This window comes from Petromyzon marinus, unplaced genomic scaffold (genome assembly GCF_048934315.1).
Source record: "Petromyzon marinus isolate PM22_M1 ecotype Great Lakes invasive population unplaced genomic scaffold, UKy_Petmar_22M1.pri1.0 PM_G_Scaffold_96, whole genome shotgun sequence".
Lineage (NCBI taxonomy): Eukaryota > Metazoa > Chordata > Hyperoartia > Petromyzontiformes > Petromyzontidae > Petromyzon > Petromyzon marinus.
This window is the reverse complement of record NW_027423053.1, coordinates 27722-99644: the sequence shown is the minus strand read 5'-3', so window position 1 is coordinate 99644 and position 71923 is coordinate 27722. Positions and strand designations below refer to the sequence as shown.

The 71923-nt window shown below is 50.5% G+C and overlaps 3 protein-coding genes and 1 long non-coding RNA gene across 4 annotated transcripts; 2 read left to right on the top strand and 2 right to left on the bottom strand.

Annotated features, from left to right (window-relative positions):
* Positions 1-13408: 13408 nt before the first annotated feature.
* LOC142922442 (uncharacterized) lies at positions 13409-18196 on the bottom strand. Its single transcript, XM_076063243.1, has 2 exons — positions 18135-18196; positions 13409-15577 (listed from the first exon to the last, which is right to left on the bottom strand). Exon 2 carries the CDS (start codon positions 15565-15567, stop codon positions 14656-14658), a length of 912 nt encoding a protein of 303 aa, XP_075919358.1. The 5' UTR covers positions 15568-15577; positions 18135-18196; the 3' UTR covers positions 13409-14655.
* A 6309-nt stretch (positions 18197-24505) lies between these two features.
* On the bottom strand, positions 24506-35005 carry LOC142922440 (uncharacterized). The gene is made up of 3 exons (XM_076063241.1): positions 34843-35005; positions 28856-30016; positions 24506-24511 (listed from the first exon to the last, which is right to left on the bottom strand). The coding sequence occupies exons 1-3, from the start codon at positions 34891-34893 to the stop codon at positions 24506-24508; spliced, it is 1218 nt and encodes a 405-aa protein (XP_075919356.1). The 5' UTR covers positions 34894-35005.
* Positions 35006-35887: 882 nt separating this feature from the next.
* LOC142922449 (mutS protein homolog 4-like) lies at positions 35888-45662 on the top strand. Its single transcript, XM_076063250.1, has 7 exons — positions 35888-37377; positions 37800-37963; positions 39325-39588; positions 41113-41303; positions 43482-43589; positions 44764-44879; positions 45485-45662. The coding sequence occupies exons 1-7, from the start codon at positions 37373-37375 to the stop codon at positions 45660-45662; spliced, it is 1026 nt and encodes a 341-aa protein (XP_075919365.1). The 5' UTR covers positions 35888-37372.
* Positions 45663-47063: 1401 nt separating this feature from the next.
* On the top strand, positions 47064-54900 carry LOC142922439 (uncharacterized). The gene is made up of 4 exons (XR_012940058.1): positions 47064-47239; positions 49115-49189; positions 50958-51022; positions 54734-54900. It is a non-coding gene; the product is annotated as an uncharacterized LOC142922439 (long non-coding RNA).
* The last annotated feature ends 17023 nt before the right edge of the window (positions 54901-71923 follow it).

Sequence of the window (71923 nt, the reverse complement as noted above, 5' to 3'; positions counted from 1 at the left end):
ACGTTTTTGATTAGTTTCTCTTGAACCTATCTACGTGACTTTACCGAAAGATCAAAATAATATGAATTCCTGCAGTCGCACAAGCTTTAAGTCAAGGTTTAAGGTGCATGGTTCTTTCTGAAAATAAATGTGTGATATTTTATGACAATAATTTGATCGTTTCCATGAAACTTTTGGCTGGGTAGAGCTGTGGCAAAGTGCCTCTATGTGCTCTTGAAAGAATTGTGATTTCAAATCCCTGTCTGGACTTCTCATTGTGGAAATAACCTGATCACACGAGCCCAAACCAACATGATCCCCCCACAGCTTGACTTAGTTGAGTTCATCCCTGTTAGTCTTTACTCGACATGATATAAAGATTACATTGGTTTGTTGCAACTCAACATGATTGTCCAACAAGACAAAGTCATGGCCTTCAGCTATGCCAAGTCACCATGAATGTGGTCATTTGTGCCCAACCTAGTTGGAGCTCAGAAACTAAAGAGGGTCAAACCAGAGGATATCAAGTTTGGGGCCGCATGGGGCTGCAGGTTGTGAAGTCACCATGAAATTTAAGTACGGGAATAGACTCAATCTGCATATTTATTGAATTGATGTGTTTGTGAATTGAAACTATCAGTGCGGAACCTCAGTTGTTATCCCATCACGTGCGCGGGTTTTCTCTGAGTACAGTTCAGCTGATCGGCTTTATTATTAAGTGTCAAACACTCTTTAGTGCTATTGGTCAAACATCCAATTGCAGGACCGACCTAAAAAATGGTTTTGAGACTCGGTGAGACTTCGCCATCACCGCCCGGCGACGAGGTGGGGCCCGAGCCTTCCCTCGGCGGCGGCGACGGCGGCGGCTGGGCTGTTCCCACTGCAGGCACGTGTCACCATCTCCTCTCACACTCCACACCCCAGGGGTAGGGTACTGGGGAGGTCCCTAGCACACCCACAGGCTACCCTAGCCTGGTGCCAATTTCCCCCTACCCTGGGTCCCAACTTCCAACTTCACACGTCCCTGGCTCCTCGCGACGACCTCGCTTATGTCACGGGTCCCAACCCAGGGGGACATGACGTCACCGTCCCGCCCGCCGTGCATGACGTCACTCTCTGACGTCACTGCACGTGACGTAACGTCATTAGTGACTGCAAAGGGATGAACACGTGTTCAGGTAATTCCAATAGTGGGATAAACAGCAAGCGTTCTCGCAGGTGCAAACACCCCTTGATGAACATTACTTGGTCATGAAATAGACTCCATGAGTCATAATGACATAATAATAGGGTTTTTCCCCTTTTTTCTGGCAACAAAACTGAAGCCTTTTTACAAGGATTCATGTCTGCATTAACCACAATACCTGCAGTCAAAATGCAAAAATAAAAACATACTATGATAATATATATGTGGCATTGTCCTTGAAATTGATTGGTCCACACCAAGGGACGGCTTTCTTTTGAGCCTCGACCCAATTGGTGCCTTTTGGCGTCATGTGGTCGAGCACCAATTGGGTCGAGGCTCAATCAGTTTCAAGGACAATGCATCATATATATTATCATAGTATTTGTTTTTTGTTTGCATTTTGACTGCAGGTATTGTGGTTAATGCAGTAACATGAATCCTTGTAAAAAGGTTTCAGTTTTGTTGCCAGAAAAAAGAGGAAAAACCCCTATTATTACATTTTGGTACTGGCAAAGGAGGTTTAATGATCATAATAACACGCCAGAACCCCGTTGTTTAAAGGAGTCCTCAATGCCCTCCTTCTAACCGCCCTCGTAATCAATGGCACGGGATTCATCTAAAAATATATCTCTACGTGGCAGTGAGTTCTGTTCCTCGAACATCTTCGTGAGCCAGACAGCAGCACCAAGTGCTGCTGGCCACATGCTGCAATGCAATACCCATACTGCTCTGTGCTGTATGCCTTTTAAATATGTGTAGGACACACACAATTTATCGTGTGCAAGTCTTCTTATTAGTATGGTTACTACTCACAGAAGTTTAGAACCACGAAGAATGTCACGTGCTGCATGGGAACACGTGCAGCTGTTGCTCATTGTGAGCCATGATCTATCCGCTGCGGGGTAGAGGCCTCCACAAGCCGTTCCCATCGCGCTGTCTGGCGATGCGACGACCCGTCTAGAATGTGGGGGGGGGGGGGGGGTCAAGCCCGAGAGAAGGGGTCAGCGGACTTTGTTGTCTCTCAAAGTAATCCGTTTATTTTACAACTTTATTTCTGTTCTAGATTTGAAGCTTTCGTGACTGCAAGGATCCATACTCTTTGGTTCTATTCGGTAAAGTCACGTAGCTAAAAAATCAAACAAAAATCACGACGTTTCGGCCACAAACACAAGCAGCCTTCATCAGGTGAAGGGACCGGACTGTCTCGAAGACTTTCACTCCAGCGCAGTCTTCGAGACAGCCTGGTCCCTTCACCTGATGAAGGCCGCTTGTGTTGTGGCCGAAACGTCGTGATTTTTGTTGTTCTATTTTTTACCTACGTGACTTTACCGAATAGAACCAAAGAGTAACTTTATTTCTGGCCACGTGGGGGAGTGAGTCACTGACTCTCAACGAGCGAGGAGCGACATCGTAACGAAGCCGGCACTCCCGCACGAATGTTTGGTTTTTCCCTTGCAAGCACGAGGAAATCCGCAACAATAATATTGTCAGATTCTTCTTAATCGGTTCAATAGGAACACCGTAACCTGTTCACGGGCAAGACATTCTTAGCCTCGGATGGTGTTAATAAAAAAAACGAATAACTTAACCCTTGATTAAATTATTTAATGTGGATAGACTTAAGTCATCATATAAATACATTATTTGGAACATTTCACTCCTGAAAGAAAGTGGGCAGCCTTCGTGTACAATATTTAATTTAATTTGGGATATTGACAATTCATCCAATTCAGTTTTTATTATTTATATTATTAATATTTCTGGACACTGGTGTAATAACCTTATCAAAAACAATCTCTTGCCCTGTAACCTGGCCACCTGTTCATGATTTCTTAATAGGTGAAAGCAGAAAATCAGAATCAGAAAGGGTTTTATTCGCCATGAAAGTTCACACAGACACGGAATTTACTTTGGCAGGATGGTGCATACATTCAACATGTAGGAATCTAAAATCTTAAATAAGTGGTAAACAAGTCTTACTATACTAAGGGTTCAAAGTGTAACTAACACCAAGGGGCTAAAGTATATAAAATTGAATAAATATAAAATAGCTATAAGATACAATCTAAAAATAAAAAAATACAAATAGGGTAACATGGTTAATATTGGCAAGGTGTCATTTTGTAGATAAAATGATAAAGTCAGTGTTAGCCCTTGGCCTTGTTTAAGAGGCCCGCAGCGGATGGGAAGAAACTGTTTTTGATGGTGTACGTTAGCCTCTGCCTGGCTAAATGGCGAATTACGTGACGGCTGAGTGAGCTGTGAGAGCACCGTTCTGTCACGACAGCTTCTCTCTGTTGTACATTGCGGTGGAGAAATGTGCGTGCGGTGGGGCTGCGTGTAACTACCACCAGAGGCTGGGCCTGTTGACGGCTCGGGATGATTTCTGACGGGTCCATTACACGGAGCAAACCAGGACAACGTAGCGGACCTCATTCTCCGCCGCCGCCGCACCGATGGCTCTGAGGTGTCTATTGGACGATTGCTCCAGCAGCCATTGGACTGTGGAGACTGATATTTTTAGCCGGGTGGGTAGGATGTGGAGAGTCTTAACTGTGGTGGTGGATGGGTGTGTGTATGTGTGCGTGTGTGAGCCGTCAGGATGGGGAGCCGTGTGGTGCAGCGGTTAACTGGCTGCGCTAAGAATCCAGCGTCCCCGAGTTCGAACCGGCTCTGGGCCTCCCCTTGGTCGACTCAGCCTCAAATGAGTGCCAAGTGCGGTGTGTAAACATCGCCACTAGGGGAGACAAAGGTGGCCAGGCGTGAGCTCCGTGGAGGATGTCCCCACTCAGGCCCTCTTTGTATTTTTGCCAGAGTCCCATGGGGTTAGATGGGCTGCAAACTTGAAGATTTATGCAGAAGAGCAAAGTCAGTTGGAAAGGGGACTGACCAACAGAAGCTTCTGTCATAGCTTCCTGAAGACGATGATCACGCGCAAGAATTGCACGAAGACTGAAAGCTTCCCTGTATGTTTCACAGACAACTCCTTCCACTGTTTAGAGGTCTTGGAAAGATGTGTGCCCTTTGGCAGCATGGAGAAGCATTGGGAGGGAAGCAGCACTGCCGATTGTTGGGATGAACCGTGTAGACTCGTCCCAAGGCATCAGATTCACCGTCAGCAGCACGTAGCTTCCATTTATTTTTTTAGCAGTCCATGTGTTGAGAAGTTCCCGACGATGACTCGGAGACGGCTTGAAGGTAAGGGCTTTCGCCAAAGGTTTATTAAGTGTATTACATTAGCACAAAGGGTGTGACAACTTCCCAGGGGTTAGGGGTCCTACACTAAGTCCTGGTCCAGCCCGGCTAGCTCCGGTCTCTCTCCCTCGAGTCTGATGGGGGCACTAGCCAACCCCACCGACCGGGAAGAGCAGCACCTCCTACGGCTACCACCGGCTTCACTCTTGGAGGCGAAGTGCCAAATGGACGACTGTGCGGGGAACGGTCATGGATGGGGAAGCCAAGAATTCTGCAAATGGCCTCATTGTTGCTGATGAATGCTCCTTGGAAGTAAACTCCTTTACAAAAAGTTTTCTAAAAAAACAACAACGGTTTTATTAACAACTTCGTTTAACTCATGGTCGACAAGTACGTCAATGGCCCCTGAGACACGTGGCGCCGGCTTTTTGTGCGAGCCGATTTCACAGTTTAGGGACCGCAGCGTTTTTCACGTACACAAATATATATAAAAAGGCGTCCATGCAAAATGTAAATTTCTTTAAAGTAGCGAATGAATTGATTGATGCCGATTTTGATACAGGCATGCATTGTCACCGCATCTGAGTACCGTGTGCAAAATGTGGAATTGATTGGACGGCGGGAAGTGGATGAAATTTTCATCACAAGATTTGGCCACGACAAACAGAGGAATCAAGTTAAGTAAAACCATTTTGAACGCAAATGAGAAATCCCCCCCCCACCCTCCACCGATGACGCGCGAGCATTGCTAGGGGCAACCCCCGGGCAGCTTTAGCGGCGCAAGGAAATACTTAAATGCGAAATAGCACTAAATTGTTAATTTAACAACTTTTAAAGTTTACGGATGGGAAAACGGAATGCCGCTGGCTCACCACGGGGCTTACGGCGTGGTACCCGGCTACTTTTTTTAAAAGTAAACTCCACGGTTCGCGAGCAAGTGTGCGTCCACACAGAGACAGACGGACAGACACACAGAAAAAAATGCCTTTTATAGGTAAGAAAAGAAAAACGATGACAAGACTCAGTGTGTGAAGAACACAGGATTTATTCGGTTCACAAGTCAACGGATATAACTTCAAAACACTTTTATCGGTCATCTTTTTATCGAGACACATTTATTTTACTCATCCTGGCAGACACACACACAGACACACGCCTCTGTCTGTGTGTGTGTCTGTGTCTCTGTGTGTGTGACTGTGTCTGTATGTCTGTGTGTGTCTGTGTGTGTGTCTATGTGTGTGTGTGTTTCTATGTGTGTGTATGTATCTGTGTGTGTCTATGTGTCTGTCTGTGTCTGTGTGTCTATGTGGCTCTGCGTGTGTGTGTCTATGTGTCTGTGTGTCTATGTGTCTGTGTGTGTGTCTATGTGTGTCTGCGTGTCGATGTGTCTCTACGTGTGTGTCCATGTGTCTGTCTATGTGTCTGTCTGTGTGTGTCTGTGTGTCTGTGTGTCTATGTGTCTGTGTGTGTGTCTATGTGTGTGTGTCTATGTGTGTGTGTCTGCGTGTGTGTCTATGTCTCTGTGTGTGTCCATGTCTTTGTGTGTGTCTATGTGTCTTTGCGTGTGTGTCTGTGTCTTTTCGTGTCTATGTGTCTCTGCGTGTGTGTCTATTTGTCTGTGTGTCTATGTGTCTGTGTGTCTATGTGTCTCTGTGTGTGTGTCTATGCGTCTCTGTGTGTCTATGCGTGTGTCTATGTGTGTCTATGTGTCTCTGTGTGTGTGTCTATGTGTCTCTACGTGTGTGTTCATGTGTCTATGTGTCTGTATCTATGTGTCTGCGTGTGTGTCCATGTGTCTATGTGTCTGTGTGTGTATCTATGTGTCTGCGTGTGTGTGTCTATGTGTCTGCGTGTCTGTGTCTATGTGTCTGTGTGTGTATCTATGTGTCTGCGTGTGTGTCTATGTTTCTCTGTGTGTGTCTGTGTCTCTGCGTTTGTGTCTATGTGTCTGTGTGTGTGTCTATGTGTCTCTGTGTGTGTGTCTCTGTGTGTGTGTCTATGTGTCTGTGTGTGTCTCTGTGTGTGTGTCTATGTGTCTCTGTGTGTGTCTATGTGTCTCTGTGTGTGTCTATGTGTCTGTGTGTCCATGAGTGTCTGTGTGTGTATCTATGGGTCTGCGTGTGTGTGTCTATGTGTCTGTGTGTGTATCTATGTGTCTGCATGTGTGTCTATGTTTCTCTGTGTGTGTCTGTGTCTCTGCGTTTGTGTCTATCAGTCTCTGTGTGTGTCTATGTGTCTCTGTGTGTGTGTGTCTGTGTCTGTGTGTGTGTGTCTATGTGTCTGTGTGTGTCTCTGTGTGTGTGTCTATGTGTCTCTGTGTGTGTCTGTGTCTCTGTGTGTGTCTGTGTCTCTGCGTTTGTGTGTCACTGAGTCTGTGTGCTTGGAAAGTCGTCATCGGTTTCGTTGTCTTCGTAGACCGTTTTCCAGACGTACGATTCCAGAGACAATATCTGCACACACACACACGTACACACACACATACAAACGTACACACACGTACACACGTACACACACGTACACACACGTACACACACACATGGTCATACAAAGATTCCCTATTATAGCCTTAATAGAATGTAGGGGCAAGTGCTGTTAGCGAGCACCTATGAAGGCCGGAACGGTACACGAGGGGGTGGGTGGCCAGCACCACGCCCGACCGCCTTTGTATCCCGAGTGGCGATGTTTACTACACTGCACCAGGTACTCATTTGAGGCTGAGTATACCTAGGCGAGGCCCAGGACCGGTTCAGATAATCGAATCCAGTTCGCCGGGTTCATAGTGCAGTGTGGCACTAAACGCTACACTACTGCTCCCTACACACGTACACACACGTACACACACACACGTACACACACACACGTACACACACACGTACACACACACGTACACACACACGTACACACACATACAGACCTTAGAGCCGGACAGTAGCCCCCAAGTGCGTCTTTGTTTCTTCAACCACATTCCTCGGCCGAAGACGGGGCTGTGGGTAACCACATTGACAACACTCACCCACAGTGACACTCACCACACAGAGACCCATAGACATCACCACACAGAGACATATGTATGTTTATGTGTGTATGTGTGTATGTATATGTGTATGTGTGTGTAATGACAGGGTGACGCCTGGTCTCAGCGAGCTGATGAAAGTTGCAAGCGAGAATTTCATCATCACTTGCAGCTGGGGTTGGCATCGACCCCCACTCCTCCTGATGTCGAGGGTAAATGGGCGAGGTTTAGGACTGTGGGTCATGCAGCTGCAATGGCTGCTTTGGGTACGCGGTTTAGACCTCCCCAGAGACCCTGGCTGACAGAGGAGGTGTTCAGGCTGGCTGAGAAAAAGCGACAGGCCCACTCTCATCGGCTACAGCATCCCACGTCGGAGAATGAGGAGGCTTACCGCAGCCTTCACTCGGAGGTTCGGAGAGCCTTGAGGCAATGATGGGTGGTGGTCGCGCATTGCTGAGGAAATGGAGTCTGCCTAAGTGGCCCGCGATCACAAATTGCTCTTTAATTCCATCATTAGGGGAAAGAACGGTGATCCAATCTCTGACCCCCAGGAACAGATTTGCAGATTTGCTGAGCATTTCTGTGACGTCCTGGGGGAGGGGAAATCCCTCAGCCAGGAAAACAACGTGGCACAAAATGGGGATGACCCTGCTGAGTATGCGGTGCCTCAAATATTGGAGGAAGTCACCCCCTGGGAGTGGCTGGCTGAAGTGACATTTGTTGAGGAAGTACTGAAGGCGATCCAGAGTCTGAGACCAGGAAAGGCAGCAGGCAGAGATGATCTTCCAAGCGAAATGCTGAGGGAGGGTGGCGTTTGTGCACAGACTGCCCTATATGACATCATAACAACAGTCTGGACCACTGGACGGGTTCCGCAGGATTGGAAGGATGCCCTGGTGGTCCCCCTCTTTAAGAAGGGGGACTGCACAGACTGTAACAACTACAGAGGCATCTAACTCCCCAGTGTGCCGGGAAAGGTCCTGGCAAGGATTATTCAACATCAACTTGCTAGGCACGCTGAGGAGAGGCTTGCGGAACCCCAATGCAGTTTCAGCAGAAGGCGGTCCTGCACAGATGCCATATTTTGTCCGTCTGCTAGAGCAGAGGTATAAGGAAATCCTACAAGACTTACATCTCTGCTTTATTGACCTCGTCAAGGCCTATGATGCCATCAGAAGGCCTGGGCTCTGGATTGTTCTTCGTGCTTTTGGAGTCCCTGACCCTCTGCTCACAATCATTAAGGACCTTCATGATGGTGGGCAGGCCCGGGTAAAATTACGTGGCCCGGAGTCAGAGCCATTCCCTGTCCACCTTGGGGTGCGACAGGGATGTCCTCTGGCTCCCACATTATTTAACATCTATTTTGACCACGTAGTTCTTGAAGCCCTTCAATAGCTGTACCGGAGGAATTTCCACTTGGTACAGATACAATAGGAGGCTGATTGATGCCCGGGTGCGGTCAAGGGATTGCTCCCTATTGCTCAACCACGTTATGTATGTCGATGATCTGGTAATTGCTCCTCACTCAGAGGAGGAGTTGGAGGCGCTGCTGCTGAACCTGGAGTATGCCACTAAGAGGTGGGGCCTTACCATCAGCCCCACCAAAAACTAAGCATCTGCCTGGGTATTTTGTACCATCGGACACTCCACCCCCATAACTCCCAATTAGGGATAGGGCAGTTGTGGAGAGAGTGGAGAGTTTCCCATACTTTGGCAGTGTGCTCATGACCGGTTCTGGTTTAACAGCAGAGGTCTCACTCCGAATCAGTCGAACGGCAATATCTTTTCATCGGTTGCGTAACGCTGTGTGGAAGCTACATGGTCTGTCGCTCCGCACTAAGCTTCAGGTCTTCTCGGCCACGGTCATTCCCTCCCTTCTCTACGCTTGCGAAACGTGGACCCCCCTAATGGAACATCTTCGCCGGTTAGAAACATTTAGGCTGGCCTGCCTACGATCCATCCTGGGTTTAACCAGACTGGATTGTGTGAGGAGCTCACAAATCCTTGAAAGATCTGGGCAAGGTCCCATCGGTGAGCTCCTCCGGCGGGCAAGGCTGTGATGGCTGGGCCATGTAGCCCGCATGCCCAGCCAACGCATGCCGAAACAGCTTTTGTTCGGCCGGATTGAGGGGGCTAAGCGGGCGCGGCACAGGCTAGAGAAGAGATGGAGTGATGCAGTACAGGAGGACGTGGAGCTGAGTGGACTTGCCGATGACTGGTACCAGCGGTGTCAAGATCGGCCTCTGTGGAAGAGGTTCGTGAAGGATGCTACTGGGCAGTTGGAGGCAGTCGCCCTCCAACAACAACGGAGGGCGGAGGAGCGATGCTCATAACAACGAGCGGAGCGCCGGGTGGCTAAAGCACAGCAGGTTGGCACAGTAGGGGGCACAGGTGGTGCCTCAGCCAGTCATCTCAGTCAGTCGACCCGTGGCACCTCGGTCTGCCCCGTGACCTCCTGCCAGCGGGCGTTCGACACTTCATGTGGCCTCAGGGTGCACATAGCCTGGCACAAGCGTCGTGGTGACGTCACCGCCACTTAGTGGCGAATGGCGGTTGTTGTTATGTATATATGTATGTGTGTATGTATGTGTGTATGTATGTACCTTTTTCTCTGCAGCTCCAAGTGTGGGAAGGAAACATGGCTGCCCCTCCCCGTGTAGCTCCGCTGACGCTTGATGACGGTGTGGGAGGAGGAGGCCACCACCTCCTCACTCTTCTCCTCCACCTCCTCACCCTTCTCATCCACCTCCTCACTCTTCTCCTCCATCACCACCTCCTCACTCTTCTCTTCCACCTCCTCGCCCTTCTCCTCCATCACCACCACCAACCCCTCGCCCTTCCTGGTGCCGCCAGCGGCCACAACACCGCCCTGCCGGTCACCGGACGGCAGCGGCCGTGGGGCGACGACGACGACGCCGCCGCGACCGGTGCCGCCAGTGCCGACGACGCCACCGACGCTGTCGCCGACGCCGCCCAACGTTGCCCGGTCGCCGATGATGACAGGCGAGGTAGTTAACACCTCCTAGTCACCGTGATGATAACAGGCGAGGTAGTTAACATCTCCTAGTCACCGTGATGACAACAGGCGAGGTAGTTAACATCTAATAGTCACCGTGATGACGACAGGCGAGGAAGTTAACATCTCCTAGTCACCGTGATGATAACAGGCGAGGTAGTTAACATCTCCTAGTCACCGTGATGACGACAGGCGAGGTAGTTAACATCTCCTAGTCACCGTGATGATAACAGGCGAGGTAGTTAACATCTCCTAGTCACCGTGATGACGACTGGCGAGGTGGTTAACATCTCCTAGTCACCGTGATGACGACAGGCGAGGTAGTTAACATCTCCTAGTCACCGTGATGACAACAGGCGAGGTAGTTAACGTCTCCTAGTCACCGTGATGATAACAGGCGAGGTAGTTAACATCTCCTAGTCACCGTGATGATAACAGGCGAGGTAGTTAACACCTCCTAGTCACCGTGATGATAACAGGCGAGGTAGTTAACATCTCCTAATCACCGTGATGATAACAGGCGAGGTAGTTAACATCTCCTAGTCACCGTGATGATAACAGGCGAGGTAGTTAACATCTCCTAGTCACCGTGATGATGACAGGCGAGGTAGTTAACATCTCCTAGTCACCGTGATGATAACAGGTGAGGTAGTTAACATCTCCTAGTCACCGTGATGATGACAGGCGAGGTAGTTAACATCTCCTAGTCACCGTGATGATAACAGGCGAGGTAGTTAACATCTCCTAGTCACCGTGATGATAACAGGCGAGGTAGTTAACATCTCCTAGTCACCATGATGATAACAGGCGAGGTAGTTAACATCTCCTAGTCACCGTGATGACAACAGGCGAGGTAGTTAACATCTCCTAGTCACCGTGATGATGACAGGCGAGGTAGTTAACATCTCCTAGCACATTCCAAACACTGCACAGCAATCGAATCGCTGGGGATGGGAGGGGGTGGTGTAAAACGTCGTATTTCCAAGCAAAGTAAAATGTTGTGGACCCCATGAGGCTGATGAAAGTTTCACCCTCACGAAAGCGACGCTGGGTCGTGGCTCACAGCGTGATACCAAATAAAAAATAAAATAAATGAAATAAATCCATCACCTCACAACTTTTTACAGTTTCCCGCTCTTTTTTTCTATGAGGCGACTTTTAACCCGCCCCCCCCCCCCCCCAGCGTGTAATATTGTTTTTGTTATTTATAAACACTCGGATTCCCGCACTTTTTATCGCTTGTTTCGTGACCTTCAAGGGGTGAGAAAAAAATTAAGAACAAAAAACCCCCCTCAGACGTAGCAACTCCGAAGTCTTAAAAAAAAAGACGTGTAAAATTGTATTTATAAATAAACTACTCGGCAACGTAAAATAACAGCCGCCCCACGTCCTCTACTTGATATAAACCCCGAAATGTTTAATATGATTTATAGAAAAATATATAGTTTTGTATTGTTTTTACCTCAGCCAGCCACACGCTCGGTGACGTCACCCTGCAGCTGCGCTCGTGACGTCACGGTGCGGGGTTGGTTGCAGGCGTTCGTGACGTCACGATACGGGAGAGTGGTTGCGGGCGACCGTGTGACGTCACGGACCCCACCCCCCCCCCCGCGTGACGTCACCCCTCGCGCTCGTAACCTTAATAAGACAGTTGTTTTAGGCGTTACTGGTTGCTATTTTGATTTATTAAATTGTTTTAGTTTAATATGTGAGACGAGCTTTTTTGCCCGTCCAAGGACGGGTGTATATTGCAGTAAGTCTTAAATATTTAATAGAAAAATTGTTCAGCTCGTGATTATTAATCGTGGGGGGGTGGGGGTTGCCCCATGTGGAGTGACGTCTCCGGCTCATGGTTGTGGAGGGGTGCGGCATGTAGAGTGACGTCACCCGCTCATGAATATTCATGAAGGGAAAGGGGTGCGGCATGTGGAGTGCGCGACCTTCTTGTGCGTCAGTGTAAATTTCCATGCGTGCGTGAATATTAATGAAGGGAGAGGGGTTCATGTGGAGTGACGTCACGCGGGGGGTAGGCCTCCTGTGTAGTGACGTCACGCACGGGACGGACAGACATTTCTGGGTGATTATAGCAGGTAATTAATGTATTATATTAAGCTCCTAAAGTAGGCTACTGCTGATTAAACTATATATTTTACTAGGTAAAGCCAGAAACTACCCGGTTATCACAAATGATAGCTGAACGAAGGGGCTTATATGAAATGTGGAAATCTATAGCAGCTAAATACTCCCTAATACTGCGTATAGTGAACATGTTTAATGATGCTTTAAGACGAAGGTTTTCACGAGGGATTGGGGTCAACAGAAGTTCAGGCTGCTCCTATTTAGCCCCCTCTACCCAACACACACAATCCACGTGTAATGACTCGCAGACACACTGACTGGTGAGGGTTCTCTTGACAGCGACGACTTGCGACACAGCAACGACCCCTGACTCCCACGGCAGCCCAGAACCTCGCTCCTCGCCCCCTTTTTACCCCCAGCGTGGCCATCCACCCACCCCTGGCCACGCCCCTACTTCTCGAACTCTCTCGAAGGTTCTTGAACCTTCCTGAAGATCCAATATCGCTCCCTCTCTGCTACCTAGCCTGTTATTACCACTCGTGACCGCTAGCCTTATATACTGTCTTCTATACTGCAACACTTGTGCAACGAATCTTCACCAGTGGTTGAACAGGAAATCTATGCCTTTTGCAGTGCCAATGATTTGGAGAGAGCCAACAGATCATATCGGCAATTGTTACTTCTGCATGGCGCCTCCAGTTAGGAAAGGTTTGTCAAAGAATTAAAAGTGGACTGGGCATTATCCAAACATTCCATCAGCTACACGCCCAGGACCCCACGGAGAAGGACTGCCGATTCCTGATGCACCAGAATCATTCTCACTAGACGAGGAAGAGGATGAAACTTCTGGTCCTCAACCATCAAGGTCACGTGACCCAGATTTTCTCCCATCCTCATCCTCTGAACCACACCTCATAACACAAGGTAAACTGAAAGATAATAAGTCGTGATAAACTTTATGCATAACCGCAAATAATAATATACATACATATTAAACAAGAATATCAATCACAATGATACACACAACACACACGTTTGTAATGACACTTTAACACATCGTTCATTACATTACACAATTAACATTTCAGAAAAATTTAGAATTTTCACAATGCAATTATTTTATTACAATGGGTCTCTGTGTGATCAGTCGACTGTCTCTGTGGTGAGTCTGGGTATCTGTGTGATGAGTCTATGGGTCTCTGTGTGATGAGTCTATGGATCTCTGTGTGATGAGTCTATGGGTCTCTGCGTGGTGAGTCTATGGGTCTCTGTATGATGAGTCAATGGGTCTCTGTGTGATGAGTCTATGGGTCTCTGTGTGATGAGTCTATGGGTCTCTGTGTGATGAGTCTATGGGTATGTGTGATTAGTCTATGGGTATCTGTGTGATGAGTCTATGGGTCTCTGTGTGAGTATATGGGTCTCTGTATGATGAGTCTATGGCTCTGTGTGAGTCTATGGGTCTCTAAATAGTCTATGGGTATGTGTGATTAGTCTATGGGTATCTGTGTGATGAGTCTCTGGGTCTCTTTGTGAGTCTATGTTACATTATACACTAGCGAGCAACACATCTGAAGCCCCGAATGGCACTGAAGGGGGTGGGTAGCCAGCACCACGGCTGACCACCTTTGTCTCCCTAGGGGGCGATGTTTACAACCCGCACCGGGTATATATTTACGCAATCTATAACATCCCCCCCCCAAACAAAAAAAACGTAGCACAAATGTGGCCAAAGTCCTTTTCCAGTTTAATAGACAAAGAAATCACTAAAGCTTCAAATCAAGATTAGACAAATGGTTATTTTTCCCAGTAATGCCGACTGAGCTACACGACGCCTTTTACTGGTAGGAACTTCCTGGTTACACCACCAGCCCACAGGGGATTATTGTGTCTGTCTGTCCGTCGTGCATCCAAAAATGAGAGGGGTGGGGCTGGGTGGAGAGGGGAGGGGCTGGGTGGGGCTGGGTGGTGAGGGGCTGGTCACCCCGTGGTGCCCTTATAAAACTCAACGTTTAACCTACTCACGCCGGCTTGTGCCAGCCCTCACAGTCGGGCATATTTGCGGAATACACCACGTGGTGGCGCCGCCGTTGACCCTGGCCATTGACGGGGCAACCCAACGTTCCTACTAGCTCCCTCCGCAGGAGAATGTGTTCAGAAGCGACCGGGCAATCACAAGCGACAGTCTCAGTTCTCCTCTTCCCGCTTGACGCTGACTCCATCCACCAGGAGGTCACCACCTCGAGTCGAACCCTGACCTTCACGCTTCACCGTTATCTCTTCTTCACACTCCACCATCACTCCTGGCCACGTAGCAAAGTTGTCATTTTCTTCCGGTTCTTGTTTTATGAGAGATGGACTCATGGCAGCGGCACTTTGGCCTTCACAAGTAGATTTCACCCTCTCGTGGATCTTTTCATGCATCGTTCGTTGTCCTGACGCGATAAACCCTTTCCCACACACGGTGCACTTGTAGGGCTTGTCGCCTGTGTGTGTTCTCTGGTGAATCCGAAGATAGTTTGAATAGGAAAATGCTTTCCCACACACACTGCACTTGTAGGGCTTCTCGCCCGTGTGTGTTCTCTGGTGAATCCGAAGAGAGTTTGAATAGGGAAATGCCTTCTCACACACGGTGCACTTGTACAGCTTCTCGCCTGTATGTGTACTCTGATGATGTTGAAGAATTTCTAAACGAGTAAATGCCTTCATGCACAGAGTGCACTTGTAGGGCTTCTCACCCGTGTGCATTCTCTGGTGAATTCGAATATATGATGAATGCACAAATGCCTTCTCACACACGGTGCACTTGAATGGCTTTTCGCCCGTGTGTGTTCTCTGGTGAATTTTTAGATTTGTTAAACAAGCAAATGCCTTCTCACACACGGTGCACCTGAATGGCTTTTCGCCCGTGTGTGTTCTCTGGTGAATTTTTAGATTTGTTAAACAAGCAAATGCCTTCTCACACACGGTGCACCGGAATGGCTTTTCGCCCGTGTGTGTTCTCTGATGATGCTTCATGTGTTCAGCGTGATCCGTGCTGTAGGTACACCGGTCGCATTGGTGCCTTTTAGCACCGGGCTCTGTCGAGGACTTCTCCATGCGATCGACTCTGCAGATAAACCTTACACGTTACACACAAAATCACACGCACACTACAGAGACAAGCATCGACCGTGTGCAGGGCCGGATTGAGGCGTGGGGGCTTTAGGAACTGCAGCCCAGAGGCCTCCGCCAGCTGGAGGGCCTCCAGAGATTAAGAGAAAAAGTTTTTTTCAGTTGTGAATGCTGAATTTATTTTCTCGTTAGCCTTGTAAAAATAAATTGTATTGTTCTTTAACTTTGTTTTCCTTTTGGGAATATTACTGGGGGCCTCAAAGTACCTGTAGTAACAACAACAACAAATGCCATTCGCCACTACGTGGTGGTGACGTCACCACGACGCTTGTGCCAGGCCATGTGCACCTTGAGGCCACGTGAAGGCCACGTGAAGGCCACGTGAAGTGTAGCACAGGGCCATACACAATCTTAATCCGGCCCTGCTCGTGTGCAGCCTTAATTGTGTTGGGGCAGGGTGTGAGTGTGAGATTGTAAGTCTGTGTTTGAGTGAGAGATTGTCAGTGTGTGTGAGTGTGAGATTGTCAGTGTGTGAGTGTGAGGTTGTCAGTGTGTGTGTGAGTGTGAGATTGTCAGTGTGTGTGTGTGAGATTGTCAGCCTGTGTGAGTGTGAGATTGTCAGTGTGTGTGTGAAATTGTCAGCCTGTGTGAGTGTGAGATTGTCAGTGTGTGTGTGAGATTGTCAGCCTGTGTGAGTGTGAGATTGTCAGTGTGTGTGTGTGAGATTGTCAGTCTGTGTGTGAGATTGTCAGTCTGTGTGTGAGTGTGAGATTGCCAGTGTGTGTGTGAGTGTGAGATTGTCAGCCTGTGTGTGTGTGAGATTGTCAGAATGTGTGAGTGTGAGATTGTCAGTGTGTGTGTAAGATTGTCAGTCTGTGTGAGTGTGAGGTTGTCAGCCTGTGTGTGTGTGAGGTTGTCAGTGTGTGTGAGTGTGAGGTTGTCAGTGAGTGTGTGTGAGTGTGAGGTTGTCAGTGTGTGAGTGTGAGGTTGTCAGTGTGTGTGTGTGTGAGGTTGTCAGTGTGTGTGAGGTTGTCAGTGTGTGTGTGTGAGGTTGTCAGTGTGTGTGTGTGTGAGGTTGTCAGTGTGTGTGTGAGTGTGAGGTTGTCAGTGTGTGTGTGTGAGGTTGTCAGTGTGTGTGTGTGAGGTTGTCAGTGTGTGTGAGTGTGAGGTTGTCAGTGTGTGTGTGAGTGTGAGGTTGTCAGTGTGTGTGTGAGTGTGAGGTTGTCACAGTGTGTGTGAGTGTGAGGTTGTCAGTGTGTGTGTGAGTGTGAGGTTGTCAGTGTGTGTGTGAGTGTGAGGTTGTCAGTGTGTGTGTGTGAGGTTGTCACAGTGTGTGTGAGTGTGAGGTTGTCACAGTGTGTGTGTGAGTGTGAGGTTGTCACAGTGTGTGTGTGAGTGTGAGGTTGTCACAGTGTGTGTGTGAGTGTGAGGTTGTCAGTGTGTGTGTGAGTGTGAGGTTGTCAGTGTGTGTGTGTGAGTGTGATGTTGTCAGTGTGTGAGTGTGAGGTTGTCAGTGTGTGTGTGTGAGGTTGTCACAGTGTGTGTGAGTGTGAGGTTGTCAGTGTGAGTGTGAGGTTGTCAGTGTGTGTGTGTGAGGTTGTCACAGTGTGTGTGAGTGTGAGGTTGTCACAGTGTGTGTGTGAGTGTGAGGTTGTCACAGTGTGTGTGTGAGTGTGAGGTTGTCACAGTGTGTGTGTGAGTGTGAGGTTGTCACAGTGTGTGTGTGAGTGTGAGGTTGTCACAGTGTGTGTGAGTGTGAGGTTGTCAGTGTGTGAGTGTGAGATTGTCAGTGTGTGTGTGTGAGGTTGTCAGTGTGTGTGAGTGTGAGGTTGTCAGTGTGTGTGAGGTTGTCAGTGTGTGTGAGTGTGAGGTTGTCACAGTGTGTGTGTGTGTGAGGTTGTCAATGTGTGAGTGTGAGGTTGTCAGTGTGTGTGAGTGTGAGGTTGTCAATGTGTGAGGTTGTCAGTGTGTGTGAGTGTGAGGTTGTCAGTGTGTGTGAGTGTGAGGTTGTCAGTGTGTGAGTGTGAGGTTGTCAGTGTGTGTGAGTGTGAGGTTGTCAGTGTGTGAGTGTGAGGTTGTCAGTGTGTGAGTGTGAGGTTGTCAGTGTGTGTGAGTGTGAGGTTGTCAGTGTGTGTGAGTGTGAGGTTGTCAGTGTGTGTGTGTGAGGTTGTCACAGTGTGTGTGAGTGTGAGGTTGTCAGTATGTGAGTGTGTGAGTGTGAGGTTGTCACAGTGTGTGTGAGTGTGAGGTTGTCAGTGTGTGTGAGGTTGTCACAGTGTGTGTGAGTGTGAGGTTGTCACAGTGTGTGAGTGTGAGGTTGTCAGTGTGTGTGTGAGGTTGTCACAGTGTGTGTGTGAGTGTGAGGTTGTCACAGTGTGTGTGAGTGTGAGGTTGTCACAGTGTGTGAGTGTGAGGTTGTCACAGTGTGTGTGTGAGGTTGTCACAGTGTGTGTGAGTGTGAGGTTGTCACAGTGTGTGTGAGTGTGAGGTTGTCACAGTGTGTGTGAGTGTGAGGTTGTCACAGTGTGTGTAAGTGTGAGGTTGTCACTGACCCTGGTGAATCTTCGTCGTTGTCAAGGCCGCAGGCTTCACCTCCCTCACGACTCTCAAAATGGCGGCGAGCAAGGAGGGGGAGGAGCCAGAAAACTCCGCGTCACGTGGGAGGGGAGAAACTGAAACTTGATTGGCTCCAAGGCGGAGAGATTTTTATTTTTTTTCGGGGAAAACTTTATTCTTTTTACCGTACGACGGATTTACAAAACTCACCATCAACAATAAACACTCGCGTTGGCATTGGCGCGGTCTGAATAAAAAAAACACAAATTTTTATTGGTTATGTAAATATTTAAAAAAACGCAGTAATATCAGAAATCTCATCTTGAGTAACAAAAAAAAATGACCCAAATGATATTCCGTAATCTTAGCTCTTTCGGTAAAGTCACGTTGAAGGGAAACAATAAAATAATAAAATATATATAAAACAATAAAAATTCTCATGACGTTTTGACCATAACACAAACGGTCGTCATCAGGTGTGTCGGTTTGCATAAATGTATTTATTTTTTAACGGTGTATTTATTTATTTTTAAAACGTTAGCGCCACGCGCAGCGATTTGGCAGTTTATTTAGAAGGACTAGTCCATCTATGTTCTGAAAAGAGAAGGGGGGAGACGAAAAATTAATGTATGCTGTCTGAAAGCCACTGTAAGCATGAATAATCAATTAAGACCTGAAATGGTTTATCAAATCGTTCCAATGATTGCTAAGCCAGAATCCATCTTCTCGGTTGAAATTGTCTCTGTGCTTGTATATGTGGATAGCCTCATGAACGAATCTCTCATGGTAGCCAGATGGCTTACAAAGAACCTCTGTCTTGGAAAAGTCAATTTCATGTGAGCCTCGCTAGTGATTTCACGTCACCAAGGTATTCACCCCACCCCCGTCCACCGCGCTCTTGAGCGTGACGTCACCTCCGCTTGGGTCACTGCCGATATCGTTCCAGTTGCAATCCTTATTTGGGCAAAGCTACGCCCAGTGACTGGTAGCTCATTAACATAATGTGTCCGTTAAAGCCGTCGCGAGTTTATTGCGACGGGTTCAGCGCCCACGCCCCCATCCCTCGACATTTGGGCCGGCCTCATTAACATAATTTAACCAAATTTTGATTTAAAGCTTGCGTGACTGCAGTAATTCATATTCTTATAATATAAATATAAAATATATATTATTATTTTGTTGTTTCTCTTCAACGTGACTTTACCGAAAAAACTAAGCATATAATTTATTCAGTTAGAGAGCCGCTCGTGGGGGGGAAGTGACGTCATACTACTTCCTGCTGTCGCGAGGTAACAGGAAGCTGCCGTGTGCGCGCTTGCACTGAAATCCGAGGTGAGAAATTCTCATCGTTGTGGTGGTGGTCGTTGTGGTGGTGGTGGTTGTTGTTGTTTACCAAGGTAGAGCCTCTCTCTCGTAGGGATGTCAGTTGAGTAGCAGCGAGCATGGGAATCGATGTCCAGGTTGGAACTTTACAACGCGGGGCCTAGCCACCCGGGGCCTTGCCTCCTGCCCTCGCCTGATTTGCGTTCACTTTAATTATCTCGCTTAAGTTTAATTTGTCTTCACTCGGCTCGCCACTTTGTAACTTTGTTTTATTGTAAATATTCACGCAGTTTTTATTTTCTTTTGTTAGCAGGCCAAGCCCGCTTGAGCTGCTATACCGCTCTTGTTATCAGAAGCGACCTGCCCACACCAACACAAGGTGAGGCTTTGTCAACGTGTGTGAATGTTTTGACTTAAAACTTTGGTGACTGCAGGAATGAATATTCTTGGTTCTTTCGGTAAAGTCACGTAGATAGAAAATTAAATGAAAATAACAAGAAAAATAAATAACTGTAAATAAAGCAAAAAAACTCACGTCGTTTTGATCGCAACACAAGTGGTCTTTATTTAATGTAATTGTATTATCAATTATTGTTATTTTCTATCTACGTAACTTTACTGAAAGAAACAAGAATACGTGTGTCAATGTCTATCGGCCTGGTATACTTCCTGTATACCAGGTGAGGTAGTTAACATCTCACCACGGAGAGAGACACGCAAACTCCAGTTAGCCTCGGCTATGTTCGTTGATCCTCAATTATTTGGTGGAGTGAGGAAGCATTCATGCCAAGCAGATGAAGGTGGCCAGGCATGATTCTAGACACGCCACTGCCTGTTTACCCAGTGACAGTGTACAGTTTGTGTTTGCAGTAACGTATATTAACTCTGTTGAACACGGAGGTTATATCATAATAGTTATTTTTTGTTTTCCTCTGGAACTCTTTATAAGAATGGAACAGGAAGTTAACACAGCACACACGTGCAGCTGAAGTCGGAACTGTTCATCCCAGCATTTAAGGACATCTGAGCCTGGATTCACACCTCTAAGTTGCGATTGAACATTAATTTATGCATTTCTGCCTAACACAAATAGTATTGTTTTCAACACCCTTTGCTATGTCAGCTGAATTTAGCGCTCATAAATATTCCTTTTGTGCTCGGAGTTTTTGGTGAGTATTCATTTTGAAGTATAGACGTGTAAGTCACATGTGACTATATATGCATTCCTCTGTGCCTCGATACTGACGTGTAGATGGTGTGGATATTATTTTTTTCTGTCTGCAGCTGACGCTTCCTCTGACGCTTCCTCCACAGAATTGGTCTGATGGAGCAAATGCGCTCAGCGCAGCTCGGTAGGACAAGTCAACAATGCGACCGGTGTGCATACAGCACGGATCGTACTGGAGATTTCACACGGCACGAGAGAACTCACACAGGAGAGAAACCCTTCAAGTGCAGTGTGTGTGGGAAGGCGTTTGCACATTCATATAATCTTGTAACACACCAAAGAACACACACAGGAGAGAAACCCTTCAGGTTTCAGTGTGTGTGGGAAGGCGTTTGCACATTCATCTACTCTTGTAGACCACCAGAGAACACACACGGGAGAGAAACCCTTCAAGTGCAGTGTGTGTGGGAAGGCGTTTCCACGTTCATCTGCTCTTGTAATACACCAGAGAACACACACAGGAGATAAACCCTTCAAGTGCAGTGTGTGTGGGAAGGCGTTTGCACAGTCATCTACTCTTGTAACACACCAGAGAACACACACGGGAGAGAAACCCTTCAAGTGCAGTGTGTGTGGGAAGGCATTTGCACAGTCATCTGCTCTTGTAACACACCAGAGAACACACACGGGAGAGAACCCCTTCAAGTGCAGTGTGTGTGGGAAGGCGTTTGCACAGTCATCTACTCTTGTAACACACCAGAGAACACACACAGGAGAGAAACCCTTCAGGTGCACTCTGTGCGGGATAACGTTTTCACAGCAACAACATCTTCAAGTACACCAGAGAACACAGAAGCATCAGAAGATCCACAAGGAGTGGAGTCTGAAATCAGCTTGTGAAAGTCAAAGTGCCGCAATGAGCCCATCCCTCATTAAACAAGAACCGGAAGAAAATCCCAGCTTGGACACTTTTAAAGGTATCGAGGTGAAATATGTAGAGGTGATGGTGAAGAGGGAAGAAGTGATGGTGAAGAGGGAAGAAGTGATGGTGAAATGTGAAGAAGTGAAGAGCGAAGAAGTGAAGGTGAAATGTGAAGATGAAGATTCAACTCCAAAATGGGACCTTCACATCGATGGAGGCAACGTGAAGCAGGAGGAGAATTCTGACTGTGAGGCAGAGCGAGGCAACTCCCAGCAGTTTGTGGAAGTGGAGGTGTGGGTGGACTTCCGAGACAATACAAAGTCAAGTGGAGACCCGGTAGATGTGTAAACTTTACGTTTTAATAATTGTGTTTTTTTTATTTTATTTTGGGCACCTTTATAATACATGCCACAGGACCCGCACGAGCTTAATCCGGCACTGTCTGGGATACCGTTCCAGTGCCCAACCAGGCAGTGTTGAAAACACCGCGGGTGGAGTTGAGGGTGACGGTGGAGGGCGCGACGGGGGCGAGTGATGCCGATGGGCGGCGAGGTGGTCATCCGAGAGGATGCCCAGTGGGGAGATGAAACAATTAAATCGCTCCACGTGTCAGGTGATGTTGATATCGAAAACTGACACGTAACTGGCATGCCATAAATAGGAAATTAACTCTGCTTATTAGAATAAATGTATTTATATATGTTGATAAACTGTTTTCAAGCATATTTTGTGTCTCTAACGGCGACTACAGGGACCACGTGATTGTTTAAAAATGTCTTTGATTATAACTATAATTGCCTACAATTCGTCATGTGTAGCTTATTTAGACTATAATTTATTCACTACCCAAACTGTATTGACTTGAAAACATAGAGCTGATAGTTTTAAGCAGTTTTTTTTTATTTATACGTTTGAAAAAATATATTTGCACAAATTGAACTTGTTCAGATACAAGGTGAATTCACAAGGCTTTGTAAAAAATCCAATATTTCAGAATTTTGACTTAAGGGAGAATATTTTTTTAAATGTTGGTAAAAATAAAGATTCAGAAATATATATTGTGCCGTGTCTACAATTTTACTGTAAAGTGGAATTGGTAAAAAAAATAGATGGTTCAATGAGCCACTCTGTCTAGGGGAAAGCTACCCATATGGATGCTTACCTGAAACAGGATTCCCACCACCATCCATCCCAGAAGAATTCCCTCATCAAGACTCTGCACCATAGAGCCCAATGCATATCCGACCAGGAACACATAGCCAGTGAACTAAAGCACGTACACCAAGCTCTTAAGGCTAATGGTTACTCTGACTACACAATCCGCAAAGCTATCACTGCAACCATGAAGAAGGACCCTTTTGAGGAGCCTTTCAAAACCATCACTTTGCCCTACATTGCGGGGATCACAAAAAAGATCTCCAAAATCTTGAATGAACACAAGATCCAGGTCCGTTTCAACACATAACATAAAATCCGTGATCTGGTTCCGTCTGTAAAAGATGTGATTCCGGACATACAGTATCCTGGTGTCTATAAACTAAGTTGCCTCTGTGGTAGTAGTTACATTGGAGAAACCATACGACATGTCTCGGACCTCATTCGTGAACAGAATGCAGACCTAAAACACGGTAGGACCAACACCTCGGCCGTGGCAGATGACTTATAATTCAGTAGGCTCACATGACATTGACTTCTCCAAGACGGAGGTTATTTGCAATCCATCTGGCTACCATGAGAGATTCGTTCATGAGGCTATCCACATATACAGAGACAATTTCAACCGAGAGGAAGGAATTCTGGCTTAGGAATCATTGGAAGGATTTGATAAACCATTTCGGGTCTTAAATGATTGTTCACACTTATGGTGGCTTCCAGACTGCATCCATTATTTTCGTCTCCCCCCTCCTCTATCCCCAACATATATGGACTCGTCCATCTGAATGACTGTCAAATCGCTCTCTGTGGTGCTAACGTTAAAAAAAACGCCACTTTTTTAATTTTCTTGCTGTGGTTTTCACACCTGATGATGATTGCGTGTGTTGCAGTCGAAACGTCGTGAGAATTTTATTGTTTTATATTTTTATTATTTGATTGTTTCCCTTCTACGTGGTGACTTTACCAAAAGAACCAAGAATAGTTCATAGTTCCATTTATTTGGTATAGCCCTGTGAGCCATTCGGCTCTTGAATCGGGTGCAACCGCAACATACAAAAAAACATGAACAAGAAAACATCTTAAAGTGATTATGTGACTGTGCAAACAGAAAATCCAGGAAAAAAACATCAAAATATTCCTGAAATAGCACCGTACACCAACGCTGTGTGCAAAAATCCCAGTGGGATGCAAGTCAAACAACAACAACAACAACCACAAGACAACTAAGATTAAGGCCATCAGTCTAACTCCGTGCTACAATAAACAAAAACATGGCCAAACCAAAAAAACGTTTTCGAAATCACCAAAATAGAGCCATAAATGCAATGTAACCGTGATCATAGGGACTGTGACCGAACTTTTAACAATAAACTACATAAATAACATGTAACACCAAACCCTAGAGCCATAGCTGGCTGCAAATATGAATCCCTGCAGTCACGAAAGCTTTAAATCAACATTTATTATTACTCCGCTAACACCTTTCACTTTCACACGCCGCTAATTTTTTGCGACAAGAGGTTTCATTACCACAGGTTACACGTGCAGTGGGCCCAAGACGAGGCGAGACGGTTCGCTAGAGGCAACACGTTTATTCAACAAGGGAACCACAGCACAGAGGGGTGACGACCCCTCACAGCCGATAACCTCAGGAGGCAGTCCCTCCACACTACGGTGCCCTTACTCTGGTTCTAGCGCTAACCCTACACTGGTTATGTCTGAACCCGACCCTAGCCAGGGTCACTGGGCTCTTCGCTTCAGGGTCTTCAGAGTCTTCAGGGTAGTGCTCAGAGTCTTCTTCAGAGCTTCAGGTGGACAAGGACCGCCAAACCCGTTCAGGGGTCCGGCTTTTATCCCCGTTCCAGGGTCTCTCTGCCCCTGGCCAAGCCTTCTGGAACTCTCTAGGGGGCCCTGGAACATCCCTCAGCCCCCCCCCCCCTCCCCTCTTGGGGTCTGGGGGCCCTGTTCGTCCCACCTGGTCTGTACACCACCCCCTGTTGACGCATGTCCGCTATTACAGGTCAGCTCCCGTGGTAATACGCATACAGCCCAACATGGCGCTACATCATCCCCCCCCCCCCCCCCCCCCGTAGCATCCAGGCGTCTGCTACGTTCACAGGAAGCCCTAGACGCATGCACGAATATGCTCAAGGTGCCATGTCATACGTTCGAGCGTATGGATGTCCCCGACTTATTTATTACCTTTACATGTAATCCAACTTGGCCTCAGATAAAACAAAAAAAGTAATAACTTTCATTCGGCCAGACACCCAGCCGTCGATACGACTTCACAGCCAGGGTGTTCAGACAAAAGCAAGTCAAATTCATCGAGAGCATTCACTGAGAGTCGTGTTTTTTGGAGAAACAAGATGCTGGATGTACTCAACTGAGTGGCAGAAACGAGGACTTCCACATCATAGGGGTTTCCCCTTTTTTTCTGGCAACAAAACTGAAACCTTTTGGCGTCCTCTGGTCGAGCACCAATTGGGTCGAGGCTCTAAAGAAAGCCGTCCCTTGGTGTGGACCAATCGGTTTCAAGGACAATGCCACATATATTATCATAGTGCGTGTGTTTTGTTTGCATTTTGACTGCAGGTATTGTGGTTAATGCAGTAGACATGAATCCTTGTAAAAAGGTTTCAGTTTTGTTGCCAGAAAAAAGGGGAAAAACCCCTATTATTATATTTTGGTACTGGCAAAGGAGGTCTAATGATGTAGATGACTTCCCCACGCTCATATTTTAATCCGGCTGAAAGAAAAAAATCATCCAATCCAAATCGATGTTATATCTGCCGAGTTTCCAAATCCAGAGGAAGACCCAAAATCTGTTTGCAGTAGTGACCGCAAATATGATTCATGGGCCATGCGGAAACCTTAATGTCAATGTAGCAGCATGTATGAAGGATATAGAGAGCAGCAAGAAATATCCGAGACAATTTATTAAAGACACACAAACTGGAGATGATGGATATCCTCGCTATAGAAGGTGAGCTCCAGCAGACGGTGGATACACAGCAAGACTGAAGATTAGAGGCAACGCGGAAATCGAAATGGACAACAGGTGGGTTGTTCCGTATTCTCCGCTTCTTTCTAAAATGTTTCAGGCGTAGATGTGTTGACCACGCTCCACCTCCTCCAGTCAGTGTGTGTATCATGGTGTGTGTGTCAGTGTGTGTGTCAGTGTGTGTGTGTGTCTGAGTGGCTGGGTCATGTAGCCCGCATGCCCAGCCACCGCATGCCGAAACAGCTTTTGTTTGGCCGGATTGAGGGGGCTAAGCGGGCGCGGCACGGGCTAGAGAAGAGATGGAGTGATGTGGTACAGGAGGACGTGGAGCTGAGTGGACTTGCCGATGACTGGTACCAGCGGTGTCAAGATCGGCATCTGTGGAGGAGGCTCGTGAAGGATGCTACTGGGCAGTTGGAGGCAGTCGCCCTCCAACAACAACGGAGGGTGGAGGAGCGACGCTCACAACAGCGAGCGGAGCGCCGGGTGGCTAAAGCACAGCAGGTTGGCACAGTAGGGGGCACAGGTGGTGCATCAGCCAGTCATCTCAGTCAGTCGACCCGTGGCACCTGGGTCTGCCCCGTGACCTCCTGCCAGCGGGCGTTCGACACTTCACGTGGCCTCAGGGTGCACATAGCCTGGCACAAGCGTCGTGGTGACGTCACCGCCACTTAGTGGCGAATGGCGGTTGTTGTTGTTGTCTGAGTGTGTGTGTGTCAGTGTGTGTGTCAGTGTGTGATTAACTCTCTGCTTTATTGACCTGGTCAAGGCCTATGATACCATCAGTAGGCCTGGGCTCTGGGTTGTTCTTCGTGCTTTTGGAGTACCTGACCCTCTGCTCACGATCATTAAGGACCTTCATGATGGTGAGCGGGCCCGGGTAAAACTACGTGGCCGGGAGTCAGAGCCATTCCCTGTACACCTTGGGGTGCGACAGAGATGTCCTCTGGCTCCCATATTATTTAACATCTATTTTGACCACGTAGTTCGTGAAGCCTTCAATAGCTGTACCGGGGGAATCTCCATATGGTACAGATATAATGGGAGGCTGATCAATGCCCGGGTGCGGTCAAGGGATGGCTCCCTATTGCTCAACCACGTTATGTATGCTGATGATTTGGTAATAGCTGCTCAGTCAGAGGAGGAGTTGGAGACGCTGCTGCTGAGACTGGAGCGTGCCACTAAGAAGTGGGGCCTTACCATCAGCCCCACCAAAACTAAGCACCTGCCTGGGTATTTTGTACCATCGGACACTCCACCCCCACAACTCCCAATCGTTGATGGGGCAGTTGTGGAGAGAGTGGAGAGTTTCCCATACCTGGGCAGTGTGCTTATGACTGGCTCCAGTTTAACTGCAGAGGTCTCACTCCGAATCAGTCGAGCGGCAATATCTTTTCATCGGTTGCGTAACGCTGTGTGGAAGCTACCTGGTCTGTCGCTCCGCACTAAGGTTCAGGTCTTCTTGGCCACGGTCATTCCCTCCCTTCTCTACGCTTGCGAAACGTGGGCCCCCCTAATGGAACATCTTCGCCGGTTAGAAACATTTAGTCTGGCCTGCCTACGATCCATCCTGGGTTTAAGCAGACTGGATTGTGTGAAAGATCTGGGCAAGGTCCCATCAGTGAGCTCCTCCGGCGGGCAAGGCTGCGATGGCTGGGTCATGTAGCGCGCATGCCCAGCCACCGCATGCCGAAACAGCTTTTGTTCGGCCGGATTGAGGGGGCTAGGCGGGCGCGGCACGGGCTAGAGAAGAGATGGAGTGATGTGGTACAGGAGGACGTGGAGCTGAGTGGACTTGCCGATGACTGGTACCAGCGGTGTCAAGATCGGCCTCTGTGGAGGAGGCTCGTGAAGGATGCTACTGGGCAGTTGGAGGCAGTCGCCCTCCAACAACAACGGAGGGCGGAGGAGCGACGCTCAGAAAAACGAGCGGAGCACCGGGTGGCTAAAGCACAGCAGGTTGGCACAGTAGGGGGCACAGGTGGTGCATCAGCCAGTCATCTCAGTCAGTCGACCCGTGGCACCTGGGTCTGCCCCATGACCTCCTGCCAGCGGGCATTCGACACTTCACGTGGCCTCAGGGTGCACATAGCCTGGCACAAGCGTCGTGGTGACGTCACCGCCACTTAGTGGCGAATGGCGGTTGTTGTTGTTGTCAGTGTGTGTGTCAGTGTGTGTGTGTCAGTGTGTGTCTGAGTGACTGAGTGTATGAGTGAGTGACTGAGTGACTGTCTGAGTGAGTGACTGAGTGTCTGAGTACGTGTCTGAGTGACTGAGTGTCTGAGTGTCTGAGTGAGTGTCTGAATGAGTGACTGAGTGTCTGAGTGAGTGACTGAGCGAGTGACTGAATGAGTGTCTGAGTGAGTAACTGAGTGACTGAGTGAGTGTCTGAGTGAGTAACTGACTGACTGTGTCCGAGCGAGCGAGTGAACCACTCCCAACGCCCTCACCCGCTGCCCTGGAGTCTCCTCACCCTCCTCCTCACCACCCTACACCTCACCACCCAGCCCCTCCTCACCACCCTACACCTCACCACCCAGCCCCTCCTCACCACCCTACACCTCACCACCCAGCCCCTCCTCACCACCCTACACCTCATCTGCTCCTCCTCACCCTGCATCTCCCCTCCAGCTGGTGTATCTCAGCCATGATGTCGTCTATCTGCTTGAGAATCCAGCACTCCTCCACCCTCTTGAGACTCGCCACCCTCTCCTCCTCCTCCACCTCCTCCTCGTCGCCCGACTTGCAGTCGCCATCATCGGCTGCACTGCGTGATCTCCGTAGTCCCCTCCTCCTCCTCCTCGTCCTCTTCTTCTTCTTCCTCCTCCTCCTCCTTCTCCTCGTCCGCCACCTCCTCATCGTCTCGTGCTATGTCGACACTCGGCTGCAGGCGGCTGGCGTAAAATTTCAGCAGCAGCCTGCGGACGCCCCCCGTAGACTCCACCACCTCCTCCTCCTCCTCGTTCCTCCGCTCCTTCACCTCGTCACCCTCCACCACTACCTCCCCCTCCTCCTCCTCGTCGTCCCTCCGCTCCTTCACCTCGTCATCCTCCACCACCACCTCCTCGTCCCTCCGCTCCTTCACCTCGTCACCCTCCACCACCACCTCCCCCTCCTCCTCCTCGTCGTCCCTCCGCTCCTTCACCTCGTCACCCTCCACCACCACCTCCCCCTCCTCGTCGTCCCTCCGCTCCTTCACCTCGTCACCCTCCACCACCTCCTCCGGCGTTGAAGACGACGACGACGACGATGCGTCCGAGAACGACCAACAGTTGGACGACGATGACGACGCTCTCTGCTGCCGGTATTGTTGCTGAATTTGTTTCCGTCGCTGCCGCTGCTTCTCCAGGGCGCGACCCCGGCGCCTCTCGGTGGGTGGCGGCGGCTCAGCCAGCGGCCGCGGCATCAGCGAGGAGAAGTGGAACGTCGCCCCACGCGGGGCCGAGCGCCGCTTGCCCGCGACCGCCGGCGCCAGCAGCGTCGGAGGAGGAGCCGGCGGCGTCGGAGGAGACGGAGGAGGCGGAGGAGGCGGAGGAGGCGGAGGAGCGCGGCAGGTAGAGGAGCCCGGGCAGGGATTGGGATTCGGTCCCGCCGGGCAATCCGCCGCCGCCGCTGCCTCCCGCCGCTTGCTTAGCGGTGACCGCCCGGCCAAAACCTCCTCCTCCTCTTCCTCCGCCGCCGCCTCGGCCTCCTCTTCCCCTCCTCCTCTCGCTCCTCCTCCTCCGCCCCTCCTGCTGCTCCCCCTCCTGCCCACGCCCTGCCACCAAAAGTCGAAGTGTCTCTTCCACGCCGCACGCGGTCCAACCGCGTCCTCCCTGCGTCTCTCCGCCTCCTCCTCCGCCGCCTCCTCGCCCGCTGCCTCGTCGGCGCCGAGCGCCGGCCCCGACTCTCCGCCGCCGTCTCCGCGCTCCGGGGCGACCCTCGGGCCGATTCCCGGCGTCGGCGTCGTCCGGGCGCCGCCGCTGCCGCCGCCGCCGCCGCCGTGGGAGCTCTCCCGGGGGGGTGCCGCCGCCGCCGGAGTCTCCCGGCGGCGGCGCCCCCCCCCCTCGAGAGCCCGGAACGTCACGGGGCGACGAAGACGACGGCCGCGGCGGGGAGGCCCCGGCGCGGGCCCCGGCCCCCCGGCGTCGTCGCCGAGCGGGCGAGCGACCTTGGAGGGCGCCGCGTGGGACTCGGCTCCTCCTCCTCCGGCGTCGTCCGCGGAGCGCTTGGGCACCCGGATGGGCCAGGAGGAGCGAGCCCTCGCGGAGGGGGCGGCTGTGGCCCTGGCCGGGGCCGGGGCCGGGGGAGGCTGTCTGGGAGGCCGCTGGTGAGGGGGGAGGGCCGGAGGAGAGGGAGGAGACGCGGGATCAGATTCCAGCATTCAGCACGCAAAAGTCCTGGTAGTGGTGGTGGTATTGGTGGTAGCGGTGGTGGTCAGTGATTGTAGTGATGTTGGTAATGGTGGTGGTGATAGTAGTGATGGTAGTGTACGGTAGTAGTGGTGGTGGTGGTAATGGTGGTGGTAATGGTGGAAGTGGTGGTAGAAGTGGTGGTGGTGATGGTGCTAGTGGTGGTGGTAGTAGTGGTGGTGTAATGGTGGTGGTAGCGTTGCTGGTAGTAGTGGTGGTAATGGTGGTAGTGATGGTAGTGTATGGTAGTAGTGGTGGTAATGGTGGAAGTGGTGGAAGTGGTGGTGGTAATGGTGCTAGTGGTGGTGGTAGTAGTGGTGGTGTAATGGTGGTGGTAGTGTTGGTGGTAGTAGTGGTGGTAATGGTGGTGGTGTCCGGCAAAACAACCCCCTACCTCCTTGTGATGCCGGACGGGCAACGCTGCCGTGGGCAGTGCCGGGGGGGAGGGCCAATTCGGATTGGCCTTTCCCCTCATGGCGTTTGTAACCACCACAGTGGCTAAGTGGGGGCTCTGGACAGGTGTGAGGGGCTGGTAACCCCTCCACCTCCAATTAATTACCGCTAAACCACGACCACAACATTTTATAAATAAGCTTGTGCCGGACGCCCCGGGGGGACAGGCGTCTATGACGTCTCCTGACCAAACCCCATTTGGCGGAGCCAGGAGACTGAATCCTTCCCCTCGGGGCTCCTCCAAAAACAACAAAAAACCACTACGTGTGGCCACGTGGAATGTTCGAACGCTCACTGCGGAGGAGAGGCTGCCACTCCTCTGTCAAAAGCTGGACCGGTACCGCCTGGATCTCTGTGGTAATAAGGAGGTCCTGTGGACCGGCTCTGGCTCCTGCCACCATGAGGGGTGGACAGTCCTCTACACGGGGCAGGAGACTGCCAAACAACAGGGTGTGGCTCTTTTTCTGAATAAAAGAATGAAGGGGTGTGGGAGCATGGTGATGAGGTGTGGGAAGCTGTAAGCCCCAGGCTACTTTGGGCTCGCCTTCCCATCAACCACAGGTGAGGAGTGGTGGTCATGGTAACTTATGCCCCCACCAAAGACGAACATCCGTGGAGGGATGGAAGCAAGGCCAATGAGTCAAATGCCTTCTATGACCTCCTGTCACAGGTGCTGGCTAAAGTGGCCCCTCGGGATAGAGTCATCTTGTTGGGTGACTTCAATGCCTGAGTTGGTCATGATGCTGGCACCTGGTCTGGAGTAATTGGAAGGCATCGGGCAGACCAGCTCAATAACAACGGCAGGAGGCTGCTTAATTTTTGTGCAGCCCATGGGCTTGTAATTACCAACACGCTGTTCCGGCATCGGCGCATCCACACCACATCATGGATGCATGCCGGGTCCAAGCAAGATCATCTGCTGGACTACATAGTGATGGAACAGCGAATGCGGGCCCATGTCCTTGACACCAGGACCTACCGTGGAGCTGATCTGCCCACTGACCATCGACTTGTCATCTGTAAGATGCACCTGCAATTCTTCCACTCTGGTGGTGGGTGTACACCCAGGACCCCATTCAAACCCTTAGTGGCATGGTCTCAGCTAGCTGATGAAAGTTACAAACGAGAATTTCATCATCGCTTGCGGCTGGGATTGGCATTGTCCCCCACTCCTCTTGATGTCGAGGGGAAATGGGCGAGGTTTAGGACTGTAGCTGATGTAGCTGCAATGGCTGCTTTGGGTACACGGTCCAGACCTCCCCAGAGACCCTGGCTGACAGGAGGTGTTCAAGCCGGCTGAGAAAAATCGACAGGCCCACTCTCATCGGCTACAGCATCCCACGTCGGAGAATGAGGAGGCTTACCGCAGCCTTCGCTCGGAGGTTCGGAGAGCCGTGAGGCACTGCAAGAATGGGTGGTGGTCGCGGGTTGCTGAGGAGATGGAGTCTCCCTCAGTGGCCCACGATCACAAACCGCTCTTTAATTCCATCAAAAAAGTAACCTGCAGCGCCACACCTATTACCATCATTAGGGGAAAGAACGGTGATCCAATATCCGACCCCCAGGAACAGGTTTGCAGATTTTCTGAGCATTCCTGAAGTCCTGGGGAAGGGGAAATCCCTCAGCCAGGAAAACAACGTGGGACAAAGTGGGGATGACCCTACTGAGGCTGCGGTGCCTCAAATATTGGAGGAAGTCACCCCCTGTGAGTGGCTGGCTGAGGTGCCATCCGTTGAGGACAGCAAGTTGCACAGTAGGGGGCACAGGTGGTGCATCAGCCAGTCGTCTCAGTCAGTCGACCTGTCGCATCTGGGTCTGCCCCGTGACCTCCTGCCAGCGGGCGTTCGACAATTCACGTGGCCTCAAGGTGCACATCGCCTGGCACAAGCGTCGTGGTGATGTCACCGCCACTTAGTGGCGAACTGCGGTTGTTGTTGTTGATAGTGGAGCTGCTGGTAGTATATTTGGAGTGTGCGTGTCTCTGCCTCGTGGTTGCATGGATGTTTCTGGTTCCTCCGGTTTCCCCCCCTCCAGATTTAGAATTAACATCACGCATGTAAAATATTTAACTGCGATACATTTCCACACGATGAAGTCACTTTGTGTTGAGCTTTTATTCGTGATGGCCAGGTCGCTTGTGAAAAAAAGCTACATAGCTCAGTGGGTCTTACCTTGTACAATAAAATAGAAAAACTAGTTTATAGTTTAAGAGAGATGAGTTGGATCTGTCACGTGGGTTATTTAAAAAAAGAGGTCATTCATTTCATCAGGTTATGCGCACAGATTACAAAAACATTTGGAGGGGAAAAAAACATGCTGGCCGTTATGTGACTTCACCGAAAAAGCCAAAGAGTACGTTATGGTCAAGTTTTATTAAAACATTTTTTGTTTAGGATATTTGCTCTTAATGTGCTTACTTTCCCCCAGCACATTCACTGCATTGTCTTGGTGAATGCGAGGCATCGCGTGGTCATAACCCACCGGGATATTTTCCCCTTACGCGTCAAGAGATTGACATTCTCAATGGAAATCATTTCAGGTATTCACTGAAAGTGTCAGAGATGAATTTTCAGGATAAAACTGAACATTCGTGCTAAAGATTGGTGCCATATTGTACTATTATAATTGTGCAAAATGCAACCAGAACACAATTAGCACGGTTAGCTACGTACCGCTACAGTCTACATTATAGACTGTCAGTACACTCACTCAGCTTAATAACCAGGCTACATTCTACATTATAGACTGTCAGTACACTCACCATACTTAATAACCATTACTACAGTCTACATTATAGACTGTAGTACACTCACCATACTTAATAACCAGGCTACAGTCTACATTATAGACTGTCAGTACACTCACCATACTTAATAACCATTACTAGTCTACATTATAGACTGTCAGTACACTCACCATACTTAATAACCATTACTACAGTCTACATTATAGACTGTCAGTAAACTCACCATACTTAATAACCAGGCTACAGTCTACATTATAGACTGTCAGTACACTCACTCAGGTTAATAACCATTACTAGTCTACATTATAGACTGTCAGTACACTCACTCAGCTTAATAACCATTGCTACAGTCTACATTATAGACTGTCAGTACACTCACTCAGGTCAATAACCATTACTAGTCTACATTATAGACTGTCAGTACACTCACTCAGCTTAATAACCATTGCTACAGTCTACATTATAGACTGTCAGTACACTCACTCAGGTTAATAACCATTACTACAGTCTACATTATAGACTGTCAGTACACTCACCATACTTAATAACCATTACTACAGTCAACATTATAGACTGTCAGTACACTCACCATACTTAATAACCAGGCTACAGTCTACATTATAGACTGTCAGTACACTCACCATACTTAATAACCAGGCTACAGTCTACATTATAGACTGTCAGTACACTCACCATACTTAATAACCAGGCTACAGTCTACATTATAGGCTGTCAGTACACTCACCATACTTAATAACCAGGCTACAGTCTACATTATAGACTGTCAGTACACTCACCATACTTAATAACCAGGCTACAGTCTACATTATAGACTGTCAGTACACTCACCATACTTAATAACCATTACTACAGTCAACATTATAGACTGTCAGTACACTCACCATACTTAATAACCAGGCTACAGTCTACATTATAGACTGTCAGTACACTCACCATACTTAATAACCAGGCTACAGTCTACATTATAGACTGTCAGTACACTCACCATACTTAATAACCAGGCTACAGTCTACATTATAGGCTGTCAGTACACTCACCATACTTAATAACCAGGCTACAGTCTACATTATAGACTGTCAGTACACTCACCATACTTAATAACCAGGCTACAGTCTACATTATAGACTGTCAGTACACTCACCATACTTAATAACCAGGCTACAGTCTACATTATAGACTGTCAGTACACTCACCAAACTTAATAACCATTACTACAGTCTGCATTATAGACTGTCAGTACACTCACCATACTTAATAACCATTACTACAGTCTACATTATAGACTGTCAGTACACTCACTCAGCTTAATAACCAGGCTACAGTCTACATTATAGACTGTCAGTACACTTACCATACTTAATAACCAGGCTACATTATTATTCACAAATTAAATCGTTTGTATTTTGTCAATGTCCATAGACTCAGCACCGCGCCCATTGACCCAACACTGCCCATAAATTCAACAGTGCATTTGTAAACTATCTGCGAATCACGGGCTGGACATTTGAGGCCACTTTTTACCTCACGTTTTCCCTCACGAGAGGCGATCTCGCACCCCTGGGGGGTCGTCATCGTCGTCAATTTCTGCTCCAAAATAAAAAAAATTCAAAACCGCACCTCACGACTTTCAAAACGGCGCCTGGCCGAGGGAAAGGAGTCACAAAACATTTGGCGGGAAAAAAAATCTCGCGTCACGTGGCTAGGGAGGAACCAAATCTGATTGGCTCCAAGGCGTAGCGAGGAGGGCGAGACGCCAAAATAATTTAGCGGGAAAAAAAAAATCTCATGTCACGTGGGTAGGAGGGAACCAAACCTGATTGGCTCCAAGGCGGGGGTGGGGAGGAGCCAAAAAAAATTTGGCGGGAAAAAACTCCCGCGTCACGTGGGTAGGTTTAGTTACTTGTAGGAACAACCACAAAGCACACAGATGTAGTTTTATATCACTCCCATTGTTTCCCTCCACGATGTCTCCTTTAAGCAATAAATTACTCGCGGGGTGAAAAGAAAACAGTCATCTCGACGAATACTGGCACATCTTATGCCCCTCACGAGGCAAACTATTCACAAATTACATCGTTTGTATTTTGTCAATGACCATAGCCTCAGCCCTGCCCCATAAACTCAGCAGTGTCCCATAGACTCAGCACTGTCCCATAGACTCAGCACTGTCCCATAGACTCAGCACTGCCCCATAGACTCAGCACTGCCCATAAATTCAACAGTGCATATTTAAACTATCTGCGAATCACGGGCTGGACATTTGAGGCCACTTTTTACCTCACGTTTTCCCTCACGAGAGGCGATCTCGCACCCCTGGGGGGTCGTCATCGTCGTTAATTTCTGCTCCGAAATAAAAAAAAATTCAAATCCGCACCTCACGACTCTCAAAATGGCGCCTGGCCGAGGAGGAGTCTCAAAAATTTGGCGGGAAAAAAAAATCCCGCGTCACGTGGCTAGGGAGGAACCAAATCTGATTGGCTCCAAGTCGCCGCTTGGACCAATCAGAGAGCTCCAAGCGCCTCGCCTCACAGCAGCTCCGCTCCTGCACTGATAGATCACTGCAGAAGGTCTCTCGTCTATAGTTGAATAGTGTAATAGTGTGTGTGTCTGTGTGGATGTGTGTGTATGTATCTGTGTGTATGTGTGTGTATGTATCTGTGTGTGTGTATCTGTGTGTGGTGTGTGTCTCTGTGTGTGTCTGTGTGTGTCTCCGTGTGTGTGTCTCTGTGTGTGTGTCTCTGTGTGTGTGTTTGTGTGTGTGTCTGTGTGTGTCTCTGTGTCTCTGTGTGTGTGTGTCTGTGTCTCTGTGTGTGTCTCTGTGTGTGTACATGTGTGTGTGTCTCTGTATGGGTGTCTCCGTGTGTGATGTGTGTGTCTCTGTGTGTGTGTCTCTGTGTGTCTCCATGTGTGATGTGTCTCTGTGTGTGTCTGTGTGTGTGTCTCTCTGTGTGTCTCCGTGTGTCTCCGTGTGTCTCTGTGTGTGTCTGTGTGTGTGTATGTGGGGAGCGGTAGTGTAGTGGTTAGCGCTACGCCGCGCTACGATTCTCTGAACCGGTCCTGGGCCTCCCCTAGGTCGACTCAGCCTCAAATGAGTACCTGGTGTGGTGGTGTGTGTAGTAAACATCACCACTGGGGGAGACAAAGGCGGTCGGGCGTGGTGCTGGCCACCCACCCCCTCGTGTGCCACAGTGCCGGCCCTTATAGGTGCTGCTACTCGCTTACAGCACTCGCCCCTACAGATTGTTAAGGCTGTACGGGGGGTCTTTGTGTGTGATATCTGTGTGTGTCTTGTGTGTGTGATGTGTGTGTGATGTCTGTGTGTGTCTTGTGTGTGTGTGATGTCTGTGTGTGTGTGATGTCTGTGTGTGTGTGATGTCTCTGTGTGTGTCGTGTGTGTGTGATGTCTGTGTGTGTGTGTGATGTCTGTGTGTGATGTCTGTGTGTGTGTCGTGTGTGTGTGATGTCTTTGTGTGTGTGTGATGTCTGTGTGTGTCTTGTGTGTGTGTTGTGTGTGTGATGTCTGTGTGTGTCTTGTGTGTGTGTGTGATGGCTGTGTGTGTCTTGTGTGTGTGTGTGATGGCTGTGTGTGTGTGATGTCTGTGTGTGTCTTGTGTGCGTCTGTGTGTGTGTGATGTGTGTGTGATGTCTGTGTGTGTCTTGTGTGTGATGGCTGTGTGTATGTGATGTCTGTGTGTGTCTTGTGTGTGTCTGTGTGTGTGATGTCTGTGTGTGATGTCTGTGTGTATGATGTGTGTGATGTCTGTGTGTGTCTTGTGTGATGTGTGTGTGTCTGTGTGTGTCTTGTGTGTGTGATGTCTGTGTGTGTGTCTTGTGTGTTTGTGATGTCTGTGTGTGTGTGTGTGATGGCTGTGTGCGTGTGATGGCTGTGTGTGTCTTGTGTGTGTGATGTGTGTGTGATGTCTGTGTGATATCTGTGTGTGTGTGATGTCTGTGTGTGTCTTGTGTGTGTGTGTGATGTCTGTGTGTGTCTTGTGTGTGTGTGTGATGTCTGTGTGTGTGTCTGACAGGTGATCCGCTCTTTTGAAATCGGATGAGGTAATCTCGCAGATCCTCATCGTTTGAGCAGCGTTAAGCCCCTCGCACAGATTTGAATATTCCCCAAGCTTCCTAATCACTGCCAGGCTCAGGCGTTAACATCTCCTAGCCACCGTGATGATGATGGTGGAACCCACGACCTCCTGCTGTATACCAGGCGAGGTAGTCAACATCTAGCCACCGTGATGATGATGATGATGGTGGAACCCACGACCTCCTGCTGTATACCAGGTGAGGTAGTCAACATCTCCTAGCCACCGTGATGATGATGGTGGAACCCACAACCTCCTGCTGTATACCAGGCGAGGTAGTCAACATCTCCTAGCCACCGTGATGATGATGATGGTGGTGGAACACACGACCTCTTGCTGTATACCAGGTGAGGTAGTCAACATCTCGCTCACCCCCAGGCTTGGTTGCAGGATGTCCACGAAGGGTCCCAAGTACTCGTTTGGCCTACTGCTGGATTCTCCTCCCCGGCGCACAAAGACCAGAGCCAAGCTACACAGCACCACCGCCTCCACCTCCTCCGCCTCCTCGTCTTTGCTCAGCTCCACGCCCGCGGCACGCCACTCCAGGATGCAAGGTCGGAGAGAGTGCAGGAGGGCAATCAGCGGCGGAGCCAGGGGGCGGGGGGGGGTGACAGGGTTAGACAATTGTCACCCCCGAAAAAAAATAAAAAATCGAAAAATCTGAAACATTGTGCGTGTAAATGCACGACACTCGGTCCGGCGGACTTCGTGTAACTGCACCGTCAGAGCGTGTCGCCAAACCGATGGCGTCTGGTTCAACAAGCCTGACTCTCTAATCATCTTCTTTGGTTCTTTCGGTAAAGTCACCACCACGTAGAATGAGAATAAAATAATAAAATAAAACAATAAAATTCTCACGACGTTTCGGCCGCAACGCAGGTGGCCTTCTTCAGGCCACCTGTCGTCCCAACAGGTCTGTCCCTTTAAACCTGAAGAAGGCCACTTGTGCTGTGGCCGAAACGTCGTGAGACTTTTATTGTTTTATTATTTTATTCTCATTCTACGTGGTGACTTTACCGCAAGAACCAAAGAAGATGAATCCTTGCAGTCACGAAAGCTTTAAATCGAAATCTCTAATCATTCTTGAAGTTAACATTTGTTGAATGTCACCCGGGGCTGAAAATTCTGGCTCCGCCCCTGAGGGGGATGACGCCTCTCCGCGGATTATTTTGATGTTGACGGATTACCGTACTTTGGCTCCTCTTGCTCCATATCCTTTGGTTCTTTTGGTGAGGTCACGTGGACTGCTCCTACGTCAGCTCCTACATCGGCGGTCCACCTGCTGTGTTCGTTTCACACCTGGTGACGGTTGCTTGTGTCGCGATCCAAACGTCGTGATCCATTAAAATGTTTTCGTACCTATGTGAGTTTTTGCCGAAATAACTCAACAACATGAATTCCTGTGGTCACGACAGGTTTAAGGAACAGATTGCATCTGGCTGCTCTCCGCTCCCTGCGGAGCATTAAGGCCCCGACAAGCCCACGGCTTTCCATTCCGGGCACCGTTCTGTGATATTGCGTCGAGCGAATGTGTGGCCCTACGCAGCCTCTCCACCCCCCCCCCCTTTCGAAAATCAGCTCGCACCCTCCGCTAGGGTCTTGTCAAAGGGGAGCACCGTTAATCCTGCCGAACAGGATTTTTGCAGAAGACCTCGCTGGGGTTGGTGGGCAGGAGACGAGAGGGAGGCGTCGTTCCTCGCCAGCTGTCGAAGTATGCAAGCTCTCTCGCTTCTGTTTTTGGTGAAGCCTCTCTCTTGAACGATGTCGGTCTTCTGGTGCCCGCGTCCACTGGGGACGCCATCGCGCTCCCCACGTGCCACGTTAGAACAGGGCCGAGAGCGTGAGGAGCCTCAAAGAAAACGGATCGCTTTAATTAAGTCTCCGTCCGCCGCCCCCCCGTTTCTCTTGTTCCCAGAGTCGGGTTGGGCCGACCGGAGCGGCAACGCCGACACCGCCACAACCACCAGCGGCGGCGGCAGGGCCCGCGGCGGCGGCCGTGGCGGCGGTGGTGGCGGTGGCGGCTGCGGTGATGCTCCCACCGTGGTGATGCCAGGCTTCTCCTCCTGGGCCCCGCGGGTGCCCCTCCCCGCTTCCCGGTTCCGTGCAGCGCCGGGCAGCTCGCGGCGGCAACGCCAGAGGCATGCGCCCGGCAGCAGCAGCAGGGCCACCACGTCCACCGGTAGACTCACACAGAGTCCCGTAGACTCACACAGAGACCCGTAGACTCACACAGAAACCCATAGACTCACACAGAGACCCGTAGACTCACACAGAAACCCATAGACTCACACAGAAACCCATAGACTCACACAGAGACCCGTAGACTCACACAGAGACCCACAGACTCACACAGAAACCCATAGACTCACCACCCTTCATAGACTCACACAGAGACCCGTAGACTCGCACAGAGACCCATAGACTCACACAGAGACACATAGACTCACACAGAGACCCGTAAACTCACACAGAAACCCATAGACTCACACAGAGACCCATAGACTCACCACCCTTCATAGACTCACACAGAGACCCATTGACTCACACAGAGACCCGTAGACTCACACAGAGACCCATTGACTCACACAGAGACCCGTAGACTCACACAGAGACCCATAGACTCACACAGAGACCCGTAGACTCACACAGAGACCCATAGACTCACACAGAGACCCGTAGACTCGCACAGAGACCCATAGACTCACACAGAGACACATAGACTCACACAGAGACCCGTAAACTCGCACAGAAACCCATAGACTCACACAGAGACCCATAGACTCACCACCCTTCATAGACTCACACAGAGACCCATTGACTCACACAGAGACCCGTAGACTCACACAGAGACCCATTGACTCACACAGAGACCCGTAGACTCACACAGAGACCCATAGACTCACACAGAGACCCGTAGACTCACACAGAGACCCATAGACTCACACAGAGACCCGTAGACTCACACAGAGACCCATAGACTCACACAGAGACCCATAGACTGACACAAAAACCCATAGACTCAGACAGAGACCCGTAGACTCACACACAGAGACCCATAGACTCACACAGAGACCCATAGACTCATCACAGAGACCCATAGACTCACACAGAGACCCATAGACTCACCACCCTTCATAGACTCACACAGAGACCCGTAGACTCGCACAGAGACCCATAGACTCACACAGAGACCCATTGACTCACACAGAGACCCGTAGACTCACACAGAGACCCATAGACTCACACAGAGACCCGTAGACTCGCACAGAGACCCGTAGACTCACACAGAGACCCGTAGACTCACACAGAGACCCATAGACTCACACAGAGACCCATAGACTCACACAGAGACCCGTAGACTCACACAGAGACCCGTAGACTCACACAGAGACCCGTAGACTCACACAGAGACCCGTAGACTCACACAGAGACCCATAAACTCACACAGAGACCCGTAGACTCACACAGAGACCCATAGACTCACACAGAGACCCGTAGCATCACACAGAGACCCATAGACTCACACAGAGACCCATAGACTGACACAAAAACCCATAGACTCACACAGAGACCCGTAGACTCACACACAGAGACTCGTAGACTCACACAGAGACCCGTAGACTCACACAGAGACCCGTAGACTCACCACCGTTCATCGACTCACGACAGGAGGCAGCACCCCGTCTCTCTTGTGGCCCCGCAGCGACCTCGTTCTCCACGACTGACGACGCCGGCGACGACGACGAGGAGGAGGAGGTGGAGGCGAGGTCGGTGGTGGTGGCGTTGGCAGAGGGCCGAGGTATCGCTCGGGGCGAGGTTGGCCTGGCCAGCACCGACCTGCGCTGCCCCGAGCTGGTCCTGTGTCAGTTCCCCGACAGCCAGCCCTACGTCAAGGTCAGCCTCCTTCTCTCTCCGTGCACGAACATAAAGGGCCCCCCCCCCGTGCAGTGCATGTTATGAAGCGGGCCCTGAATTAAAAACTAAAACACGCACATTCTTCACCTGCGCGGTATAGCGATTGTCATTTTTGTCACTTGCCGTACGGCCGGATAATGCGACGCATCTCTAACCTAAGTTTGCTTGTGGCGGTGGTTGTTTTGATTTAAAGCTTTCGTGACTGCAGTAATTAATATTCTTAGCTCTTTCGGTAAAGTCGTGTTGAAGGGAAACATTAAAATAATAAAATATATATAAAACAATAAAAATTCTCACGACGTTTCGACCATAACACAAACAGTCGTCATCAGGTGTGTGGGTTTGCATTTATGTATTTATTTTTAAACGGTGCATTTATTTATTTATAAAACGTTAGCACCATGGGCAGCGATTTGACAGTTTATTTAGAAGGACTAGTCCATCTATGTTCTGAAAAGAGGAGGGGGGAGACGAAAAATTAATGTATGCTGTCTGAATGCCACCGTAAGCGTGAACAATCAATTAAGACCTGAAATGGTTTATCAAATCCTTCCAATGATTGCTAAGTCAGAATCCATCTTCTCGGTTTAAATTGTCTCTGTGCTTATTATTTTATTATTTCCCTTTAACGTGACTTTACCGAAAGAGCTAAGAATATGAACCACTGCAGTCACGGAAGCTTTAAGTCAAAATTTGATGCTTTTCTTGTTCGTGTTTTTGTTGGTTTGTTGGTTTGTTGCGGTTGCACTCCGATTCAAGAGCCGGATGGCTCACAGGGCTATACCCAAAATAAACTGAAAACTGAAACTGAACCTTCAACACACTCGGCCGTTCGTAAAAGCTGAAGGGCGGTTTCGTACTCTGGTAAGAGAGCGGAATCACCGAACCGGAATTGATCGCTTGAAAGCGTTTAGCGCGGGGCCCTTGAAAGTGCGGGGCCCCGTAGCCACGTAAGTAGCTACGTGCCAATGTGTGCGTGTCGTTATTCTGACGGTATGCAGTATATATACATTGACAGGTTAGGTTAGTCTTAAACTATTAAACACTAGTTTTTTTTTATTTTACCTTACCTCATGCACCTAGCTTGGCACAGCAGTCAACCCACTGCACCTGTGTCTGTCCCGTGACCTCCTCCTGGTGCACCTAGCCTGGCACAGCAGTCAACCCACTGCACCTGGGTCTGTCCCGTGACCTCCTCCTGGTGCACCTAGCCTGGCACAGCAGTCAACCCACTGCACCTGGGTCTGTCCCGTGACCTCCTCCTGGTGCACCTAGCCTGGCACAGGAGTCAATGCACTGCACCTGGGTCTGTCCCGTGACCTCCTCCTGGTGCACCTAGCCTGGCACAGGAGTCAACGCACTGCACCTGGGTCTGTCCCGTGACCTCCTCCTGGTGCACCTAGCCTGGCACAGCAGTCAACCCACTGCACCTGGGTCTGTCCCGTGACCTCCTCCTGGTGCACCTAGCCTGGCACAGGAGTCAACGCACTGCACCTGGTTCTGTCCCGTGAGCTCCTCCTGGTGCACCTAGCCTGGCACAGCAGTCAACCCACTGCACCTGGGTCTGTCCCGTGACCTCCTCCTGGTGCACCTAGCCTGGCACAGCAGTCAACCCACTGCACCTGGGTCTGTCCCGTGACCTCCTGCTGGTGCACCTAGCCTGGCACAGGAGTCAACGCACTGCACCTGGATCTGTCCCGTGACCTCCTCCTGGTGCACCTAGCCTGGCACAGGAGTCAATGCACTGCACCTGGGTCTGTCCCGTGACCTCCTCCTGGTGCACCTAGCCTGGCACAGCAGTCAACCCACTGCACCTGGGTCTGTCCCGTGACCTCCACCTGGTGCACCTAGCCTGGCACAGGAGTCAACGCACTGCACCTGGGTCTGTCCCGTGACCTCCTCCTGGTGCACCTAGCCTGGCACAGCAGTCAACCCACTGCACCTGGGTCTGTCCCGTGACCTCCTCCTGGTGCACCTAGCCTGGCACAGCAGTCAACCCACTGCACCTGGGCCTGTCCCGTGACCTCCTCCTGGTGCACCTAGCCTGGCACAGCAGTCAACCCACTGCACCTGGGTCTGTCCCGTGACCTCCTCCTGCTGCACCTCAGCCTGTTGTTCTCGTTGCTGGCGCTGCTGCTGCTGCTGCTGCTTGTTCAGGCGATCACCAAGCTGCAGGTGCTACGCCCACTGGAGGTGGTGATGCCCCACACGGCCTGCAACCCAAACGCCAGCAAAATGTTCACCCTGCTGAGGGACTACTTCCCTGTGAGCACGCACGGACGGCATCGCCACTACTCACCACGCGGAGACTCCTAGACTCATCACACAGAGACTCCTAGACTCATCACACAGAGAGCCATAGACTCATCACACAGAGACCCATAGACTCATCACACAGAGAGCCATAGACTCATCACACAGAGAGCCATAGACTCATCACACAGAGACCCATAGACTCATCACACAGAGACCCATAGACTCATCACACAGAGACCCATAGACTCATCACACAGAGACCTATAGACTCAGCACACGGAGACTCCTAGACTCATCACGCAGAGACCCATAGACTCATCACATACAGACCCATAGACTCATCACACAGAGACCCATAGACTCATCACACAGAGAGCCATAGACTCACCACACAGAGACCCATAGACTCACCACACAGAGACCCATAGACTCATCACGCAGAGACCCATAGACTCATCACACAGAGAGCCATAGACTCACCACACAGAGACCCATAGACTCACCACACAGAGACCCATAGACTCATCACGCAGAGACCCATAGACTCATCACACAGAGACCTATAGACTCATCACACAGAGACCCATAGACTCATCACACAGAGAGCCATAGACTCATCACACAGAGACTCCTAGACTCACCACACAGAGACCCATAGACTCACCACACAGAGATCCATAGACTCACCACATAGAGTCCCATAGACTCACCAAACAGAGTCCCATAGACTTACCACACAGAGACCCATAGACTCACCACGCAGAGACCCATAGACTCATCACATACAGACCCATAGACTCACCACACAGAGACCCACAGACACATCACACAGAGACCCATAGACTCACCACGCAGAGACCCATAAACTCATCACATACAGACCCATAGACTCACCACACAGAGACCCACAGACTCACCACACAGAGACCTATAGACTCATCACGCAGAGACCCATAGACTCATCACGCAGAGACCCATAGACTCATCACACAGAGACCCATAGACTCATCACACAGAGACCCAGAGACTCATCACATAGAGACCCATAGACTCATCACACAGAGACCCACAGACTCACCACACAGAGACCCATAGACTCACCACACAGAGACCCACAGACTCACCAGAGACCCACAGACGCACCACAGTGGGTGCTGCCACCTCGTGGTGAGTGCGTGTGCAGGAGGCCCACGTGACCACGGTGCTGAGGAAATACTTCAACGATGAGCGGGGCACGGACGCCGTGCGGAGGCTCTGCGTGCCCCACATGGCCACCGTGCTCATGGACGTGCAGGGGAAGTGAGTGGGTGAGTGTGTGGGTGTGTGTGGGTGAGTGGGTGAGTGGGTGGGTGAGTGGGTGAGTGAGTGTGTGGGTCTATGGGTGAGTGGGTGAGTGAGTGGGTGTGTGGGTGTGTGTGGGTGTGTGTGTGAGTGGGTGTGTGGGTGTGTAGGTGAGTGAGTGGGTGAGTGTGTGGGTCTGTGAGTGGCTGAGTCGGTGTGTGGGTGAGTGTGTGGATGAGTGTGTGGGTATGTGGGTGAGTTTGTGGGTGAGTGTGTGGGTGAGTGTGTGGGTGAGTGTGTGGGTCTATGGGTGAGTGTGTGGGTGAGTGGGTGAGGAGCTCACCGGTGAGCTCCTCCGGCAGGCAAGGCTGCGTTGGCTGGGCCATGTAGCTCGCATGCCCAGCCACCGCATGCCCAAACAGCTTTTGTTCGGCCGCATCGAGGGGGCTAAACGGGCACGGTACGGGCTAGAGAAGAGATGGAGTGGTTAGGATTAGGGTTACCCACTCACTCACCCACCCACCCATCCACTCACCCATCCACTCATCCACCCACTCACCCATCCACTCACCCACCCCCCTCTCACCCTCCCACTCACCCTCCCCCCTGCCCACCACCCCCAGATACTACTGCCTGGCTTCGCTGGCGGCACTGCTGCAGTATGTGGAGTTCATCCAGGGCGTGGTGCTCACCCCGGCCTCCGTCCGCGTCTCCTTCTGCGGCAGTGAGCGCACTGCCATGATCGACGGCACCACGGCCGCCAACCTGGAGCTGCTGCGCTACTCCCACGACCCCCGGTAGACGATGCCTCCTCCTCCTCCCTCGCTAGCGGGGATAGCCGCTCCCCCTTCTGTGTGTTGGTGTGTGTGTGTTGGTGTGTGTGTTGGTGTGTGTGGTGTGTGTGTGTGGGTGTTGGTGTGGTGTGTGTGGGTGTGTGGGTGTGTGTGGTGTGTGTGGTTGTGTGTGGAGCCAGGAGATTGAATATCTACCCTCGGGGCTCCTCCAGAAACAACGAAAAACCACTACGGGTGGCCACGTGGAATGTTCGAACGCTCACTGCGGAGGAGAGGCTGCCACTCCTCTGTCGGGAGCTGGACCGGTACCGCCTGGATCTATGTGGCATTCAGGAGGTCCGGTGGACTGGCTCTGGCTCCTGCCACCATGACGGGTGGACAGTCCTCTACTCGGGGCAGCAGACTGCCAAACAACAGGGAGTGGTTCTTCTTTTGAACAAAAGAATGAAGGGGGCGTGGGAGCGTGGCGGTGAGGTGTGGGAAGCTGTAAGCCCCAGGCTACTTTGGGCTCGCCTTCCCATCAACCCGAGGAGAGGAATGGTGGTCGTGGTTACTTATGCACCCACCGAAGATGAACATCCGTGGAGGGATGCAGGCAAAGCCGATGAGTGAGATGCCTTCTATTACCTCCTGTCACAGGTACTGGCTAAAGTGGCCCCTCGGGATAGAGTGGCCCCTCGGATAGGTCATGTAACCCGCATGCCCCGCCACCGCATGCCGAAACAGCTTTTGTTCGGCCGGATTGAGGGGGCTAAGCGGGTGCGGCACGGGCTAGAGAAGAGATGGAGTGATGTGGTACAGGAGGACGTGGAGCTGAGTGGACTTGCCGATGACTGGTACCAGCGGTGTCAAGATCGGCCTCTGTGGAGGAGGCTCGTGAAGGACGCTACTGGGCAGTTGGAGGCAGTCGCCCTCCAACAACAATGGAGGGCAGAGGAGCGACGCTCACAACAACGAGCGGAGCGCCGGGTGGCTAAAGCACAGCAGGTTGCCACAGTAGGGGGCACAGGTGGTGCATCAGCCAGTCATCTCAGTCAGTCGACCCGTGGCACCTGGGTCTGCCCCGTGACCTCCTGCCAGCGGGCGTTCGACACTTCACGTGGCCTCAGGGTGCACATAGCCTGGCACAAACGTCGTGGTGATGTCACCGCCACTTAGTGGCGAATGGTGGTTGTTGTTGTTGGTTTGTGGTTTGTGTTGGTGTGTGTGTGTTGGTGTGTGTGTTGGTGTGTGTTGGTGTGTGTGGGGGTGTGTGTGGGTGCGAGTGTGGTAGTGTGTGTGTGTGTGTTGGTGTGTGTGCGTGTATGTGTGGGTGCGAGTGTGGTATGAGTGTGTGTGGGTGTGTGTTGGTGTGTGTTTGTGTGACCCTCCTCCACCCGTGTGTGTGCGTGTGTGCGTGCGAGCGTGCACCCAGGAGCTCCCACTCGCTATTCGGGGTGCTCAACTACACGAGGACGCGTGGAGGAGCGCGCCGGCTCAGAGCCAACATCCACGAGCCGCTGGTGGATGAAGAGATGCTCAGAAGCCGTCTCGACTGTGTGGATGAGCTGATGCAGGAAGACAACTTCTATAGAGTGCAGGCCGGTGGGTGGGTGGGTTGGTGGCTGAGTGGGTGGGTGGGTGAGTGGGTGAGTGAGTGGGTGGGTGGGTGGGTGAGTGGGTGAGTGAGTGGTTGGGTGGGTGGGTGAGTGGGTATGTGGGTGATGGGGCAGTTGTGGAGAGAGTGGAGAGTTTCCCATACCTGGGCAATGTGCTCATGACCGGCTCCGGTTTAACAGCAGAGGTCTCACTCCGAATCAGTCGAGCGGCATTATCTTTTAATCGGTTGCGTAACGCTGTGTGGAAGTTACTTGGTCTGTCGCTCCGCACTAAGCTTCAGGTCTTCTCGGCCACGGTCATTCACTCCCTTCTCTACGCTTCCGAAACGTGGACCCCCCTAATGGAACATCTTCACCGGTTAGAAATATTTAGGCTGGCCTGCCTACGATCAATCCTGGGTTTAACCAGGCTGGATTGTGTAAGGAGCTCACAAATCCTCGAAAAATTTGGACAAAGTCCCATCGGTGAGCTCCTCCGGCAGGCAAGACTGCATTGGCTGGGCCATGTAGCCCGCATACCCAATCACCACATGCCCAAATAGATTTTGTTCGGCCGGATTGAGGGGGCTAAACGGGCGCGGCATGGGCTAGAGAAGAGATGGAGTGATGTGGTACAGGAGGACGTGGAGCTGAGTGGACTTGCCGATGACTGGTACCAGCGGTGTCAAGATCGGCCTCTGTGGAGGAGGCTCGTGAAGGACGCTACTGGGCAGTTGGAGGCAGTCGCCCTCCAACAACAACGGAGGGCGGAGGAGCGACGCTCACAACAACGAGCGGAGCGCCGGGTGGCTAAAGCACAGCAAGTTGGCACAGTAGGGGGCACAGGTGGTGCATCAGCCAGTCATCTCAGTCATCTTAGTCAGTTGACCCGTGGCACCTGGGTCTGCCCCGTGACCACCTGCCGGTGGGCGTTCGACACTTCATGTGGCCTCAAGGTGCACATGGCCTGGCACAAGCGTCGTGGTGATGTCACCGCCACTTAGTGGCGAATGGCGGTTGTTGTTGTTGTGTATGTCTGTGTGTGTGTGTCTGTGTGTATATGTGTGATGTCTGTGTGTATGTGTGTGCAGCTATCAGTCAGTTTCTGAATGTAGACCACCTGCTCTCAATGCTGTTTCTAATCCCTAAGACAGAGACGGTGAGATGATCACTTTAATCATCATCAGCATCACCTCGCTCAGCATCACACAGTACCCCTTCATCACGTTAAACAGGGGTGGGGAACGTCCGGTCTCTGGCCCTGCCAAGGCAACCGCAGGCAGGACTCGAAATTCAATAAATCTAGGTAGAGAAAACCTGGAAGAGCAGTTGCGAGTAGCAACAACATCGTCAATACCGGCTAACATCACCAAACGCCTCGCCAAAGAGAAGCAGTTCCAGCCCATCGCATTAGGGGCGAGTTAATTAAACGTTTGACCAGATATAACGGGCTAATTTTTAAGTTGATCAATTTTGTATGGCCCGCGAATGATGTTTTAAATATCCAAATGGCCCTTGATAGAAAAAAGGTTCCCCACCCGTGATGTAGAGAGAGAGGCTATTTAGTGATCTATTTATTTGTCTATATTTATCTCTACATGTATCTATCTATATTCGGTAAAGTCACGTAGAAGGGAAATAATATAAATATAAAAGAATACAATTATCTTGCTGTGGTTTTCACACCTTGATGATGATTGCTCGTGTTGCAGTCGAAACTTCGTGATAATTTTATTGTTTTATATTTTTATTATTTTATAGTTTCCATTTCTACGTGGTGACTTTACCGAAAGAACCAAGAATATTAATCCCTGCAGTCACGAAAGCTTTAAATCAAAATGTATCTATCTATGTATCTGTCTATCCATCCACCCTGTTCCAGTTGAGAACTGCTGAGTCTAAGATCAACTACGCCATCCACCTCAAGCATGTCCTGGAGTTGGTGTCTCCACTGCAGGTTACATCGCCTGCCCAAGATCACTGTCATCACTAATTATTGTTCATCGCTATGATCACTAGTTATCATTAATCACTGTCATCACTAATTATTGTTAATCACTATCATCACTAATTATTGTTAATCACTATCATCACTAATTATTGTTAATCACTATCATCACTAATTATTGTTGATCACTGTCATCACTAATTATTGTTAATCACTATCATCACTAATTATTGTTAATCACTATCATCACTAATTATTATTGATCACTGTCATCACTAATTATTGTTAATCACTATCATCACTAATTATTGTTAATCACTATCATCACTAATTATTGTTAATCACTATCATCACTAATTATTGTTGATCACTATCGTCACTAATTATTATTAATCACTATCATCCCTAATTATTATTGATCACTGTCATCACTAATTATTGTTAATCACTATCATCACTAATTATTATTAATCACTATCATCACTAATTATTATTAATCACTATCATCACTAATTATTGTTAATCACTATCATCACTAATTATTATTAATCACTATCATCACTAAATATTGTTAATCACTGTCATCACTAATTATTGTTAATCACTATCATCACTAATTATTGTTGATCACTATCATCACTAATTATTATTAATCACTATCATCACTAATTATTGTTAATCACTGTCATCACTAATTATTGTTGATCACTATCATCACTAATTATTATTAATCACTATCATCACTAATTATTGTTAATCACTGTCATCACTAATTATTGTTAATCACTATCATCACTAATTATTATTAATCACTATCATCACTAATTATTGTTAATCACTATCATCACTAATTATTGTTAATCACTATCATCACTAATTATTGTTGATCACTATCATCACTAATTATTATTAATCACTATCATCACTAATTATTGTTAATCACTGTCATCACTAATTATTGTTAATCACTATCATCACTAATTATTATTAATCACTATCATCACTAATTATTGTTAATCACTATCATCACTAAATATTGTTAATCACTATCATCACTAATTATTGTTAATCACTGTCATCACTAATTATTGTTGATCAGTATCATCACTAATTATTGTTACTCACTATCATCACTAATTATCGTTAATCACTATCATCACTAATTATTATTAATCACTATCATCACTGATTATTGTTGATCAGTATCGTCACTAATTATTGTTAATAACTGTCATCACTAATTATCGTTAATCACTATCATCACTAATTATTATTAATCACTATCATCACTAATAATTGTTAATCACTATCATCACTAATTATTGTTAATCACTGTCATCACTAATTATTATTGATCACCATCATTATCATTAAGCTGCCACTGGGGGTGCCCCTAGACCACAGCAGACTCACACACAGAGACAGCTGCCACTGGGGGTACCCCTAGACCACAGCAGACTCACACACAGAGACAGCTGCCACTGGGGGTGCCCCTAGACCACAGCAGACTCACACACAGAGACAGCTGCCACTGGGGGTGCCCCTAGGCTACAGCAGACTCACACACAGAGACAGCTGCCACTGGGGGTGCCTCCACAACACCCACAGATAGGGTGAGTGGCAGGTGAGGTGAGTGGTGAGGTGAGGGGTTGGTGAGGGGTGGGTGAGTGTTGAGTGAAGGGTGAGGTGAGTTGAGTGGTGAGGTGGTGAGGTGGTGAGTGGTGAGTGACAGGTGCAGGTGTCACCCTCACCTATCTCTCCCCTGCTGTGTTCCCAGCGAGCGCTCAGCCCCTGCAAGACTCCACTGCTGACAGCCTACCAGAGCTCCCTGTTGGACTGCAGGTGACGAGGAGACCAGGCTGGTGGTGGTGGTGGTGGGGGTGGTGGTGGGGGTGGTGGTGGTGATGGTGGTGACGGTGGTGGGGGTGATGGTGGTGGAGGTGGTGGGGGTGATGGTGGTGGTGATGGTGGTGACGGTGGTGGGGGTGATGGTGGTGACGGTGGTGGGGGTGATGGTGGGGGTGTGGGTGGTGGTGGGGGTGGTGGTGGTGATGTTGGTGGAGGAGGAGGTGGTGGTGTGGGTGGGGGTGGTGGAGGAGGTGGTGGTGATGGTGGGGGTGGTGACGGTGGTGGTGGTGGTGGGGGTGGAGGTGTGGGTGGTGGTGGGGGTGATGGTGGTGACGGTGGTGGGGGTGATTGTGGTGGTGGTAGTGGGGGTGGTGGTGGTGGTGTGGGTGTGGGTGGTGGAGGAGGTGGTGGTGATGGTGGGGGTGGTGACGGTGGTGGTGGTGGTGTGGGTGGTGGTGGGGGTGGTGGTGACGGTGGTGACGGTGGTGACGGTGGTGGGGGTGATTATGGTGGTGGTAGTGGGGGTGGTGGTGTGGGTGTGTGGTGGGGGTGGTGGTGATGGTGGTGACGGTGGTGACGGTGGTGAGGGTGATGGTGGTGATGGTGGGGGTTGTGACAGTGGCAAAAACAACCCCCTACCTCCTCGTTGGTGCCGGATGGCAACGCTGTGGTGGGCAGTGCCATGGGGGGAGGGCCTATTTAGATTTTTGGCTTTTCCCTTCATGACGTTTGTAGCCACCACAGCGGCCAATTGGGGGCTCTGGGTGGGTGCGAGGGGCTGGTAACCCATCCACGTTCAATTAATTATCACCAAACCATGAATGAAAAATGTAATTAATAAGCTTGTGCCGGAGGCCCCGGGGGGATAGGCATCTATGACGTCTCCTGGCCAAACACTATTTGGCGGAGCCAGGAGACTGAATCCTTCCCATCGGGGCTCCTCCTTTAACAACAAAAACCCACTACGGATGACCTCGTAGAATGTTCGAATGCTCACTGCGGAGGAGAGGTTGCCACTTCTCTGTCGGGAGCTGGACCGGTACCGCCTGGATCTCTGTGGTAATCAGGAGGTCCGGTGGACCGGCTCTGGCTCCTGCCACCGTGAGGGGTGGACAGTCCTCTACTCGGGGCAGCAGACTGCCAAACAACAGGGAGTGGCTCTTCTAAACAAAAGAATGAAGGGGGTGTGGGAACGTGGCGGTTGAGGTGTGGGAAGCTGTAGGCCCCAGGCTACTTTGGGCTCGCCTTCCCATCAACCGCAGGTGAGGAGTGGTGGTCGTGGTTACTCATGCCCCCACCGAATATGAACATCCGTGGAGGGATGCAGGCAAGGCTGATGAGTCAGATGCCTCCTATAACCTCCTGTCACAGGTGCTAGCTAAAGTGGACCCTCGGGATAGAGTCATCTTGTTGGGTGACTTCAATGCCCTAGTTGGTCATGATGCTGGCACCTGGTCTGGAGTGATTGAAAGGCATGAGCCAGATCAGCTCAATAACAACGGCAGGAGGCTGCTAGATTTTTGTGCAGCCCATGGGCTTATAATTACCAACACGCTGTTCCGGCATCGGCGCATCCACACAACATCATGGATGCATGCCAGGTCTAAGCAAGGCCATCTACTGGATGTCATAGTGACGGAACAGCGGATGCGGGCCCATGTCCTTGACACCAGGACCTACCGTTGTACTGATCTGCCCACTGACCATCGACTAGTCATCTGTAAGATGCGCCTGCCATTCTTCCACTCCGGTAGTGGGTGTACACCCAGGACCCGATTCAAACCCATAGTGGCCTGGTCTCAGTGCGGCTGGGGTTGGCATCGTCCCCCACTCCTCCTGATGTCGAGGGACAATGGGCGAGATTTAGGACTGTGGCTCATGCAGCTGCAATGGCTGCTTTGGGTAAACGGTCCAGACCTCCCCAGAGACCTTGGCTGACAGAGGAGGTGTTCAGGCTGACTGAGAAAAAGCGACAGGCCCACTCTCATAGCCTACAGCATCCCACGTCGGAGAATGAGGAGGCTTACCGCAACCTTCGCTCGGAGGTTTGGAGAGCCGTGAGGCGCTGCAAGGATGGGTGGTGGTCGCGGGTTGCTGAGGAGATGGAGTCTGCCTCAATGGCCCGCGATCACAAATCGCTCTTTAACTCCATAAAAAAAATATAACCTGCAGCGCCACACCTATTACCATCATTAGTGGAAAGAAAGGTGATCCAATCTCCGACCCCGAGGAACAGGTTTGCATATTTGCTGAGCATTTCTGTGAGGTCCTGGGGGAGGGAAAATCCCTCAACCTGGAAAACATAGTGGGCCAAAGTGGGGATGACACTACTGAGGCTGCGGTGCCTCACATATTGGAAGAAGTCACCCCCTGTGAGTGGCTGGCTCAGGTGCCATCTGTTGAGGAAGTACTGTCCTCTGGCTCCCACATTATTAAACATCTATTTTGACCACGTAGTTCGTGAAGCCTTCAGTAGCTGTACCGGAGGAATTCCCATCTGGTACAGATAGAATTGGAGGCTGATCGATGCCCGGGTGCAGTCAAGGGATGGCTCCCGATTGTTCAACCATGTAATGTATGCCGATGATCTGGGAATTGCTGCTCACTCAGAGGAGGAGTTGGAGGCGCTGCTGCTGAACCTGGAGCTTGCCACTAAGAGGTGGAGCCTTACCCACTGAAACTAAGCACTTTCCTGGGTATTGTGTGCCATCGGACACTCCACCCCCACAACTTCCAATTGGTGATGGGATAGTTGTGGGGAGAGTGGAGAGTTTCCCATACCTGGGCAGTGTGCTCATGACCGGCTCCGGTTTAACAGCACTCGGAATCGGTCAAGCGGCATTATCTTTTCATCGGTTGCGTAACGCTGTGTGGGAGCTACCTGGTCTGTCGCTCCACACTAAGCTTCAGGTCTTCTTGGCCACAGTCATTCCCTCCCTTCTCTATGCTTGTGCAACGTGGACCCCCCTAATGGAACATCTTTGCTGGTTAGAAACATTTAGGCTGGCCTGTCTACGATCCATCCTGGGTTTAACCAGGCTGGATTGTGTGAGGAGCTCACAAATCCTTGAAAGATCTGGACAAAGTCCCATCAGTGAGCTCCTCCGGCAGGAAACACTGCGTTGGCTGGGTCATGCAGCCCGCATGCCTAGCCATCACATGCCGAAACAGCTTTTGTTCAGCCGGATCGAGGGGGCTAGAGAAGATGGAGTGACGTGGTACAGGAGGACGTGGAGCTGAGTGGACTTGCCGATGACTGGTACCAGCGGTGTCAAGATCGGCCTCTGTGGAGGAGGCTCGTGAAGGACGCTACTGGGCAGTTGGAGGCAGTCGCCCTGCAACAACAACAGAGGGCGGAGGAGCGACACTCACAACAACGCGCGTAGCGCCGGGTGGCTAAAGCACAGCAGGTTGGCACAGTAGGGGGCACAGGTGGTGCATCAGCCAGTCATCTCAGTCATCTCAGTCAGTCCCCCCCTGGCACCCGGGTCTGCCCCGTGACCTTCGTGCCAGCGGGCGTTCGACACTTCACGTGGCCTCGAAGTGCACATGGCCTGGCACAAGCGTCGTGGTGACGTCACCGCCACTTAGTGGCGAACGGCGGTTGTCGTCGTCGTTGTTGTTGTCGGCGACGGTGGCGGCGTCGATGGCGGCGGCGACACCACAACCCCCACCGCGTCTCCTCCCCCGCTGTCCCCGTGCCAGGTTCCCTGCGATCCTGGGCAAGCTGCGCACGGTGCTGACCGACGATTTGCCCTTCCGCAAGGGCAACCTCCTCTCGGCCAGGACACGGCGCTGCCACGTCGTGCGCCCCGGCCTCAACGGCTTCCTGGACCTCGCTCGGCGCATCCTCTCCGAGGCCGTCGGAGACATCGAAGGCACGGCACCGCTCACCCACCCGTAGCCCTCCCCGGCCGTCTTTGTATCTCTCTTCCTCTCTCTCTCTCTACCGCCTGCTGCTGTACGTTTGGAGTTTGCGTGTCTCTCTCATCATCGTCATCATCACGGTGGCTGCGAGATGTCAAGTACCTCGCCTGGTACGCAGGAGGTCGTGGGTTCCACCATCATCTCCCCCCCCCTCTCCTCCTTTCTCCCCCACTCTTCCCCCTCTCTCCCCTGCCCATTCTCTCTCTCCCAGAGATCATCAAACAGCTCTCTGTGATTCACAACCTGCCCATTCTCTCTCTCCCAGAGACCATCAAACAGCTCTCCGTGATTCACAACCTGCCCATTCTCTCTCTCCCAGGGATCAACAAACAGCTCTCCGTGATTCACAACCTGCCCATTCTCTCTCTCAGAGATCATCAAACAGCTATCCGTGATTCACAACCTGCCCATTCTCTCTCTCCCAGAGATCATGAAACAGCTCTCCGTGATTCACAACCTGCCCATTCTCTCTCTCCCAGAGATCATCAAATAGCTCTCCGTGATTCACAACCTGCCCATTCTCTCTCTCCCAGAGATCATCAAACAGCTCTCCGAGATTCACAACCTGCCCATTCTCTCTCTCCCAGAGATCATCAAACAGCTCTCCGAGATTCACAACCTGCCCATGTCCATGAGCTACAGCGCCGTGCGTGGCTTTTACATCCAGACGTCCGCTCACTCCCTGCAGCCCGAACAGCGTCTGCCAGAGGTCTTCATCAAGGTCAACGCACAGAGACTCACAGATTCACCACACAGAGACCCATAGACTCACCACACAGACTCATAGACTCATCACATAGAGACCCATAGACTCATCACATAGAGACCCATAGACTCATCACACAGAAACCCATAGACTCATCACACAGAGACCCATAGACTCACCACACAGACTCATAGACTCATCGCACAGAGACCCATAGACTCATCGCACAGAGACCCATAGACTCACCACACAGAGACCCATAGACTCACCACACAGAGACCCATAGACTCATCGCACAGAGACCCATAGACTCATCACACAGAGACCCATAGACTCATCACACAGAGACCCATAGACTCACCACACAGAGACCCATAGACTCATCACATAGAGACCCACAGACTCACCACACAGAGACCCATAGACTCATCACACAGAGACTCAGACTCACCACTCACAGACTCACCACTCATAGACTCACCACTCACAGACTCACCACTCATAGACCCAGAGTCTATGTGTGAGTCTATGTGTCTAGGTGTGAGTCTATGTGTATAGGTGTGAGTCTGTGTCTAGGTGTGAGTCTATGTGTAAAGGTGTGAGTCTGTGTTTATGTGTGAGTCTATGTGTGAGTCTATGTGTCTAGGTGTGAGACTATGTGTGAGTCTGTGTCTATGTGTGAGTCTGTGTCTATGTGTGAGTCTATGTGTCTAGGTGTGGGACTATGTGTGAGTCTGTGTCTATGTGTGAGTCTATGTGTCTTTGTGTGAGTATATGTGTCTATGTGTGAGTCTATGTGTCTATGTGTGAGTCTATGTGTCTATGTGTGAGTCTATGTGTCTATGTGTGAGTCTATGTGTCTACGTGTGAGTCTATGTGTCTATGTGTGAGTCTCACCCCTCAGCCCACCACTCACCACACCCCTCACTCACCCAACCCTCACCCCACCACTCACCACCACTCAGCGCACCACTCACCACACCCCTCACTCACCACTCACCACCCCTCACTCACCACTCACCACCCTCACTCATCACTCACCACCCTCACTCACCACTCACCACACCGCACTCACCACTCACCACCCCTCACTCACCACCCCTCACTCACCACTCACCACTCACCACCCCTCACTCACCACTCACCACCCTCACTCATCACTCACCACCCTCACACACCACTCACCACACCGCACTCACCACTCACCACCCCTCACTCACCACCCCTCACTCACCACTCACCACTCACCACCCCTCACTCACCACTCACCACACCTCACTCACCACACCCCTCACTCACCACTCACCACCACTCACCACCCCTCACTCACCAGGTGAGCAAACGTGGGAACCTTCTCAGCTACACCACCATGGACCTCATGAGGCTGAACTGCCGCAGCCAGGAGGCCGTGAAGGAGATCTACCTCATGTCCAACGTGTGAGGGAACACCCCTACCCCAGGCAGAGTGTGGTGGACTAATCTCCATCTGTTCCTCGACTCACTGCCCCTTCTACCTGTGGGGGTTGCAGAGGAACCCTCTGGCTATGCACTGCACTACTATACACTACACTATACACTACACTATACACTACACTATACACTACACTACACACTACTATACACTACACTACACTATACACTACACTATACACTACACTATACTATTATACACTACAAACACTACACTATACACTAATGTACACTACACTGTATACTACACTATACACTACTATACACTACCCTATACACTACTATACACTACACTATACACTACTATACACTACACTATAGACTACACTATGCTACTATACACTACACTATACACTACTATACACTACTGTACACTACTACACTACACTATGCACTACACTATACACTACACAACACTATACACTACTGTACACTACACTATACACTACTATACACTACACTATACACTACTGTACACTACTACACTACACTATGCACTACACTATACACTACACAACACTATACACTATACACAACACTAGTCTAACTCAAACTGAATGTTAAAGGCAATTATTCAATAAAAGTGATCAAATGCAATTTTTTTCACGCAGAGATGGTTACAGTAAAACAAAGAGTACAGTTACTTAATCAATTTTCCAGTAGGAAACAGCCAGTTTCACCTTAGACTCCACCCTGATTAGCCAAATGTGTCTGAGCACATGCTTAATGTGCAGTTGTATTTTTTATTTTACTATTTTTCTGGATGCATAACTATTTATGTTCCAAATTGTAATATCGAAGCCAATACACAAGGCAGGGAAATTCCTACTGGCAGCAGATCGATGTCTCAATTTGGAAAGATGCCACAAGAAACACGAGAATATCTTCTGGCATCTCTTCAAGAGGTCACACTTAACCAGCACATTCCTGTGCTCCATTAGAGCAGTTCAATGCGTGTCAGTCATCTGACATGTGCTACTTATATCTCACTCTCAGAGTTGGTCGAATCCAAATTAAGTTAAACGAAAAATGCAAGGTGGCTCTCTGATGTAGGTGTAACAATGATGTCACTAGTTACACCTCATGATTAGATGAATTGCCGCAATTTAAATAAAATCATCTATCCGTTTTTTAATAACATTGTGGTGATTTTGGGCCCATTGCATAAACATTCAGATCAAAATAATCCATTGTTTTCATATTCGATTCAAAGCATGCTTAATTAAATGCGAAATCGATATTGATATCAATTAATCAATCCATCATTCCATTTTACTGTCTGTCATTAAAAACGGTGCTGGCTCATTCTAATGTGGGTATTAGCTGCCCCAAGTGATACAGCCAACTTGGAGGGATGGATGAGTAAAGAATCCGCTTATTTGGCCAATCTTAGCAAAGGTCAAGGCAATGGTCGAGAAGACTTAAACCTATCACCTGGCTCACCTGTGGAGTCACGCCGTGAAATAGGTGACGTTGGGTCATTACGACGTCTTCCTTCTATTTAAACAGTAACATGAAAGTGTGGGGGCTACCGTCCCCCGCCATCACTGAATTGTCGGGGCCGCTGCCCACCGACTCCCCCGTTCCACTCACACCGCTACCCCCCGGCTGCTCTGTCAGGTCCAGACTAACGACCCCTAACGTCTCGCCCCCCTGTACCTCTGCCTGGGATGTCGACCGCGTTTGCATAGTTTAATTAGCAGCTCGTACGCTTCGCGCTTGCGATGTGTTACACTGTGCAACGGCGGGGTGGGGCTGTGAGCGCGCTCGCCAGTAAATGTCCGTACCGCCCTAAACAAACAGGCGCGGCGCGTGTTTCCCTCCCACCCGCGCTTCACGCGTGCCGACAATAACAAACACGCCCCTACCCTCTGCCCGTAAACAGACCAATCGCACACGAAGGGGTTGGAGCCGGGGGACGGGCGGGCGGGGTTTCTGCCGTGCGCGCGCCGCTGATTGGGGACGCTCGCTTGGCTCTGAGTTAAAGGTCCCGCTCAAACAGTCGCGCGAATACGCGCGCGCTCGGCGCTCTAACTCGCTATCTCGCGACCAGACCCGTGTGCGGGTGCGTGACCGCGGCACCGCCACCCAGGTACGCGATCGCTAAGCACTATTGTGAGCAATCCTGCGGGCACGTAAACACCCCCACGCTTCGTCCCGAGGTGCACAGCTGCGCATACACGTAGACACCCAGCGCACACTGCCCTCCACTTCACACTCCCGAAACGACCACGCAACACAGTTTTATCCCCCCACTAGCGAATTTTATTTACCTGTGATGGTATGGTCAGTGGACGCTAAGCTATCCCTCGGAGGTCTTCGGGTCGATTTCCCCTACCGCTCGCCCCGCTCTCTATCCTGGATTTAAAATGCCTAAACTTACGCTTCTCTCACTCGTACTTACTTCTCCCCGATGTACTGACCGCTGTAAGGAAATGAGGCGGCGACCCTGCCGATGCTAGAGTACGTCTCACGGACGTCTCGGATGGCTGACTCTCCTGCTCCCGGGACCGCGATGATCTTGAACAAGAAGAACCCCCCTGCTACCCCAGCCCCCCTCCTTTTATTCTACCTACAACAAAGGAATTTTTGCTCTTTCAGACCCTTGGCCTCCCGTCCAATCAGGGGCTCGGATTCTCCCGCCCTATCGATGCCCGGATCCCAGCTCGGGTGACGTCGCCGCAGTGATCTCACCGATGTCCGCTCTCTGTTCTCCCGCTACCAGTCCACTGACCCGTGCTTGTGCGTGTGTGGCTCCACTCGCGGTGGTTCGATGGCCCTTGCCGTGACCATGCAACTTTAATATTAGGTCGCGGCGCCGCAGTGCATGTCAGCTACAGGGGGAAGATCGCCCAATTTCCCGGCCGCAGGAAACCATGAAGTTCGATCCCATTAGGGACTTCTCGACAAAAACCTATCAGCCGGGTGACCTCCCCTCCTGGCTCTACGTGGGGCGTGTGTACGTTCGTGTGGGGGGGGGGGGGTGGTGAGGGTGCGCAGCGTCAGCGTCGACATCCCCCGGTGGCGGCTTTGCGGTGGTGGGCACGACCTCGGCAGAGCGGCCCTGCTGCAGCGGCCTCACGACTGTGCAGGGGCCACAACGCGGACGTCTGAGAAGGCACCGGCTCCGGGAGAGTGGCGGGAAATCCGAGGCATCGGTGACGGCGTCACGGTGGTGGGCGCGGCTCCGCTGCGGCGGCACCACAACTCCACAACATAACATTTAACAACACGTAAACGTGTGAATGTATTTGTGCAAAAGCTCTGAGGCCGTATCCAGACCACTGAGAACTGAGTGTGTGCACAAATAGCAGTTATAATGAAAAATATTTGTAAGTAGTGCTTGGAATCAAGCTTTATTATAGTACCATACCTTATCTAGAAATGTCACGGACTTCACTCCAGCCAGAATGAGGTTCTTCACAACCTCAGCTCCAAGCCCTTTCATCCCCACGATCTGCAGCTTGGAAGCCCTCTGTCTGCAGAGGACGATTTACCGTTATTGTCGTCAACGTACCAGCATCACCACCATCACAACCGTCACCAGCACCACCATTACCACCACCACTACCATCATCACCACCATCGTCACCATCATCACCATCATCACCATCATAACCATCACAACCATCACCATCATCACCACCATCATTAACATCGTCGACAATATCGCCATCACCACCACCATCAACTCTCTCACCTGACCTGGCGATGGCCCGCCACGTAATAAAATATCGTGTGGGAGGAGGATTCTCTGGTCCCTCTCCCCTTCCTCCCCTCCATGCCTCTCGTTCCGTTCCTCTTCCTCCCCCCTCGCCTCTCTCCATCTCTTTTTTTTCGCCTCCTCACTCCTCTTCAATGACGAGCTTCTTCCTCCCTCTGCTGCTGCTGCTTTCACTGCCCCTCTCTCTCTCTCCCTGTGCCATGCCTCTCTCCCTGCCTGCCTCTGTCACTGTCCTCTCGTTTTTTTAAGGATCAGAAGACTCGCTGGATTCGGCAACTTGGTTCCGTTCATCATTTCGTTTTTTTGGGGATTTTTTTATGCTTTGTTTAACGTAACCCCCCCCCCCCCCTTCTCTTCTTTTCTAGAAGGATTTTTTTCATTTTTTTGGGTTTTCTTCACGGCTCGTGCCGCGCGGCCCCCCCGTGCCGCGAGGCGGAGCGCGTGGGCAGCGCAGCGCAGTACCGGAAGCCCAACCGGGGTTAATTCTCACAGGAGGCAGGGGATTAATTGTGTATGTCTGTGGATGTCTGTACGCATGTATCTGAACACCCGGATAAAATGGGAGGGGTGGGGCTGGGTGGAGAGGGGTGGGAAGTGGCTGGGTGGGGAGGGTGGGGCTGGGTGGGGGGTGGGAGGGGTGGGGCTGGGTGGGGAGGGGCTGGATGGAGAGGGTGGGGAGGGGCTGGGTGGGGAGGGTGGGGCTGGGTGGGGGTGGGAGGGGTGGGGCTGGGTGGGGAGGGGCTGGTCACCCCGTGGTGCCCTTTTAAAACTCAACGTTTAACCTACTCACGCCGGCTTGTGCCCGCCCTCACAGACGGGCATATTTGCTGAATGCACCACGTGGTGCCGCCGTTGACCCTGACCATTGACCGAGCAACCCAACGTTCCTACCAGCTCCCTCCGCAGGAATGTGTTTCAACAAAGTGCGATCACCACGCGTGTGCATCCACTAAAAAGCGCCATTGTCAAGCCACGCGCAAGCTTCAGCGCTTTGAATTTAAAGACGTCACACGAGACGGGGGGGGGGGTGTGAGCCAGCAACCACGCCTGGCCGCCTTTGTCTCTCCCCCCCTCCCCCCCCCAACCCCAGAGGGACCGGTTACGTCTTTGATGGTGTTGGGTAGGGTGCATCCGTGAGCGGGAATCGAACTCGGGTGTCTGTCGGGCGCCTCTCTTCGGATGTGTTTGGCCGTGAATTGTTTTGTACTTTGTTTTGGCTGCGCGCGAGTCTATGGGTCTCTGTGTGAGTCTGTGTGAGTCTGTGATTCTGTCTCTCCGTGTGAGTTGATGGCTCTGTGAGTGTGTGGCTCTCTGTGTGAGTCGATGGCTCTCCGTGTGAGTCTGTCTTTGATTCTGTGGCTCTCCGTGTGAGTCTATGGCTATGAGTCTGTGGCTCTCTGTGTGAGTCGATGGCTCTGTCATTGTGGCTCTCTGCGTGAGTCGATGGCTCTCTGTGTGAGTCGATGGCTCTGTGTGAGTCTATGGCTCTGCGTCTGTGGCTCTCTGTGTGAGTCGATGGCTCTCTGTGTGAGTCGATGGCTCTGTGAGTCTGTGGCTCTGTGAGTCAATGGCTCTCCGTGTGAGTCTATGTCTCTGATTCTGTGGCTCTCCGTGTGAGTCTGTCTCTGTGATTCTGTGGCTCTCCGTGTGAGTCTATGGCTCTGAGTCTGTGGCTGTGTGAGTCGATGGCTCTCCGTGTGAGTCTATTTCTCTGATTCTGTGGCTCTCCGTGTGAGTCGATGGCTCTGTGATTCTGTGGATCTCTGTGTGAGTCGATGGCTCTCCGTGTGAGTCTATGTCTCTGATTCTGTGACTTTACTGAAAAAAACAGAGAATATGAATAAGCGGTAAGGCTCTGTGTGAACGGACAGAAGTAAGAACATCACAAAACAATGACGTGAACAATTATCGACGGATCCTACTAATGTAGTGTCGTAGTGTATAGTGTAGTGTATAGTGTGTAGTGTAGTGTATAGTGTAGTGTATATAGTGTGGTGTAGTATATAGTGTATAGTGCAGTATATATAGTGTAGTATATATTGTGTAGTGTAGTGTATAGTGTAGTATATATAGTGTAGTATATATAGTGTGTAGTGTAGTGTATAGTGTGTACTGTATAGTGTAGTGTATAGTGTAGTATATATAGTGTAGTGTATAGTGCAGTGTAGTATAGTGTAGTATATATAGTGTATAGTAGTGTATAGTGTAGTATATATAGTGTGTAGTGTAGTGTATAGTGTAGTATATATAGTGTGTAGTGTAGTGTATAGTATAGTGTAGTATATATAGTGTGTAGTGTATAGTGCGTAGTGTAGTATATATATAGTGTAGTATATAGTGTAGTGTATAGTGTAGTGTAGTGTCTAGTGTAGTGTATAGTGTAGTATACATAGTGTAGTATATATAGTGTGTAGTGTATAGTGTAGTGTATAGTGTAGTATACATAGTGTAGTATATATAGTGTGTAGTGTAGTGTATAGTGTAGTGTATAGTGTAGTATACATAGTGTAGTATATATAGTGTGTAGTGTAGTGTATAGTGTAGTGTAGTACACTAGTACAGCACACTGGTGGGTTGGCAAGCCAAGCAACAACATTTGCACTCTGGATACCGTGACATTTCGCCAGTAATCACAACAACCAGCTTCATCAGGCGACAGCCACATTTGTACATTGATTTATTTACACAATCTAACCCGGATGATATCGGTTCGCCGAAAACCAACAGCGTCAAACTATGAAAGTACCGCGGAATCGCGGGAGCGGCCGATGAAACTGGCCGGGTTTGGGAAGAAATAAAAAACCGAGACGCTGACGGGGCGCACGAAGGCTCACGGCGTTGTACGCGCCATCGTGACGCCGCTTGTCGCCCCGATAAAACAATAATACAAACCGCCGGCCGGCACGTGCGGAACTCCCTCTCCGTGCCGGACGTCGTGATGGACCGTGCCGATGTCGCCGCTCGTTGACCCCCGGCCACGCGAGGGCGAATTTAAATTCTCCCTCCACCCCCCTCCCCCTGGCTCCCTGGCACGACGCCCAGTCGCCTCCCGTCCAGCGGCACACCACAAGCTGGGAGAAAGCGCTGGGAGGTGAGAGACCGTCGCGAGTCTAAAATAAAATAACAAAAAACTGCGTCCAGTAACAGAGAGAGCTCTTCGTGTGGTGAGTCTATGGGTCTCTGTGTGGTGAGTCTGTGGGTCTCTGTGTGGTGAGTCTGTGGGTATTATTTTGGCAATCGTCATCAGGAGGAGAAACGAGGGGGAAGAAAGCTGCTGAGCAGGCAGCAGGCTGTTTTAAAGTTGGGTGTAGCCCAAGGGTCATAAACAAAGTGGGCACAACTTTACCGAAAGACCCAAAGAAAATAAATTCCTGCAGTCACGAAAGCTTTAGGTCGAGTCTAACTGTGTCTCTGTATATGCACTACACTATACACTACACTATACACTACTATACACTACACTATACACTACACACTACACTACACTATACACTACACACTTCACTATATACTACACTATACACTACACTACTATATACTACACTATACACTACACTACTATACACTACACTATACACTTCCTCACTACTATACACTACACTATACACTACTATACACTACACTACTATACACTACACTACTATACATTACACTACTATATACTACACTATACACTACACTACTATAGACTACACTATACACTACACACTACTATACACTACACTATACACTACTATACACTACACTATACACTGCACTATACACTACACTATACACTGCACTATACACTACACTATACACTACTATATACTACACTACACTATACACTACACTATACACTACACTATACACTGCTACACTACACTACACACTACACTATACACTACACTATACACTACACTATACACTACACCTCACACTATACACTAGTATACACTACACTATACACTACACACTACTATACACTACACTATACACTATTATACACTACACTACTATACACTACATTATACACTGCACTATACACGACACTATACACTACACTATACACTACACTATACACTACACTACTATACACTACACACTACACTACACAATACACTACACTATACACTACACACTACACTACACTATACACTACACTACACACTAAACTACACTATACACTACACTACACACTACACTATACACTACACTATACACTACACTATACACTACACACTACACCATACACTATACACTACACTATTATACACAACACGATACACTACACTATACACTACACTACACACTACTACACACTACACTATACACTACACTACAACATACACTACACTATTATACACTATACATTACACTATACACTACATTATACACTACACTATACACTACACTATATACTACACTATACACTACACTATACACTACACCTCACACTATACACCAGTATACACTACACTATACACTACACTATACACTACTATACACTACACTACTATACACTGCACTATACACTACACTACTATATACTACACTACACACTATACACTACACTATACACTACACTACTATACACTACACTATACACTACACTATACACTACACTACACTACACACTACACTATACACTACACTACACACTACACTATACACTACACCATACACTATACATTACACTATTATACACCACACTATACACTACTACACACTACACTATACACTACACTACACACTACACTATACACTACACTATTATACACTATACACTACACACTACACCTCACACTATACACTACTATACACTACACTACTATACACTACACTATACACTACACTATACACTGCACTACTATACACTACACTACTATACTCTACACTATACACTACACTATACACTACACTACACACTACACACACTACACTATACACTACTACACACTACACTACACTATACACTACACTATACACTACACTACACTCACGTAGCCACGGTCACCCTCCGCGTTTCTCCGCGGTGCCTTGGGGAGCGTGGGGGGATCCTCCCTGCACGCATGTGGGTAGTGGGGGGGTTAGTGGGGGGTTAGTGGGGGGGTGGTGGGGGGTAGTAGGGGGGTGGTGGGGGAGTAGTGGGGGGGTAGTGGGGGGGTAGCGGGGGGGGTGGTGGGGGGGGGGGACAGCGGCAGGTCGTCACACAGACGACCCCGCGGGCACCGTCCACGTCCGCTGACGCTGACGGCGGTGGCGGTAGAGCAGCAGCAGCAGCGTGGCCACCAGGGCGAGGGACACGGCGAGGATCGCGGCCGGAGCGGCCCAGCTGGCCCGGCCCGCCGCCGCCGCCGCCGCCTTCTCTGCGTGGCCAAACAACGATCCCCCGCATGGCGTCAGTGTGCCGCCGTAGCACGACGACGACGACCGTCGCGACGGCAACCGCCGCAATGACGACACGCGCCAGGCTAGGTGCGCTTTGAGGCGTTGCGGGTTAAGGGAGTGAGATGAAGGGACAGACGGAGACAAAGAATCACCCGTAAAGGCCCTGGCGGACTGTCGGGGCGGGTGCCGTTAGCGAGTATCAGCAGCTGTGAAGGCCGTGATTGTGACAAACGAGGAGATGGGTGGCCAGAACAGGGACACACAACAACAACAACCGCCATTCGCCACTAAGTGGCGGTGACGTCACCACGACGCTTGTGCCAGGCTATGTGCACCCTGAGGCCACGTGAAGTGTCGAACGCCCGTTGGCAGGAGGTCACGGGGCAGACCCAGGTGCCACGGGTCGACTGACTGAGATGACTGGCTGATGCACCACCTGTGCCCCCTACTGTGCCAACCTGCTGTGCTTTAGCCACCCGGCGCTCCGCTCGTTGTTCTGAGCGTCGCTCCTCCGCCCTCCGTTGTTGTTGCAGGGCGACTGCCTCCAACTGCCCAGTAGCATCCTTCACGAGCCTCCTCCACAGAGGCCGATCTTGACACCGCTGGTACCAGTCATCGGCAAGTCCACTCAGCTCCACGTCCTCCTGTACCACATCACTCCATCTCTTCTCTAGCCCGTGCCGCGCCCACTTAGCCCCCTCAATCCGGCCAAACAAAAGCTGTTTCGGCATGCGGTGGCTGGGCATGCGAGCTACATGACCCAGCCATCGCAGCCTTGCCGGCCGGAGGAGCTCACCGATGTGACCCTGCCCAGATCTTTCAAGGATTTGTGAGCTCCTCACACAATCCAGTCTGGTTAAACCCAGGATGGATCGTAGGCAGGCCAGCCTAAATGTTTATAACCAGCGAAGATGTTCCATTAGGGGGGTCCACGTTTCGCAAGCGTAGAGAAGGGAGGGAATGACCGTGGCTGAGAAGACCTGAAGCTTAGTGCGGAGCGACAGACCAGGTAGCTTCCACACAGCGTTACGCAACCGATGAAAAGATATTGCCGCTCGACTGATTCGGAGTGAGACCTCTGCTGTTAAACTGGAGCCGGTCATAAGCACACTGCCCAGGCATGGGAAACTCTCCACTCTCTCCACAACTGCCCCATCACCGATTGGGAGTTGTGGGGGTGGAGTGTCCGATGGTACAAAATACCCAGGCAGGTGCTTAGTTTTGGTGGGGCTGATGGTAAGGCCCCACCTCTTAGTGGCACGCTCCAGTCTCAGCAGCAGCGTCTCCAACTCCTCCTCTGAAGGTGCAGCTATTACCAAATCATCAGCATACATAACGTGGTTGAGCAATAGGGAGCCATCCCTTGACCGCACCCTGGCGTCGATCAGCCTCCCATTATATCTGTACCATATGGAGATTCCCCCGGTACAGCTATTGAAGGCTTCACGAACTACGTGGTCAAAATAGATGTTAAATAATGTGGGAGCCAGAGGATATCCCTGTCGCACCCCAAGGTTAACAGGGAATGGCTCTGACTCCCGGCCACGTAGTTTTACCCGGGCCCGCTCACCATCATGAAGGTCCTTAATGATCGTGAGCAGAGGGTCAGGTACTCCAAAAGCACGAAGAACAACCCAGAGCCCAGGCCTACTGATGGTATCATAGGCCTTGACCAGGTCAATAAAGCAGAGATGTAGGTATTGTTGGAATTCCCTACACGTCTGCTGTAGCAGACGGACAGAAAATATGGCATCTGTGCAGGACCGCCCTTTCCTGAAACCGCATTGGGGCTCCGCAAGCCTCTCCTCAGCGTGCCTGGCAAGGCGATGTTGAATAATCCTTGCCAGGACCTTTCCCGGCACACTGAGGAGTGAGATGCCCCTGTAGTTGTTACAGTCTGTGCGGTCCCCCTTCTTAAAAGGGGGGACCAACAGGGCATCCTTCCAATCCTGCGGAACCCGTCTAGTGGTACAGACTGTTGTCATGATGTCATATAGGGCAGTCTGTGCACAAATGCCGCCCTCCCTCAGCATTTCGCTTGGGAGATCATCTCTGCCCGCTGCCTTTCCTGGTCTCAGACTCCGGATCGCCTTCAGTACTTCCTCAACAGATGGCACCTCAGCCAGCCACTCACAGGGGGTGACATCTTCCAATATTTGAGGCACCGCAGCCTCAGCAGGATCATCCTCACTTTGTGCCACGTTGTTTTCCTGGCAGAGGGATTTTCCCTCCCCCAGGACCTCACAGAAATGCTCAGCAAATCTGCAAACCTGTTCCTGGCGGTCGGAGATTGGGTCACCGTTTTTTCCCATAATTATGATAATAGGTGTGGCGTTGCAGATTACTTTTTTGATGGAGGTAAATAGAGATTTGTGATCACGGGCCATTGAGGCAGACTCCATCTCCTCAGCAACCCACGACAACCACCCATTCTTGCAGCGCCTCACGGTTCTCCGAACCTCCGAACGAAGGCTGCGGTAAGCCTCCTCATTCTCTGACGTGGGATTCTGTAGCCGATGACAGTGGGCCTGTCGCTTTTTCTCAACCATTCTGAACACCTCCTCTGTCAGCCAGGGTATCTGGGGAGGTCTGGACCGCGTACCCAAAGCAGCCATTGCAGCTGCATGAGTCACAGTCCTAAACCTCGCCCATTTACCTTCGATATCAGGAGGAGTCGGGGACGATGCCAATCCCAGCCGCAAGCGATGATGAAATTCTCGCTTGCAACTTTCATCAGATAACTGAGACCAGGCCACTTTAGGTTGGAATGGGGTCCTGGGTGTACACCCACCACCGGAGTGGAAGAATGGCAGGCGCATCTTACAGATGACTAGTCGATGGTCAGAGGGAAGATCAGCTCCACGGTAGGTCCTGGTGTCAAGGATATGGGCTCGCATCCGCTGGTCCGTCACTATGTAGTCCAGCAGATGTTCTTGCTTGGACCCGGCATGCATCCATGATATTGTGTGGATGCGCCGTGGCCGGAACAGCGTGTTGGTAATTACAAGCCCATGGGCTGCACAAAAATCTAGCAGCCTCCTACCCTTGTTATTGAGCTGATCTGGCCCATGCCCTCCAATCACTCCAGACCAGGTGCCAGTATCATGACCAACTCGGGCATTGAAGTCACCCAACATGATGACTCTATCCCGAGGGGCCACTTTAGCCAGCACCTGTGACAGGTCATAGAAGGCATCTGACTCATCAGCTTTGCCTGCATCCCTCCACGGATGGTCATCTTCGGTGGGGGCATAAGTAACCACGACCACCATTCCTCGCCTCCGGTTGATGGGAAGGCGAGCCCAAAGTAGCCTGGGACTTAAAGCTTCCCACACCTCACCGCCATGCTCCCACGCCCCCTTCATTTTTTTGTTCAAAAGAAGAGCCACACCCTGTTGTTTGGCAGTCTGCTGCTCCGAGTAGAGGACTGTCCACCCCTCATGGTGGCAGGAGCCAGAGCCGGTCCACCGGACCACCTGAATGCCACACAGATCCAGGCAGTACCGGTCCAGCTCCCGACAGAGGAGTGGCAGCCTCTCCTCCGCAGTGAGCGTTCAAACATTCCACGTGGCCACCAGAAGTGGCTTTTCGTTGTTTCTGGAGGAGCCCCGAGGGTAGATATACAATCTCCTGGCTCCGCCAATTGGGGTTTGGCCAGGAGACGTCATAGACGCCTGGCCCCCCGGGGCCTCCGGCACAAGCTTATTAGTTACATATTTCAGTTTAACTCGTGGTTTAGTGGTAATTAATTAAAGTTGGAGGGGTTACCAGTCCCTCGCACCCGTCCAGAGCCCCCGTTTAGCCCCTGTGGTGGACACATATGAAATGAGGGGAGGAGCCAATCAAAATTGGACCTCCCCCCACAGCACTGTCCACGACACAGTTGCCCATCTGGCACACGCACACACACACACACGGACACACACACACGCACAACAACAACAACCGCCATTCGCCACTAAGTGGCGGTGATGTCACCACGACGCTTGTGCCAGGCTATGTGCACCCTGAGGCCACGTGAAGTGTCGAACGCCCGTAGGCAGGAAGTCACGGGGAAGACCCAGGTGCCACGGGTCGACTGACTGAGATGACTGGCTGATGCACCACCTGTGCCCCCTACTGTGCCAACCTGCTGTGCTTTAGCCACCCAGCGCTCCGCTCGTTGTTTTGAGCGTCACTCCTCCGCCCTCCGTTGTTGTTGGAGGGCGACTACCTCCAACTGCCCAGTAGCGTCCTTCACGAGCCTCCTCCACAGAGGACGATCTTGACACCGCTGGTACCAGTCATCGGCAAGTCCACTCACCTCCACGTCCTCCTGTACCACATCACTCCATCTCTTCTCTAGCCCGTGCCGCGCCCACTTAGCCCCCTCAATCCGGCCGAACAAAAGCTGTTTCGGCATGCGGTGGCTGGGCATGCGGGCTACATGACCCAGCCATCGCAGCCTTCCCCACCGGAGGAGCTCACCGATGGGACCTTGCCCAGATCTTTCAAGGATTTTTGAGCTCCTCACACAATCCAGTCTGGTTAAACCCAGGATGGATCGTAGGCAGGCCAGCCTAAATGTTTATAACCGGCGAAGATGTTCCATTAGGGGGGTCCATGTTTCGCAAGCGTAGAGAAGGGAGGGAATGACCGTGGCCGAGAAGACCTGAAGCTTAGTGCGGAGCGACAGACCAGGTAGCTTCCACACAGCGTTACGCAACCGATGAAAAGATATTGCCGCTCGACTGATTCGGAGTGAGACCTCTGCTGTTAAACTGGAGCCGGTCATAAGCACACTGCCCAGGCATGGGAAATGGGAAACTCTCCACTCTCTCCACAACTGCCCCATCACCAATTGGGAGTTGTGGGGGTGGAGTGTCCGATGGTACAAAATACCCAGGCAGGTGCTTAGTTTTGGTGGGGCTGATGGTAAGGCCCCACCTCTTAGTGGCATGCTCCAGTCTCAGCAGCAGCGTCTCCAACTCCTCCTCCGAATGTGCAGCTATTACCAAATCATCAGCATACATAACGTGGTTGAGCAATAGGGAGCCATCCCTTGACCGCACCCTGGCGTCGATCAGCCTCCCATTATATCTGTACCATATGGGGATTCCCCCGGTACAGCTATTGAAGGCTTCACGAACTACGTGGTCAAAATAGATGTTAAATAATGTGGGAGCCAGAGGATATCCCTGTCGCACCCCAAGGTTAACAGGGAATGGCTCTGACTCCCGGCCACGTAGTTTTACCCGGGCTCGCTCACCATCATGAAGGTCCTTAATGATCGTGAGCAGAGGGTCAGGTACTCCAAAAGCACGAAGAACAACCCAGAGCCCAGGCCTACTGAGGTATCATAGGCCTTGACCAGGTCAATAAAGCAGAGATGTAGGTCTTGTTGGAATTCCCTACACGTCTGCTGTAGCAGACGGACAGAAAATATAGCATCTGTGCAGGACCGCCCTTTCCTGAAACCGCATTGGGGCTCCGCAAGCCTCTCCTCAGCGTGCCTGGCAAGGCGATGTTGAATAATCCTTGCCAGGACCTTTCCCGGCACACTGAGGAGTGAGATGCCCCTGTAGTTGTTACAGTCTGTGCGGTCCCCCTTCTTAAAAGGGGGGACCAACAGGGCATCCTTCCAATCCTGCGGAACCCGTCTAGTGGTCCAGACTGTTGCTATGATGTCATATAGGGCAGTCTGTGCACAAATGCCGCC

Bases quoted from the DNA above. Each gene is read 5' to 3' on its own strand.
- LOC142922442 (XM_076063243.1), bottom strand. From the start codon at position 15,567: ATGGAGAAGTCCTCGACAGAGCCCGGTGCTAAAAGGCACCAATGCGAC.
- LOC142922440 (XM_076063241.1), bottom strand. From the start codon at position 34,893: ATGACGACCCCCCAGGGGTGCGAGATCGCCTCTCGTGAGGGAAAACGT. The intron at 30,017-34,842 runs GTAAAAAGTGGC...CCCCCTCACCAG, and splicing joins CTCGTGAGGGAAAACGTGAG to CGGCCTCCCAGACAGCCTCC.
- LOC142922449 (XM_076063250.1), top strand. The intron at 41,304-43,481 runs GTCAGCCTCCTT...CTGCTTGTTCAG, and splicing joins ACAGCCAGCCCTACGTCAAG to GCGATCACCAAGCTGCAGGT. The intron at 43,590-44,763 runs GTGAGCACGCAC...GTGCGTGTGCAG, and splicing joins TGCTGAGGGACTACTTCCCT to GAGGCCCACGTGACCACGGT.